The sequence below is a fragment of the Peromyscus maniculatus genome, chromosome 9 (genome assembly GCF_049852395.1).
Source record: "Peromyscus maniculatus bairdii isolate BWxNUB_F1_BW_parent chromosome 9, HU_Pman_BW_mat_3.1, whole genome shotgun sequence".
Classification (NCBI taxonomy): Eukaryota; Metazoa; Chordata; class Mammalia; order Rodentia; family Cricetidae; genus Peromyscus; species Peromyscus maniculatus.
The window spans coordinates 49,001,362-49,069,217 of NC_134860.1; the positions used below are offsets into that span (position 1 = coordinate 49,001,362).

The 67,856-nt window shown below is 49.0% G+C and overlaps 5 protein-coding genes and 1 pseudogene across 16 annotated transcripts; 4 read left to right on the top strand and 2 right to left on the bottom strand.

Moving 5' to 3' along the window:
• Window positions 1-1,745: 1,745 nt before the first annotated feature.
• Window positions 1,746-2,383, top strand: LOC102910649 (PITH domain-containing protein 1 pseudogene; annotated as a pseudogene).
• Window positions 2,384-12,548: 10,165 nt separating this feature from the next.
• Mettl17 (methyltransferase like 17) lies at window positions 12,549-18,736 on the top strand. Of its 2 annotated transcripts, none has more exons than XM_042284828.2 (14): window positions 12,549-12,695; window positions 12,828-12,981; window positions 13,066-13,200; window positions 14,586-14,667; window positions 14,873-14,954; window positions 15,153-15,226; window positions 15,693-15,787; window positions 16,091-16,161; window positions 16,443-16,550; window positions 16,746-16,817; window positions 17,419-17,469; window positions 17,900-17,992; window positions 18,236-18,420; window positions 18,498-18,736. In XM_042284828.2, the coding sequence occupies exons 1-14, from the start codon at window positions 12,618-12,620 to the stop codon at window positions 18,601-18,603; spliced, it is 1,386 nt and encodes a 461-aa protein (XP_042140762.2). In that variant the 5' UTR covers window positions 12,549-12,617; the 3' UTR covers window positions 18,604-18,736. The 2 variants fall into 2 exon arrangements, with proteins under 2 accessions (XP_042140762.2, XP_006996844.2); XM_006996782.4 differs by having other exon boundaries at window positions 16,749-16,817.
• A 1,577-nt stretch (window positions 18,737-20,313) lies between these two features.
• LOC102909683 (zinc transporter ZIP2) lies at window positions 20,314-22,323 on the top strand. Of its 2 annotated transcripts, none has more exons than XM_076544922.1 (4): window positions 20,314-20,564; window positions 20,736-20,866; window positions 21,095-21,145; window positions 21,554-22,323. In XM_076544922.1, the coding sequence occupies exons 1-4, from the start codon at window positions 20,450-20,452 to the stop codon at window positions 22,184-22,186; spliced, it is 930 nt and encodes a 309-aa protein (XP_076401037.1). In that variant the 5' UTR covers window positions 20,314-20,449; the 3' UTR covers window positions 22,187-22,323. The 2 variants fall into 2 exon arrangements, with proteins under 2 accessions (XP_076401037.1, XP_076401038.1); XM_076544923.1 differs by having other exon boundaries at window positions 21,100-21,145; window positions 21,554-21,688.
• A 6,913-nt stretch (window positions 22,324-29,236) lies between these two features.
• Window positions 29,237-38,559, bottom strand: Ndrg2 (NDRG family member 2). Of its 9 annotated transcripts, none has more exons than XM_006993428.4 (16): window positions 38,109-38,559; window positions 35,630-35,710; window positions 35,268-35,309; window positions 34,852-34,957; window positions 34,504-34,624; window positions 34,265-34,327; window positions 33,054-33,114; window positions 32,725-32,811; window positions 32,488-32,544; window positions 32,220-32,323; window positions 31,573-31,617; window positions 31,255-31,306; window positions 30,971-31,018; window positions 30,708-30,743; window positions 30,507-30,558; window positions 29,237-30,288 (listed from the first exon to the last, which is right to left on the bottom strand). In XM_006993428.4, the coding sequence occupies exons 2-16, from the start codon at window positions 35,702-35,704 to the stop codon at window positions 30,122-30,124; spliced, it is 1,116 nt and encodes a 371-aa protein (XP_006993490.1). In that variant the 5' UTR covers window positions 35,705-35,710; window positions 38,109-38,559; the 3' UTR covers window positions 29,237-30,121. The 9 variants fall into 9 exon arrangements, with proteins under 9 accessions (XP_006993490.1, XP_006993492.1, XP_006993491.1 ...); XM_006993430.4 differs by lacking the exon at window positions 38,109-38,559 and adding an exon at window positions 37,654-37,764; XM_006993429.4 differs by lacking the exon at window positions 38,109-38,559 and adding an exon at window positions 37,505-37,755.
• A 4,840-nt stretch (window positions 38,560-43,399) lies between these two features.
• Window positions 43,400-45,987, top strand: Tppp2 (tubulin polymerization promoting protein family member 2). Of its 2 annotated transcripts, none has more exons than XM_006993427.4 (4): window positions 43,400-43,534; window positions 43,794-43,972; window positions 44,400-44,553; window positions 45,714-45,987. In XM_006993427.4, exons 2-4 carry the CDS (start codon window positions 43,800-43,802, stop codon window positions 45,897-45,899), a joined length of 513 nt encoding a protein of 170 aa, XP_006993489.3. In that variant the 5' UTR covers window positions 43,400-43,534; window positions 43,794-43,799; the 3' UTR covers window positions 45,900-45,987. The 2 variants fall into 2 exon arrangements, with proteins under 2 accessions (XP_006993489.3, XP_076401039.1); XM_076544924.1 differs by having other exon boundaries at window positions 43,416-43,534; window positions 43,753-43,972.
• A 759-nt stretch (window positions 45,988-46,746) lies between these two features.
• Rnase13 (ribonuclease A family member 13 (inactive)) lies at window positions 46,747-48,594 on the bottom strand. The gene is made up of 2 exons (XM_042284848.2): window positions 48,282-48,594; window positions 46,747-48,044 (listed from the first exon to the last, which is right to left on the bottom strand). The coding sequence occupies exon 2, from the start codon at window positions 48,034-48,036 to the stop codon at window positions 47,575-47,577; it is 462 nt and encodes a 153-aa protein (XP_042140782.1). The 5' UTR covers window positions 48,037-48,044; window positions 48,282-48,594; the 3' UTR covers window positions 46,747-47,574.
• Window positions 48,595-67,856: the final 19,262 nt, after the last annotated feature.

The window sequence follows — 67,856 nt, forward strand, 5'->3', positions numbered from 1 at the left end:
TATATACATGCACTATATATGTGTGTGTGTGTGTGTGTGTGTGTGTGTGTGTGTGTGTGTATGTATGTATGTATGTATAAAATGGCCAAACATCTGTTCCACATTCTCCCTCTGAGCCTGGGAAGAGGGTCTGTGGGAACAGAAATCCCAAACCCTGCAGAATTTGTGAAATGAACCCTGGCACTGTCAAAATGATGCCACACAATCCGACCTCAGAGCCATACCTCCAGAGACTTTGCTCTTAAGCCAGAGCAAGGTTCTCTGCACACACGCCCTCACTCCTCTCCTCTCCTTCTTTTTGTCTGCTCCACTGAAACAGCTGAGCTCATGATGCAAAGATGTCCTTTAGACTTGCCTATTTTTTGGAGATGAGGATCATAGTCGGATTTTTCTTTGGATCACTCCCAAATAATGGATCACCAGCTCACTCCCAAATAATGACACAGAAACTTATTAATTTTGAGAGCTCTGCCTATAGCTTAGGCTTGTTCCTAACTAGCTCTTATATCTTAAATTAACCCATTTATTTTCATCTACTTTCTGTCATGTGGCTTGATACCTCATCTCTCCATACTGCCCAGGCTGCTTCCTCCGAGTGGGCTGGCGACCCCACCTTTCTTCTTCCCAGAGCCCTCTCTGTTCCTGAAAGTCCCACCTAACCTCTTCCTGTCTAGCTATTGGCCATTCAGCTCTTTATTAAACCAATCAGAAGGCACCTTGGCAAAAACACATCTTCGGAGTGTACAAAAAGATTATCCCACAACAGAGAATAAATATCCTTATGCAACAAGCAGATTGAGCCTGTGTCCTGTGGGCTGCAGGACAGCCTTCTGCTTTAATCTGCAGCTTTCTGAGGCCAGTGATGTTTTCATGTCATTCCCACTCAGAACACAAGGAAACAAATGACCACAAATGCTGGTGAGGATGCACACAGAAGGGAGCCCTTCTACACTGCTGGTGGGAATGTAAACCAGTCCAGCCACTGTGGACATCAATACTGAGGTTCCCAGACAGTCTCCTGTAGGACCCGGTAGCACAGGAGACCAGCTCTCCATGTGAACCCACTACACACAGGCCCTGAGAATGTACCAACTTCTCAGAGAAGACCTATGGTGACAGTTAGAGGGATGGGAACCTGCAGAGAAATCCACGTGTTGGTTAGCTTGAGTTCCTTAGTTCATTGAAGGATTCCAACATCCGGTAGATGTAGGGCCACATGTTATTTATTCTCTTGTATTTGAAGGTGTTGGTGGGCTTTCAGACCCTTCACTGCTCCTAATCACAGCACTGGTTGAAATTGTCCCAGATCCTGCATGCTAAAGAGGCATGACCATGTCTTCACGGAGTTTGAGTTAGAAGAACATCTGATCTAAGAGCAGAGGCAAAACGAGGGTCTTTGTGGAAGCCATATCTTCCTTGAGAATCGTGAAGTGAGAAACAGTCCCTTTCTTGGTGTCTCCTTCATCTCACTGTCAAGAAATGCCAGGGCCAGTGAGACGCCTCAGGTGCTTGCTACCAAGCCTGATGACCTGAGTTTGATCCCCGGGAGCCACATACTGAAAGGAGAGATCCAACTCCCATGAGTTGTCCTCTGATCTCCACACATGTGCCTGTGTGTAGCCTCTCTCTCTCTCTCTCTCTCTCTCTCTCTCTCTCTCTCTCTCTCTCTCTCTCTCTCTCACACACACACACACACACACACACACACACTGAATGAATGAATGAATGAATGAATGAATGAATGAATGTTAAAAAAATGTTTTGAGGAGTGGAGCAAGCGCCAACCGCCGGGAGTCGCAGGTGGGTGGTGTCACGAGCATCGAGGCCTGGCACACAGGCTGTACCTGCACACCGACCTGGAGCGACTGCGGTGCCTGGTGCCTCAACAAGAGCCGAGAGGGCAGCGGTGTCTTCAAGACCTGGGAGGAGCGGACCGACCGCTCCAAGTTTGTTGAAAGTGATGCAGATGAAGAGCTTCTGTCGAATATTCCACTTACAGGCAATGTCAAGCTCCAAGGCCTCATCATAATGGGAGAGGACGATGACTCACACCCTCTGAGATGAGTCTGTACAAGAACATTCCACAGATGTCCTTTGATGGTACACAAAGGGAACCTGATCAGACCTTCAGTCCAAACCGAGATATTACAGGAGAATCAGAATATGCTACAAAAATTTCCCGGTTTTCCAACGTTTATCATCTCTCTATTCATATTTCAAAGAACTTGGGAGCAGATACCACGAAGATCTTCTATCCTGCCCGAGAGGAGAGTGGACTGAGCTTCGCCGGCATGAGGTGACCGTCTGCAATTACGAAGCATCAGCTAACCCCACAGATCACCGGGTCCGTCAGGTCACCCCACAGACACACCTCATTTCTTAAGGGCCGGCCCAGGCTCCCTCAGATGCACTGTCATTGAAGATGTGCAGCCACCTGCTGGGAAGGACTGAGGAGGCTCCAGCAAGAGTTGCCTGCTACATACAGCCTCGGTCAGGCTCGGTCTTGGGGTTGCTGCAGGCACCTGGCCTGTGGAAAACGCCTCACCACCAGGAGCATGTGGGTGCCAAGGGACAGACGTTCTCTAAATCACTGCAGAAACCGGCTTAGTCTGGGTGGCATCTGGCAGTCATGAATAACGTTTGCTTTTCCAGTCGGTGTGGCCATGGGATGCCATGGGTCTTGTTGCTTGGGGCAGGTTTTTTTTGTGTGTGTGTGACTTGTCCTTTAAAACAAAAGGAAGCTTCCTCGGCTGCTGGAATCCTTCTGCAAGGATTTTGTGTTTGTGTTAGCCATCAGGAAGATCTCCAACTAGAAACACATGTCCCTGCTTGCTCCTCTTGTCTTTGTTCAGCATTTGTGTCAGGGTGTCCAGCTGGTGTCAATATGTCACATACACAAGTGTCCCATGATGGTGGCTGGAAAGGAAGGAGTCTCCTGGTAAATGACTGCTTAGGGGAGGTCTCCTCTCACTGTCTAGCCAAGCAGGTGGGAGAGCATGAAGTCCTCTCTCTGGGTGGGGGACCTGGTTGGGGCAGGACTGAGACTTCCTGGAGATTACCCTCGGGACCTCCTTGGTGTTTGCTTCTAACTTATGTTGTAAACTCAGGGCTCGAATCTGGAGACCCTGGTTCTTCTGTTCACGGCTTTTATTCACTGTGACTAATGAGCTTCCTAACAAATCCTTGCCAGACTTTTTTTTTAAAAAAATGTTTTGAAGGAAAGAAATAAATACCCTACGCAAAATGCCTCCGCTGGAATTCCTCCCCACATTTCCCGCTCTCTCTCTTCTTCGCCATCCCAGAAACTGGCTTGGTCGCCCTCTTCCTTCACTTCTTCAGTGTTCCTTCTTTATTTCTATGCCGCTGCCATGGCCCAGAATATTCTAAATCATATTTCTTTGTGTGTGTGTGTGTGTGTGTGTGTGTGTGTGTGTGTGTGTGTGTGTGTGTTCACGAGGGGATTACATGCTTGTGAGGGTAGGTGTTCTCAGAGGGCAGATGAGGGCGTCAGGTCCCCTGGAGCTGGAGTGACAGGTTATTATGGTTTACCCAATGGGGGTCCTGGGCACCGAACTGCACTCCTCTCCAGGAGCAAGTGCTCTGAGCTCTGTCTGCTGAGCCATTCTCCAGCCTCTGCTAATCATGGTTCTTGTCCCAGATCTGTTAAAGAATCTAGAGTGGATGGGTCTACCACCCAAGAAAAGGGCCACATCCTTCTAAGCAGAGGACAAGAGACTCCCCCATCCCAAAGGACAGTTGATTCTCACCTGAACTACTCAATAAATGCCAAACCTGCATTTGCAACTTGCTTTGGGGATTAGGAGGCTTTTTTTTTTTAATGTTGGGGTTTAAATTAAGGTTCTGAGGATATAATGAATTTATGACATGGATAGGGGATCCTATTTCTCATGGAGGGAATATGGAATACCAGTAAATTTGGGATGGGACACAGGAATGCCTGCAGCCTTCCTCAACTTAGAGAATAGTTAGGTCAAGTGATGTTCCCATGCCTCAGATGTCTTTCTGGGAAAAAAAAAAAAAAGTAACACTGCTATGCATTGTAAGCTTGAAAATGCTGGCCTGCTAATCAGGGTTGCTTGCTGAAATGTAAACTTGTAGCTCTGTTATCAAAAGAGCTGCAATAATGAAAATGAGCCCTGCTGTTACAGCTTGCACTGTGTGCTCCCTTGCCTTGAATGCCCCTGTTTCCTGTCTCCGTCAGGACAGATGATTTGGCTGGCTTCTTACACTTTTACATCAGATCTCCCCACATCCCTGTAAATCAAAGCAAGTATTTCACAATCCCATTGTATGGGGAGATAGCTGAGCCTGGGATGTTTCAATGACTCAATCAAAGTCAGACAATGCTGAGTCTCTCCAATTGCCCATGAAATAAAGAGCTCTGGCATTTGCATTTGTATCTTACTTCATTCTGCTCAACCTGCCGTGACTCGAGCCTGTCATCCCAACCACCGAGGAGCCTGAGGCAAGAAGAACACAAGTTCAAGACCTGCCTGGGCCGCTTAGTAAGATCCTGTCTCAAAAATAAAAAGATACAAAAAGTGCTAGAGATGGAGCCCAGTGGTTGGGTACTTCCCCAGGAAAGGGAGAGGAGAGGAGAAAGGGAAGGAAGCAAGGAGAGAAGAGGGAAAGGAGGGAAAAAGAGACAGAAGGAAACAAGAGAGGAGTGGGAAGGAGGGGGAAGAAAGAGATTGCTTAACCCCGCCTTCTAACTGCTCCCTCCACGCCTTTCCCGCCCCTGCCTCCTGCCCACCCGTTCTTCTCCTGAGGACCACAGATGAGTCCCCACAGCTGCCTCCACCCTCCAGGGAGAATTCTTCACCTTCACAGGTCTGATGTCATGCACCCAGCTCTAGGCTGAGAATCGCACAGAATCACGAGCCGGGGATCCTGTAACTGGAGCGGCATTACACCCGACCCCTCCCAAGATGTAGGCCATTGTGTCCGGCAGTGGTGAGGAGCAGGCCGTGGGGCTGAGTACTAACTTGTTATCTTCCAGGAAATCGAAACCGAGGCTGTCCGAGCTTGCAGTTAAATGAGTGCTCCCACAGCGTGTGGGAGACTGCCCTGCAGACACCTAACCACCCCAGGGTGAGTCAGACTCACATGATTGGCAGGTGAGGAAAATAAATGGAGGCATCCCTGACTCTGAGGTTCTCTACAGAACTATCTCTGCTCCCTGAGCCAGGCTTTTCTCATCGGTCATATGGGAAAAGGCCTCGTTTATAGTTTCTTTTCTTTTCTTTCCTTCTTTCCTTCTTTCTTTCTTTCTTTCTTTCTTTCTTTCTTTCTTTCTTTCTTTCTTTCTTTCTTTCTTTCTTTCTTTCTTTCTTTCTTTTTTGTTTGTTTTTTGTTTTTCGAGACAGGGTTTCTCTGTGTAGTTTTGGTGCCTGTCCTGGATCTCGCTCTGTAGACCAGGCTGGCCTCGAACTCTATAGTTTGTTTTCTGATGCTAATAACACAACACTACAGACTGGGTAAATTTATTTTGACTCACGGAAGGATCCAAAGCTGAGGGGCCATATCCGGTGGTGGCCTTCTTGCTGGCAGACTCCTGAGGTGATTCAGGGCACCACAAGGCAAGAGACAGAGGGCATGCATGTGTTGTAGTCTCTCTCCCTATACAGGCACCAGGGGCCGGGAGGTGGAGGCGCACACTTTTAACCCCAGCACACAGGCGGCAGAGGCGGACAGATCTCTGAGTTCCAGGCTAGCCTCGTCTAAAGAGTGAGTTCAAGGATAGCCAAGGCTGTTACACCAGAGAAACCCTGTCTCAAAAAATCAAAAGAAAGAAAGATAGACAGACAGATATAAATAAACAAACAGACAAACAAACAAACAAATAAATAAATAATAGAGGGAGCCACCAGGATTCAATCATGGCATCATCTAATCTTTATCCCCTTACAGGTCTTGTGCACCATGGCCCAGCACTCTCTCAGGCCGGGCTCTGTGTGTGTTATTTGGCTCTCTCTCGGCCACCCAGCTCATCCCTGCCTGGCCTCCTTCCCCCAGGGTTCAGCGCTTCTCTTGTGACTAAGAAAGCTCCCACTTTAGTCTGACAAAAGCTCATGAAGGAATCATTCTTTTCCTGGGAAATTAATGCAAAAAATTCACTTGTGATTCCTGGCCCATCGATAGCACAAGCTATATAATTCTCTTCTGGAAGGGATGGGGATGCTTCGTGGCAAAGGGCTGTCTCAGTCCCTGAGGCAGATGTCGCTTTCTGCTGGCCTCCCGTCACATGGCAGACCGGTGACAGTTCTATTGCAAAGCTCTCCAGCCATCCAGATCCCTGTTCGGTATCCACCTGGCTCTTCACGACAAGCAAGCACTTATTCTGTTTATTTTGTTTTATATCATTTTATCGAGGTTTTTCTGTGTAGCCCTGGCTGTCCTGGAACTGTAGACCCAGTTGGCCTTGAACTCAGAGATCCGCCTGCCTCTGCCTCCCAAGTGCTGGGTTTAGAGGGGTGCACCACCATGGCCCGGCCTGCAAGGATCTTTTTAACACACTCCTCTTAACCTGAAAGCCTTGGGACGATAGGACAATTGTGGTCATTCTTCACTCGTTCCATTTTCAGAGGACATTGAAATATAAAAACAAACTTCATGTTACCCTTTGGTGTGGCAAAGCTTCCCTTCCTTTTCCAAAGCTGCTTTTTTTAAGCCCTTCATTAAAAACTGTTCTGTTGGGTTTATAATTCTCAAACTATTAGTCATGTCCATGGCCCTTCCAGAAGGTATTCCTGCCCCACCAGGGGTGCTTGCCAGGTAGAAAGAACATAAGAAATAAAGGGACTTTTGTCTTGTGTCCTGTCTTTCATATTCAAGAAGCCATCTCTGCTCCAGGGTCTCAGGTAGAACGGAGGTCCTCCATGATACCAAGGATCTCTGCTCCAGGGTCTCCGGGAGAGTGGAGGTCCTCTTTAATACCAAGGATCTCCACTTCAGGGTCTTAGGGAGAACTGAGGTCTTCCATGATACCGAGGGGACAAAGGAATGGCTCATACTTAACAATCTACCACAAAGAATTCTGTAGACAAAACTGGAACCACAGGATCAAAGGAAGAGGGTCATCCCCTTGGCTCCGGTCACATCACAAACAGCCTTCCAAGAAGTTCACACCTACTCACAATGCCGAGCAACGATACTGCACACTAATGTTTAACGAGCATTTCTTCACAGTAAAGTTGAGTAGCTTCTCTGATGCTCATTTCTGTATAGTTCCTCTGTGCAGAATAACAGTAATCATTAATTACACAGATATCATCTTCCAACACCTTGCTATGGCTAAAGCCAAATTTCCTTTCCTTTTTTTTTCTTTTTTAAAGATTTATTTTATTTTATGTGGAAGGAGGCAACGTGCACATGCCCAGAGAGGTAAGAGACACTGGTCCCCTGGATGTGGAGTTACAAGCAATTGTGAACCATCTGATATGAGGGCTAATTAACTTCTGGCTACAAATACCAGTTCTTTCCTTAAGTAAAGTATCCCAGGCTCAAACCTGTAGTTACAGGAAGGGCTTTCCCCGAGCCTTGGTCGAGTCATATCACGTTCTACAGAAAAGCGGTGTCTCAGCTGGGCTTTCTGTTGCTGTGATAAAGACCACAACCAAAGCAATTTGGGGAAGAGAGGGTTTATTAAAAGACCTCAAAGATGACGGTACATCATGGAGGGAAGTCAAGGCAGGAACCTGAAGGTGGGAACTGAAGCAGGGGCCATAGACCACCTGCTTAAGGGTGGCACCTACCACTGTGAGCTGACCCTTCCACATCAATCATTAATCAGGAAATAACCACCCCCAGCCAAGGCAGTGGTGGCACTCTTTAATCCCAGCAGTCAAGAAGCAGAGGCTGGCAGATCTCTGTGAGTTTAAGGCCAGCCTGGTCTACAGAGTGAGTTCCAGGACAGCCTAAGATACACACAGGAACCCCATCTTGGAAAACCGAAATAAAATAAAATAAAAACAACCCTTTCTTCCTTGAAAGGAAGAAAGAAAGAAAGAAAGAAAGAAAGAAAGAAAGAAAGAAAGAAAGAAAGAAAGAAAGAAAGAAAGAAAGAGAAATCCTGCTCATCCCTGGCAATCTGAAGGGAGCATTTTTTCTGCTGAGGTTCACTCTTCTGAAACGACCCTAGTTTGTGTCAAGTTGGAAAAAACTCACTAGCATGGGCAGTACATGACCTCTATCTGCCATAGCAGCCGGGTAGACTAGCCAGACTCTCCACAGCAGACTCCAGTTGCTCGATAGGAGCACTCAGTCATTACAGCTCCTTTAACTCCAGCACTTGGAGTTCAGGAGGCAGGAGCATTCAGACCCCTGTGAGTTACAGGACATCCAGAGCTACATAAAGAGACCCTATCACAAAAACAAAAAAAGAAGCAGAGGAAGACACTATAACTGTGCTCAGACTCCACTGAGCCCCCCAGGTCTGAGGCTGTAAGTGTCTGCTGGTTTTGTGTGCAGTTTCTCCAGCTGATGGGCCTCTTCTACTTACAAGAGAAGGCACATGGAATAGCCTGGCTTCTCTTGAAGGAAATTATTCTCTGATTTAGCATTCCAGTCACCATGGGACGAGTCCATAGCTGGGCTGAAGATTACATGGAAATCACACAGCGTACCACCCCCCACCCCACCCCCGAGATTCGGGAAATGGTGTCTTAGTTAGGTTTTTCCGTTGCTGCGATACACCCCCATACCAAAAGCAACTTGGAAAAGAAAAAAGTTTAGTTGGCTTACATGTCCTAATCACAGTTTGGTGTTACCAGACCTCTGAAGAATGGAACCGCTTTCTCATGCCTAGACCCCCAAAGCTAGGCACAATCTTGTGATATGGGGGTACCCCAGCAGAAGTCTGAGATGAGCTTTACATAAGAAATATGAGTCAAATTTTTACAGAAAAAAAAATCAAAAGCAATTGATGTTCTGAAATAAAAACAAAAAGTACATTTATTAGAAAACATATTATTTATATGATATGGCTTCTCTTTTCAAATGATAGCCTCCCAGCACACAGATAGCATGTAAATTCTAGTGCTCCAGGGGCAAAGACAGAAGGGTCACAAGGTCAAGGCCAGCCTGGGTTACATAGGAAGACCCTATCAAATGAGGGGGAGCAGGGACGGAGACAAGGAAGGGGAGGGAGAGGGGGAAATAGTGGGGGTGGTAGAATAATAGCAACAGAAGATGGAGGGGGAGGAGGAGGGGGAGGAGGGGGGGAGGAAGAGAAGGAGGGGGAGGAGGAGGGGGAGGAAGAGGAGGAGGGGGAGGAAGAGAAGGAGGGGGAGGAGGAGGGGGAGGAAGAGGAGGAGGGGAGGAAGAGAAGAAGGGGGAGGAGGGGAGGAAGGGGAGGAGCTGATGGTGGTAGTGTGCACACACCTATAATCCCAGCACTTGAGAAACAGAGGCAGGAGGACTGCCTTGAGTTTGAGATCAGCCTGATCACACAGCAAGGACTGGAAACTGAGCCAGGATCCTCTGGAAGACTAGTGCGCACTCTGACCTGCGGAGCCACTGCTCCAGTCCATTGCTGAGCACAGAAAGTGATCCTTTATAGCATTTCAGTGCTAATTATGCGTGTTCAATATCCAAAGACTTCTGTTCGTTTTTTATATATCTTCTGGGTACTCTGGATCCATGGGGATGATGCTGTTGCAGGGTTTTGTTTTATTTAGTTAAGTTAAACAAAACTTTGAATTAAGAACATAGTGATAATGTCAGGTGTGAGAGCTCATACCTTTAACTCCAGTACTTGAGAGGCATACGGTTCTCTGTTAGAGGCTAGCCTGGTCTACATATCAAGTTCCAGACCAGCCAGGGCTACATAGTCAGACCCTGTCTCAAAACAATTGAAAACAAAGCAGAACACAGTGGCGTGTACCTAGAATCCCAGAACTCCAGAGACAGAGGCAGGATTGTGAGTTGAAAGTCAGCTTGGACAACATTGCAAGATTGCCTCAAAAAGCAACAACCAAAAGACACACACACCGGGCGCTGGTGGCGCATGCCTTTAATCCCAGCACTTGGGAGGCAGAGCCAGGCGGATCTCTGTGAGTTCGAGGCCAGCCTGGGCTACCAAGTGAGTTCCAGGAAAGGCGCAAAGCTACACAGAGAAACCCTGTCTCGAAAAACCAAAAAAAAAAAAAAAAGACAAGACACACACATTTAGGTCTAAGTCAATGTGTTAGTTACTGTTCTATTACTGTGATAAATCACCATGATCAGAGCAATTTGTAAAAGAAAGTGTTTACTTGAGGTTAATGATTCCAGAGGATTCTCACCCACGATTTTGGAATAAAGGCATGGTGTCAGGAACAGCTGGGAGCTCACAGATGGGACTGCAAGCAGAAGGCAGAGAGCATGCTGGGAATGGCACCAGTTTTCTGAAACCTCAAAGCCCACCCCCAGTGATGTACGTCCTCCAACAAGGCCACACCTCCTAATCCTTCCATAACAGTTCCACTAACTGAGATCAAAGAATTCAAACATAGCACAAGTGGTAGCACATTCCTTTGATTCCCTACACTCAGGAGGCAGAGGCAGGTGGATCTCTGTGAGTTTGAGGCCAGCCTGGTCTACAAAGAGAGTTCTAGGACAGAACTGTTACACAGAGAAACCCTGTCTCAAAAAAAAAAAAAAAAACCCAAGAATTCAAATATATGAGCCCATGGGGTTACATTTCCAATGAAAAGTAACAATGCCAAGTAGGCCATTGGGAGGGACGGGGAGGAAAGCACATCTCTATTAGCAGTTGGACAGGGAAAAGAGGAATGTCATTCAGAGATACACACCAGTTCTCTGATTTCTTCTCATTCCCCAATGTTCAGTCTTACCTGGCCCCAAAACTGTTGGAATTTTTTTTATATGTCTGTTTTTAAGATGATATGGATGAAGAATAACAACTTAAATATATAGTCATGTCCCTCTGAATTCAAAAAGTACATATAAAAACAGTAGCAATAAATGTATTGACGGTTTACTTTGACCCAGACATTTTCATATTTAGTCATTACAACAGCCCTCTAAAGGCATCAGCTGTCACTGCTTTAGAATCTCACAGTCAAACGCCAGACCCCAGGGGTCCTCCTGTCCTACATTCTGATACCCGCCTGTAACAACAACAACAACAAAACAACCCAGTCAATCTATCATGACAGACCTGTACAGGGCAATGATATTTATTGTTTCAGCACAAGCCAGTAATTTAACATCAAACTAAAGTACAAGAAATGTCAAGTGTAGGCTGGGCATAGTGACACAGCCTTTAAACCCAGCACTTGGGAGGCAGAGGCTGGCAGATCTCTAAGGTCTAAGCCAGGTTGGTCTAGATAGTGAGTTCCAGGCCAGCCAGGACTATGTAGAGATCCTCTCTGAAAAAAAAAAAGAAAGAAAGAAAGAAAGGAAGGAAGGAAGGAAGGAAGGAAGGAAGGAAGGAAGGAAGGAAGGAAGGAAGGAAGAAAAAGAAAGAAAGAAAGAAAGAAAGAAAGAAAGAAAGAAAGAAAGAAAGAAAGAAAGAAAGAAAGAAAGAGAAAGAAAGAAAGAAAGAGAAAACCTCGAAAAGGACTGCAGTAGATAGCACATTTCCACGGCTGATAAAATCCAATCTCTACGACTCAAATACAAACCAGGCACCTAAGTATCCAGCTAATACAGTTGCTCATATGTGGTCCTGTAATTATTCTATCTGGACTGATGACTATGCAGGGTACTCTCCTACCGGCAAGAGGTTAAAACCACAGCGGCGTAAAGTGCTGCTGGCTGCCAGGAATCCTGCCAGGAATCGGGAGTTTACGGCGCCGCGAGGCCTTTTTAATGCCACTCGTTAACACTTTGGAAGAATTTAGCATAAGATTCTTCATTTGCATTCCAAGGACCAACAACACCCAACACGGTGCATTGTTTAACGGTGTAAGTCGGACTTTCAGTTTCCTAGCGTTTAATTCAGCTGTCACCTAGTAAGTTCGTGATCGTGTGCACATTTAACCACGTGAAAAATTAGGTTAGTAACAGAGAGGTTTGTGGGAGGAATTCAGTGTAAGTTCTTAACAGAAAACCTGGAACGTACTCGGAAAGACAACTAACAAGTGGAAGAAAAAGTAAACCAATTAGGCTTTATATTTATTAAATTGCTAACTATAATAATTATTAGCTTTCGGTCACCTAAATCTGATTTTTGTTACGGTATTCTCCCGTTTTACACAGGGAAACGAGCCAAGGCTCAGCATTCTCCAGCACCGACGAAGACAAAGGAAGTCAACACGTTGTCTTCACCTGCACACCCAACTCTCAGCCCCGCCCCCGCCCCTGCCCCTGCCCCACTGGTCCCCGCCCCCAACACGCCCCTGCCCCGCTGGTCCCCGCCCCCAGGCCCGCGCAGGTTTAAGACCACGCCCCTTCTGGCGACTAAGCCCCTCCCATGTACGGCTTCCGTCGCAAAGAGATGTACATAGAGATCGCTTATTGGCTGCTAGCAAATACTCCCTCTTCTCATTAGTTGATACCGTCCGGGTCGAAGTTCCACGGAAGATGCTTTTAGCTACTTGGGCTGAGGGTCACAGGCACGTGCACTTCCGTTTCCGGTGTGTCCTGCAGCCATGGCTACCGCCAAGGAGGTGAAATTTCTACTGACGTGCTGCAGATCGTGCCGCAGCCTTCGAGGACCCCAGTCCCGAGTAAGTGCATCCTTCCTCTTCTGGCAAAGAGCTGGGTTTCCTCCAGAGCCATCCCTCGGAGGAGGAGCGACCTCGGCGATGCCTCCCGCAGCAAGCACCTGCACCCTTTCTGTTTCTTTCCGCGGTCTGCAGGCATTCGCTGCCCTTGTGCCCGGCGTGTCCCAGGTAGACAACAATTCCGATTTTCTGGGGAAGAAGCCCCATCGTAAGCATCCCGGCATCCTGCGTCTTCCGCACGTGCGGCTGCCGCAAGCACTGGCTAACGCCGCGCAGTTATTGCTTCTTGGTGAGAAACTGCGGGAAGGGGGGGGACCAAAGAGACAAAACGAGGCCAGCACGTAGTGATGGGTCTTTGCATCTGTGGCCACAGAGAAACCCGTCCGCGGTATAGAGAAGCAGGTGCAGGCACTCAGCAACTATCTCTGGAGCCGACACTTGCCCGTAGAGCCCGAGGAGCTGCAGAGACGCGCTGCGGATCTTGAGAAAAAGTTCCTGGAAAACCAAGGTAGGATTTAAGACGAAAAGTAAACCAGATTGAAATGTCAGTGAGAAGTTAGGGGCAAGGAATAATTTAAATCGCTCAGATCAATGCTGTTGTTTCTTATTTGATGTAGTAACAGCAGTTGTTATCCGATGCCTATCGGAAGGTAGACTGGGCCAGAGGTTGCCCTTGGAGATTGGATAAAGGTCAGAGATTTCGATCTTTGGATTTTTTTTGTTTTCTTGATTTTTTTTTTTTTTCTCTACCTCTTCAAGTCCGGAAGATTATGACTACATGTTGATTCAGGTAAAATAAAGGCCGTCTGGGTGGCTGGCTAGTAAGTACTGAAACTCACTTCAGGAGTAGAAAATGATTACATTTCAGGTTATTTTCAAGATTGTGAACTTAATATTGCAAATTTGCACCTTATTCTTCTTGTATTCTCTGCATTCCCCACAATACCTGGTTCAGAGTAGCTGTCTTAGTGTTCTGTTGCTGTGAAGAGAGGCCATGACCATGGCAACTCTTATACAAGAAAGCATTTTAACTGGAGCTGGCTTACGGTTTCAGAGATTTAGTCTCTTGTCAGCATGGTGAGGAGCTTGACAGCATGCATTCAGACATGGTGCTGGAGAAGTAGCTGAGAGTTCAACATTCGGATCTGCAGGCAGAGGAAGAAAGAGAGAGACTTTGGGCTTGGCATGGCCTTTTGAAACCTCAAAGCCTACCTCCAGTGATACACTTCCTCCAAAAGGCCACACCTCCTGATCCTTTCAAATAGTGCCATTCTCTGGTGACCAAGCATTCAAATCAATGAACCGATGGGGCCCGTACTCAGTCAAACCACTGCAGTGGGTATTTGTAGAATTTTACTATGTGGTACTGAGCTCAACACATCATGAGACTTAGATTTTCAAGCCCCTTTCTATGGGAATATTGAAAGCGTCTCACTCTTAAGTGTGAGGGAAGTGAAAATGTCCATAAAAAATGCCCTTATTCTAGCTTTTAAATTTTTATCGTATGGGCAGGAGAGATGGCTCAGAGTAAAAGTCCTTGCCACCAAATCTGATGACCTTCTACCAAATGGTTGAAGGTAAGAGCTGACCCAGACCTAATCGCACACAATACATAAATGTAAAACTTTTTAAATTTTTATCAGACTTCTGTTAACGATGAAGCAAAACTTAGATAGGTTAAGTTGACTAAAGTACTTATTAGAGGCAAGATACTGTCCGATACACTCTGGCTACGGTGGTGGTTTCCTCTCTCCCGAGGTTTTCTCTGGGTCTGGCCTCTCTGAGCTTTGAGCACCTTCTCAGGTGGGAGTGGAGGAGGATTGGGTAGGCAGTGTACTGCACTGGATCTGACCAGTTCTCGCTGGTCCTCACCTCCAGCCCTTCTCACCCTAGACTCGACTCAGACAGAGGAAAAACTCCGCGGGGCAGTACTGCAGGCACTGCGCAGGACGACCTACCATTGGCAGAGACTCAGGTAAGGACTGGCAGGAAGGGTACAGAGAAGAAATGTTGAATCTGAGGAGCGCTGAGAGAATTAGTCACCTTGTGTTGGAGAGCGCACCCTGGACACTGTTCTGTATTGGAAAGTGAAACCCAAAAGAGTCCTTTCCAGTTTTTTTCATTTCCTAAACTTTCTGGGGTCACTGTGGGGCTGAGGTTATTTTATTTTATTTTTGCAGCTATAATGAGGAACTGAGTCTGATATATATGGCAGCCAGATTGGACGGTGGCTTCGCAGCAGTTTTCAGGGCCTTCCATGAGGTGCAAGTCTCTCAGCTTCCCACCTGACCCTTTTATCATTGGTTTTATTATCTGTAAATTAGTCTTTTTGTGATAGGAGTCCTTGGAATGTTATGAGCACATTGATTTATCCTATTTGTCCTTTAAAAAAATTCTGTGAGAAAGGCTTAGAATCACTGAGATGTTTCCCATCTCAAAGTATTTCTCTTGACTCTCCAGATCCAGGCTCGAACTCCGGAGTTCCAGCCACAAACGCTGATGGACTTTGGATGCGGCACTGGTTCTGTCGCCTGGTAAATAGCTTTCTTAACCCCTTAGCCATGTCTGTTCTAATTCCAGAGAGTCAGATTTCCTATACCGCCTCAGTATCAAGAAACCGGGATACTAGAGAACAAGAAGGCTGCATGTAGAATGTTGCTGCCCTTGGATTAGGCAAGGCAGAAGACGATGTCTGTGTTAGGGTCAGAGTTCAAGAAGTAACCCATGAAAAAGGCTCAGTGCTCAGGTTCAAAGAGAAAGCAATTTAGTGTGCAGAGTAGATTTTACGTACCAGTCAAAATTTTTCTGTCTACAAGTCGGTTTTCGAATCATCTGCCTTTTATTTCAAAAGCTGTAAATGCACTAAGAAAATAACACTCTTAGTTTATCTGTTTGAATGTAGTGTCCTGATTCCCCAGGGGTGGGATGGAGAGCAGGTGGGTCTCTTGGAGGAATGTCTGTGTGTTTTAAAAGTTGGTGGTTTTCATCTTGCCATCTCAGGGCTGCTCACAGTACTTGGGGCCAGAGCCTCCGTGAATACGTGTGTGTGGACAGTTCAGCTGCCATGTTGGGTTTGGCTGAAAAGCTACTAAAAGGTGAGACCAAGCTCTAATCCAGGGATTTCCAAAAATCGGGGGAATTAGGAAAGTGTTTTATTGGGACATAGAGGAGAAAGTTATAAATTAAGATACTCTGGGCTCCTTCCATTATTATAGTGAAACACTGTTAGAGGCCTTCGTGGGACTCGGACTGGTTGGATGGGGTTAGTAGGCCACCTTGTTAATATTCCTTACACCTCTGGGTGGGTGTTACCATCTGAGGCATGTCTCTTAGTTGAGTATAAGCTTCTGGCTGTAAAGTTCGTGTTCACTCTTAGCTGCCGCATCTTTCTTCCGTAGGTGGTTCAGAATCAGGGAAGCCCTGTGTCCCAGGTGTCTTTTTCAGACAGTTTCTTCCTGTGTCACCCAAGGCAAGTAGCAAGCAGGCTCTTCTCGGATATAGTGTGGCAGATAGACAGCTGTGGTTGCAGCCTTGAAATCCATCATTGTGTGTTGGAAGACAAAGAAGCAGTAGAGGAAATTTAAAACTAGGCATCCTGGTGCACACCTATAATCTCAGGACTCAGGAGCTGAGGCAGGAGGATTACCGTTAATTCGGGTCCAAGCTGGGTTACATAATGAGATATATTGAGGTCAGGAGGATTCCGAGGCTAGATGTCAGGTCTGTTGCGTCCCGTGTCTGGGTCCTCAGGTCCAGTTTGATGTGGTCGTGTCGGCCTTCGCCCTCAGTGAACTGCCAAGCAAGGGTGATCGCATTGAGGTGGTTCAGAACTTGTGGCGTAAGACAAGCCATTTTCTGGTGAGTTGAAATCCTTTTCCCTTCAAGTTCTGTGGGTCTGTGCCTTGCCCTCTCATCATCACGTAGTATTTCTCTTTTATAGGTCTCTGTGCACTTCCCTGGGGTACCTATCTCCTTTTACACAGTGCCCTGACAGAGCTGCTGACCTTTGTTTCATGGGATTCAGAGAGCCTGCTTGTTGTCTCTGTCTGTAAGCAGGTGCTGGTGGAGAACGGAACAAAAGCTGGGCATCGTCTTCTCATGGATGCCAGGGACCTGGTCCTCCAGGTGAGGTTCCTCCGTCCTCCACCTTTCTGTCGTAAGTGACTGTTACTGCCCCTGGGAGCTGGCGACTGTCACACATTTGTAATGGTGACTCATGATAAGCAAAGTGGTTGGCCAACGAGAATTTCTAGGTCAAATCCAGCACAGCACCTGTTGCCCTGGGAGCTATGCATATTCATGTCTGTGACAGCGTTCACACTGCAGGCTGCGGTTAAGTACCTCGGAGACAGGTGTTGCTCACTCCTCGGTCCTTTCAAAAACTACTTTGCTAACGACTCCTGATGGAAGGTGTTGCTGATGCCAGAACCCTGTCTCAATGAAACCGTGTGAGCCGATATAGAATCCTAAATTGAATTGTGTGCGAATGAGGGGTTTTTTGAGTTGCTGATGGGAGAAGACAGTAGTACCAAGTGCCAAGTCCCTGCCTTTCTGCTGTAGTGAAGACAGTTCATTGGTTGGCACGTTAGAGCTGTGGCCGGCTTAACTTGACGAACTTGGCTTGTCAATATTAGAATTTATTGTGAGGAGCCCTGGGTTCTCCGCGTGCAGAGGTTAGATTTTGAAGGTGGAGCCCACAGGTTCAGCTGTATTTCCTTGATTGCAGGAAAAAGAGAAGTCCCCTTTGGACCTTCAGCCTGGCTTTGTCTTTGCCCCAGTAAGTACCACTTCCTCCTGTTCTGTCTCATGGTCGAGAAGAGCAAGAGGGTGAAGCTCGGCCATCCTCCTCGCCTTTGTCCTTCCTGCCTCTACCGGTGATTGCCGCTGCTTTCCCGGCCCCTCGCTCCTGTGCGCCCTTCTTCCTGGCCCCATTGACACTTTATTATTTTTAATATGCTTTTAAAGTCTTTATTTCTAGATACTTTTAAATGTATTTTACGTTTCGTTGTGTGTACGATATGGGTGCGTGTGTGCATGCTACAGCGTGCTCGTGGAGGTCAGAAGACAGCCTCCGGGAGTCTGTCCTCTCCTTCCCTGTGGGATTTAAGGATCCAGTGCAGGCCCTTGGGTTGTGCAGCGAGCACCTTGGCCAGGTGAGCCCTCTCCCCAGCCCTAACACCGTGGATGCGTCTTGTGTGTGTTCACAGTGTCCTCATGAGCTCCCTTGTCCTCAGCTGGCAGCCTCCAAGTCACTGGCCTGCAGCTTCTCCCAGGCTTACCATCCGATCCCCTTCAGCTGGGTATGTGTTCTCGGAGTGCTGCAGGAGGAGGAATAGCCTGGGAGAACAGGAGAGAGAGAGAGAGAGAGAGAGAGAGAGAGAGAGAGAGAGAGAGAGAGAGAGAGAGAGAGAGAGCGAGCGCTGGAGGATTTCTGGAATAACCTGGAGCTCTATGTGATTTCTAGACTGTGAGAAAGGACTTTAGGCACAGAAGGAAGCTAAAAGGTTTGTTACCTTTAGACAGCCCTTATATTCTTCTTTTAGAATAAGAAGCCAAAAGAGGAAACATTCTCTATGGTAATCCTGGCCAGGGGCTCTCCGAAGGAGGCTAATCGCTGGCCCCGTATCACCCAGCCTGTCCTCAAACGGCCTCGCCACGTGCACTGTCACCTCTGTTGTCCAGACGGGCACATGCAGCATGCCGTGGTTACAGCCCGTCGGCATGGCAGGTATAGGAGATACAACCGGTTGGGGAAATGTAACAAGAACCGACAGCCCACGTTAATGCCTCTTTCCCGTGCCGTAGGGATCTGTATCGCTGTGCCCGAGTCAGCTCCTGGGGAGACCTTTTACCTGTGATTGCTCCGTCTTCATCTCCTCTGTCCCCGGCTGAAGAGCCCACCGAGAGTTGATAAGGATGTGTGACAAGTGTCTCCCTCCATCACCCCTGCCAAGGCCGAAGCTACCTGGTGTCCAGGAAGAGAGTGCTGGTACTCCCTGTGCTTGTAGTTGTTTGAAATTTTCATAATAAATTTTTTAAGAACAGAGGTGGATTTTATGATTCTTTAAAGATACAGGGGGTAGTTGTCCTGGCCTATCTATGATGAAGGGAAAGCTGAGCTCTCTGTCAGTGAGACCTCTCTGCTTCTACCAGAGACACTTCCTTGAAAGATGGCTGGTTGGTGGGGAAGGACACCTCAGGCCCTGTGAGAACTGGCTCAGCAGGTCTCAGCTGGTGCTTATGTGGGCCTGGTAAGTGGGAACTAGCAGTTAGCTGACTCCTTTACCCCTGTCTCTCTGCCAAGGTAGCCTTCCCTGGAGTTTGCCTCCTGTTTCTCTCAAGGTCGGTCCCTTCAGAACTAAACCTGCCATCTCGACCCTTATCTAGATCTCATCAGAATGCTTCTGTTTATTTAGTTTATTTCCTTTTTCCTGTTTCCTTTCTAGAACAACCCCAGTTCACAGCAGGAAATGTTAACAAACCCCCGAAAAGGTCAGGAGGGAACCCACCAGGAGGGCAGGGGCACTCTCGCTCAGCGGAATTATGAGCAATAAAGGGGAAGTGGGTACCGTCACAGGTTTGGATAAAAATCAAGGTGCTTGGATCTCTTGGCGTTGATGGACAACTGGTGGACCATTGAGCGACCTGAGGTTCAGCACAGCAAGCTTGTGCAGTGTCCTGTGTGACAAAAAATGACAAGGTTAACAGTTGATAATTATGTGACTAGCACCAGGGACACGGCACAGCTTATCTTGGCCATAAAAAGACGACGCTCTGCCTGGGCTTTTTGTGTTTGAAGTTTGTGGGTTTCTTTAAACTTTAGAGAAAGAGGAGTGTTTAAACTTTCACACCAGGAAAAAACAAATGACGATTTCCCTGGTGGGGCTCCGTTACAGAAACAACACAGTCAGAGTGCTGACGGGTGGGGCACAGTGGCCCATGCCTCCTAAATCAGAGGCAGGGGAATCTCTGTGTTTATCAAGGCCAGCCTGGTCTATATAGTTCCAGGCTAGCCAGATCTACACAATGAGACTGTCTCAAAAAAAAGGGGGTGGGGGGAGGGACACTATATCTATTTTGTAACACTAGGAATCTTCACTCCCCTCTGGAGATTTCCAGGCCTGGAGCTATTTTTCTGGAATTAGAGGAAAGGGGAATCCCTTCACTCTCTAGTTCCCACAGAAGAGTGGCAGCCCTCTGCTCAGCCCCACCCCCTCTACCCTCAAGTGGCCCCAAATCCTCTCTGAAAGGGTTCAGTTCAAGTATCAGCACAGCAGCCTGGAAGACTTGGGATAAGGCAGAGTATGGAAGGCTTAGATGAACTGTCCTGACTGCGGCAGGACCACATCGCCCCACACATAAATTAGCTGGGACGTAACTACCCTAGATTGTCCCATTTGAGGTTAGATCAACCCCAGACATGAACTAAGACTCCTCAGAGCTCTTGGATTAGTCACAGCATTGAAGAGAAGATTTCACGGAGGGAGCTACACCTGGCAGGGAGTCTGGAGTTTCTGGTTTGGAAGCTCAGGGAGGCGGGAGGCAGGGGAGGGGCCTCCAGTTAGTGGGAGGGCTGGTGACTGGAGCTGAGCCCCAGTCAGCTGTGTGGCCCAGGCCTGTGGAAGCCCAGACCGTCCAGGACAAAGGATATCAACAGTCTCCTGAATTCACGCAAGGGGACACTCCACTTGGGTCACCTCCACTGCTGCTCACTGCGTTTGTCATTCTGAGGTCTCTGCTGATCCTACACCCCAAAGATGGAGGTACTGCTGGGAGTAAAAATTGGCTGCCTGCTTGCCCTTCTGGTTCTCACCCTGGGCTGTGGCCTCACTCCCATCTGCTTCAAATGGTTCCAGATGGATGCAGCTACAGGTATAGCCCGACTCTGTCTCTGTCCCTTACACCAAGGCTTAACCCAGCCCTTCCCTGACATCTGGCTCGGGTTCTCACAGCCCCCAAAGACATTGGGTGCTCTCTGTTGCTCTTCATTCATTCCCATTGATCTCGTTGCTAACTGAAGAATCACTTTTGCTTTCTTCTTAGGTCGTCACTACAGAGTTCTCAGCCTCCTGGGCTGCGTCTCTGCCGGGGTCTTTCTGGGAGCAGGGTTGATGCATATGACTGCTGAAGCCCTGGAGGGGATTGAATCAGAAATTGAGAAATTCGTGGTGCAGGTGGGTAGCAGAGAAATCAAGTGACGGGGCTATGTGGCCAGAAATGATCACCAGAGGCTGGGAGGGAAGCGGGAAGCAGCGGCGCACAGAGCGTATGGGTCAGCAGCTGTTGATAGAAGGGTGGACGGTGGTCAGGTTGGGCTTCCAAGGAAAGCTTGATTCTGAAAGGGCGGGACAGGAGCTGGCGCTGCCCCAGACTCAGTCTAATTTCTGTCTCTGTCTCCCCAGAACAGTACAGGAAGTAAGGGAAATTCTTCTCATGATGCCGCTTCCAGTTCCGTAAGTATCTCTTAGCGCCTGTCTGGAGAGTGAAGAGAACCAGGGACTGCTCTTGCCCTTCTGGCTTGTGAGGAGTACCAGGAACCTCTTCTCAGCCCAAATCATGGAAAGAAAGAAGGCTCCAACCTAACCCTTTGTGGATGGGCCCTCAGAGAAAGCTCCTGCTTTACTCTGTCCGTCCTGCCCTGGACCCTCTAACACACTTCACGTTAGTTTCCGCTGTGTCTAAGCCAGGTGCCGTTCAGCCCCTCAGCCCCTCGGGGTCTCTCACTCTGCATGCCTGCTCAGCCTCGTTCCCACTCTTGTTCTGTGGCCGCATTTCCCGGTTGTCTTCTCTCTCCTGACCCGTGTCCACCCAGGGTACTGTCTCCTTCCCTTCCTGGCTCACGGGCGTCTTTCTGTTCCTAGGTGGAGTATCCCTATGGAGAGCTCGTCATCTCCCTGGGCTTTTTCTTCGTCTTCCTTTTGGAGTCGCTGGCACTGCAGTACTGCCATGGGGATGCTGGAAGATCCACCGTGCAGGAAGAGGAATGGGGAGGGACCCATGCCTTTGGATTCCACAAGCATCCGCCTGTGCCTTCACCCTCACGGGGTCCCCTGCGCGCCCTCATCCTCCTGCTCTCTCTGTCCTTTCACTCCGTGTTTGAAGGTCTAGCTGTGGGACTGCAGACATCAGTGGCCGCTACTATACAGCTCTGTGTTGCCGTTCTGGCTCATAAGGGGCTCGTGGTGTTCAGTGTTGGCCTCCGGCTGCTGAAGATTGGCACCGGGACACGGTGGGCCGCATTCTGCATACTGTCTTTTGCACTCATGTCTCCTGTGGGCCTAGCCCTAGGGATGACTGTGACTGGAGGGGCCTCAGGACCAGCGCAGGGATTAGCCCAGGCTGTACTAGAGGGAGTAGCAGCTGGCACATTCCTGTATGTCACCTTCCTGGAAATTTTGCCCCGGGAGCTGGCCTGTCCTGAGGCCCCTCTGGCCAAGTATGGCTGTGTGGCGGCTGGTTTTGCCTTCATGGCTCTGATTGCACTGTGGGCCTGAGAGATTCCTCACTGCTCTGAGGGACCTATCTAGGATGGCTTCTCCTGAGGACGCCCCTAAATGACTTTGGTCCTCATTTTTTCAGTGAGACTAAGCATTTACTAGGCACGGGCTCTCCCAGATTTTATATGTGTGAGACCCTGTTCTTGCTCAAGACTTAGAAAGGATGTTTTGTCTGAGTGCCTATTTAACTGGAACATTGGCGTCAAGACCATCACTCCGGGGATGCTATGATGTGTAATAAAATGCCCATTTACCCTTTCCCGTCAACCACGCTGTAATTCACATCTCTGATAGGGGAAAAGGAGTGTGGGTAGAACTGGGACCCGTAGTCACTTCAGTGGTCACAGGCCGTTCCCCCCAGACATAGAAGGATTGCTAAAACTTCAACAGCCCTTTGTTCCCTTACCCATGGGAGCCGAGAATTAGAGCAGCATTTAGAGGAGGAAGGGCGTCTAAACCAGAAACCAGGGGCTAGGTATTTTTCCTTCTAACTACCTCACCCGCTCTCAGTACCTGCCTGCCATCCCCACCAAGTTCCTATTTTCACACCGAGTCTTGTGTGGCCTCAGGACACTCTTGCCATTCTCTGAGCTTCTCTCTTTCTGGCTGCCATAGGCTGAAGGATTAAAAGCCAGTGTTTGCAGAGGGGGACCGGCGCCAGATAAATACCTAGGGTAATTACTCTGCGCTGTAAGCACCTAGTGACTTTCCTTCTCCTGCCTGACCAGCTGCTACTAAGGACAGTGCCCAGAGCAGCCAAAGCCTGGAATTGAGGAGGACAGGGTAACTGCTCCCTGCCCTCGCCTGGCACCTCACACTTGGTGAAGAGACGAGGAAGGAAAGATGTGCCCTGAAGCTCACTGGCCCTCCCCAGTTTGCCCCTTCTTGTGATTTTCAGTGCGATAGCCCAAATAGCCTTAACATGAACAAACTCTCCTGAATCCTTCTTGTCTAGTCTTTGTCTCCTTTCTGCCCTATTCCCCTCCTGAAAAAGTAAGACATCTAAATCCACAACCAGGGATCCATGAGAAAGCAAGAGGTGGGCAAAACCAGGAGAGGGGCAGGGGAGAGCTCCTCCCTGAACCACTGTCCTGGTGTCCTCCCAGCAGTAGGTGCAGGTAGTGAGGTGCCCAGGAGAACCTGGTGTGTGCCCCAGTGCACTGGCCTCGGCAGGGAACACCTGCAGCGTGACAGGTGCTGTGCTAAGGTTTGTACACAGATCACCTCACTGGCACAAGTCCAGCAGCGACATTATCCCTCTAGTAACCCGGGAAAACCGGCATTCAGAAAAGCTAAATAGTTGGATCTCTTAGCCAGTGGGGCCTCAAAACTCACTTTCCTATAACTGATGAAAAGCTCCATATAGTCTTTCCTTCCTTGTGGTTTTCCCCCCAAACAGCCATGTTCACCCTGTAAGTTAGAATCCCAGATCAGCTCAGAGAGTGTGCGGCATAATTGAGGAAGCTGAATGGAAGGGTGTTCAGTAAGGTGTGTGTGGGCAGGGTTCAGACAAAGCAAGGAATGTGCAAAGGACTGTACAATACCCTGGAGCTCAGTAATCAGCATGCTGTTAGTAGAAACTGGAAAGGACCGGTCCAGACAGCTGTGTCTTTGATCTACAGGGACCCAAGCCGGAAGGTGCTAAAATAAATTATTTTCTTGTTCTGATTTGTTATTGTCTTATTGAGTAAAACCAAACAGAATCCTGAGGCTGGAAATGGCTGGTACTGCTCTGGTCAAGCCACAGGAACACAGAGCTGTCCTGCCCGTCATCATGGCCTGCTATGTTTACATTGAAATGATCTTGCCAGAACTTTGGCAGGGTAAATTGAAAGAGCTGAGGTTGTATGGAAGCTAGAGAATTATCCCTATCACAGGAACGTGTCTACATGTGAAAGGAACCTGAAGGAGAAGCGTCCTGGCCCACTGTGGCTCTCCCAGTGTTTCTGGACCACTGGTGCCATCAGACATCTCAAGCTGCTGGTGAGTCATGAGCTCTCTGTCCTCATCCCTCCCAGGAACTCCGGATTCCCCTGTGGCCTCTTCTCCAAAGCCACCAACATTTTCTTTCCTCCCCATATCTATTTCCTTCTTTTCCCCCCCAAACTCTTACCAACCAGGGCCAGACATGTGTTTAGTTGGAAGAATCTTGTGTCAAGAGCAGACATAAAGCTAGAGGGTGGCTCCATCTGGAGAACACCAGGGAGAGTGTCTGGACCAACAGAAGGACAGACTGCTTTCAGAAAGCACAAATGAAAACAGCACGGAATTGGAACTGGCATAAGAACCTCGGCAGAAAGAAGGTGGGCAGCTGTGGGCGGCTGGTGCAGCCTTAGGAAGGCCAGAACAGAGGATGACTAGAAACATGAGACCTCAAGAGGAGGAAAGAGGATCCAGGCTAGTGGGATAATCAGGAATGTGTGTGTGACAATTTTCACACCTTCCTGTGATGATGTAAAACAGAGGAAGTTTTCTCTGGGGCCACATAGGAGTGGCTATGGCCCAGAAAAGATTGAGGTTGCCCCACATTCCATGTTCCACCATGGTGACAGCTTTGTGGTTTGTAGTTGCTTTTGTTTGGATCAGTTGGTTGGTTTTTGTTTTTGTTTTGATGGTTTGGTTTTTGTTTGTTTTGAGTCAGAGATTTTTCTATGCAGCTTTGCTAGCTTGGAACTCACCATATAGACCAGGCTGGCCTCAAACTCCAAGAGATCCACCTGCCTCTGCCTCCCAGGTACTGGGATTAAAGGGGTGCAAGACCATACCCAGCATTCATCATTTTTTTAATATAGTAGCAGGACAAAGTCATAAGTCAAAACTTCAAAGGCCTCAGATGCTATTTGATGACATTCTTAGTTTTCAGGGTTAACAAAAGTTAGTGATCTATTAATTCATCCCAAAAGATTTTACCTGATAGTCAGAAAGGTATCAAGTCAGACCCAAAGGCGAATAATGAATAGCTATCTAGGGGGCTAAAGAGAGCCGAAGACACACTGTAATTAAGCACCAGACCTGCAACATTCCAACTTCTCCACAGTCACGTAAGTTCCCATCAGTTCATCAGCCTCGTAGAAGGTTCAATGTGTGAACTTCTTTCCAGGAACTTCAGTTCACACTTGTCACTTGTCCATCTCTCACAGTCACTCCCTGGTATATTTTGTATATACCTAGGGAGAAAACTCAAGAATTAGGCTTCCAACCCACCTCCTGCAGAGAGCCAGCTTTCTGTTTCTGCTACCAATGCGCTGTCTCTTGAAGTAACCTTTCTGGGAGCTTTCCTGCCTCTCCTTTGCTGTGAGGCTGAAGGATAGTTTTCCTTTGGTTTGGATGCTGCAGTCACAAGAAGGTAATTTGTGAAGAATGCAAAAGAAACCAGAGTTGAGAGAGTCTACTGGAGCCGGGCAGGTTGTCAGCCAGGAATCCACATGTTTGAAAGCTTGATGTGCGTGAGGGCTTGGGTTTGATCCCCAGTACCCCAGAAAGAGAGGGGTGAGCTAAAGCCCAGACTCACTCTGCTGGGATAGCTCATGCCTCCTGGTCCTTCCCTGAAGAAGCTGTGGAGTATCTTGTCTCCCTCACAGCAGAGGATAGTCCCTTGTTCTTAGATACAATGAACAGCTGCCAGGACTTAGGGGGTGGGATGTGTGTGGACACCGTCTAGTTCGCTAGCTGACCTCAGGGCAGCCCATTCCTGCTAGCAAAGGAAAGGCAAAATGGATTATGCCTCAGGGGCAGTCTGTGGGGATGCTTACAAAGTCCTGGCTGTAGAATAAATTTTTGTTTTGTGTTCTTAGTGACTCTCCTTTGTCGTATGTCAAACACAGAGTGTGCCCTACATTTCCTAGGGACTCATCATTAGAGTCTACCAGCGGAGAGATCTGGTTAAAAATAAGCTACATTGTTCTGGGCACCTGATTTCCTCACCAAACCCGTCTTTTCCAGCTATTCCTACATCTCTTTTTAAAAAGTGATGCCTCGTACTCCAGTATTTCCCTGGCTATGTTTTTCTTCCCCCTGCCTACTGTAATGTCGCTGTTTTGCTGGTATAATCATAATTGCTTAAAGATGGGGATATGTTCTGAGAAACATACAGTAGATGATTTTTTTCTTGTTTATTTGTCATTGTGAAACTTTAGAGAATGCACTATACAAACCAAGAAAGCTCTGGAATCTGTAAGAGGATCTTACGGAACCAACATCACATATTAGATATATTGGGCTGACCAAAATGTCATTATGACACTCACAACTGTTCCTTGAAAAATGTCTTTATGAGGTGTGTGTGTGTGTGTGTGTGTGTGTGTGTGTGTGTGTGTGTGTGTTAGTTTTGGTGGGTTTTTGTTGTTGTTGGTTTAGTTGGTTTTTCAAGACAGGATTTTTCTGTGTAGCCCTGGCTGTTCTGGAACTCACTCTGTAGACCAGGCTGGCCTCGAACTCAGATCTACCTCCGAGTGCTGGGATTAAAGGCATGCGCCACCGCCACCTCGCCAGGTTTTCTATATAAAACTGTGAGTCTCCTTTTCACTTTGTTCTTCTGATTCCTCGTTCTCACTGAGTAGTCTCTCACCTTACCTAAAGTCTGGAGAGCACTTACATTCCTTGGGAATAAAACAAGATTCAGACAGGAATCCCAAATCTAAAGAGAGAGTAAGCTGGTACTTTATAACTCTGCTTCTGTCAAATTGTACTGCGCTCCCCTGAGCCTCTGAGTCCTTAGCATGCCTGGATTTCAGAACAGCCTTATATTCAACTATGAAGAACAATGGGGCTGTAATACATGGAAAGGGAGGGGCCAGGTAAAGTTACAGAGGACCTTGCTGACCACAGGGGGGCACTGTGTCTCCATGGGTGAACTGGAACATGGCAGGACAAAATAGGGTCAATCTAGGACAGCAAAGCCTCCCACCTCCCCCGGTTCCTGCAGACCATTTTTCTCCTACCTTAGATTTCTGGAGGAGCAGAAACATCTGTAGTTGTATGCGAATACAGGTACACTTAAGTGAAATGTGTTCCCAGTTGTGAAAGTTACTCTGCTGACAGTATGACCTTTGTCGGCAGATACCAAGCAAAGATCTGTCTTCCCTTCCATAATACACAAGAGCAGCTATACCCGTAAAGGCTGGTCGAGGCCTTAGTTCTTCGCCTTTTCCTCGTGTTTTGCTAAGAGCCCAGTGATTATAGCCATGCTCTGTTTTTCTTCAGTGTGGCATTTCAGCGATCTTGGTTGTCTGGCCCAACCTCCATCTAGCAGCCAACTCTGACCCCCTTCCTGACACTAGCCGACAACATCTAAACAGGATTAAGGGTTGGGCCATGGTTCAGTAGTAGAGTACTTGCCTATCATGTACAAGGTCCTGGGTTCAATCCCCAGCCCAAGAAAGAAAAGGAACAAAACATCAGCATCAAGGACATAAGCCTGTCTCAGTACCATGTCTAAATGTGAGCATTTGATGCCAAGTGGCTCAGTCTGCCAGTCAATGTCATTGAGAAAATGGTGCAAGTGAGGTCTCCCTAAAGCAAACTTTAATAACCCCATAATTTTCTATCCACATTGTTCCTTCAGACACTTCTATAAGGTACTTTCTCATTTTTACTTGTTTGCGTGCGTGTGCGCGCGCGCGCGCGCGTGTGTGTGTGTGTGTGTGTGTGTGTGTGTGTGTGTGTGTGTGGTGTGCTCCTAAGTGTTTAAGTATATGTATGCACACCCACACGTGAAGGCCAGAGGTGGACTTGGAGTGTGTTCATCCATCACTCTACACCTAATTTTTGGAGACTGGGTGTTGTCCAGCACAACCCTCTAAATCAAACAGCCGCCATCGCCACGCCTGTTTGCAAAAGATCCTCATAGCTGGGCGTGTTGACACACAGGAAGGAAGCGGGGTCACCGGACCCCCACCTGAGAATCCAGCCACTCCTCCCAACCATTTCTGCACCGATTCCATGAGCCCTTGGGGTCTCAGAGAGGAGCTACAGTATAGGGCCTGGGAGACGAAGAGGGAGCCCCATCTGAAGAGCAATGGGGAGTCATCGCCGATGCTGGGTGCGGACCTTCCAGTGTGCCTGCCTGCCGTAGGTCACCCACAGTCTCTAAGCTTAGTTGGTTTCCCAGGGTGAACTTTGGTTTGTCATTGGGACCTCATAAGGAGGGGCTAGACTTTTGCTTAGTTCCAAACCCTCAGGAAGAAAATTCTCCCAACACTAGGTCCCAACTGAAATGGGACCCACTGATTGGTTAGACAGGCCAGGGAGTGAGCACCCAAGTGTCCTCCTGTCTCTGCCTCCCAGCACTGGGATTACAGGTGCACAATCAAACCCAGCCTTTCCCCTGTGTGCCAGGGATCCGAACACAGGTCTTCATGGCTGCCCAAGGACTTTACCTTCTGAGCCGTCTCCCCAGCCCCTCCTCCTTTCAGCTCAAGAGCGAAAGAATCAACCTACAACAGCTACAAGACATCTGAATCTCCACTGGTCATTACTCATATTTGTTTAACAGGCTCTTGGAGAACTATGCATAGTTTAGCTACCAGATCCCCTGGATTCCACCAGTGAATAAAATCCTCAAAGGAAGTTCACTTTTACTGTGTCTTTCTTGAGTCTTCCAAATGCCTAGTGCCCTTGGAGGCTAGAAGAGGGCGTTCGATCCCCTGAAACTAGAATTACGGATGGTTGTGAGCTGCCATGTGGGTGCTGGGAATAGAACCCAGGTCCTCTGGAAGAGCAGCCGGTGCTCTTAACCACTGAGTCATCTCTTCAGTCCCCTCAGTCAGCTTTCTTAAAGAGCATGATATTGATGACATCTCTGAAGTCCTAATCTTTCTCTTTAACGACCCACAAACAATAAGGACGTCTTCAACAGTCCCCCTCTCCCAAACATAAAAATATTAATAGAAAGACCAGTATCGTTTTCTTGGATCCCAGGATCACATTGCGTGAAGTGTTTATGCTCCACAAGCCATCTCCCTGGTTATAGCACTTTAAGGGGTAGCAAGGCGAGGACAGGAAGGGGGCAGGCCGCAGGCACATTCAGACCAGGATTAATAACGGTGCTCAGTTTCCTCTACAGTTTTATTGTCACAGCAGAAGTCGTGGGAGACAGGAGGTCACGCTCTACACCTAACAGTGTGGTCGGAGCCCGAGGCAGCCCTTCCCACCCTTATGCCGAGCCCCAAGCAGTCTGACCTAAGCTCTCTCTCTCTCCCCTAGTCCCACTCTGACAGCTACCAGAGTTAGTGCAGTCACAGGGCCCAGGCCCCGCTCTACGGCCCCAGCTCCTACCCTTCCACCACGGCTCTTACTCACTGTCCGCCAATGCCCTTCGAGCTTTCCTTTCACATGCTGGACACTTCGGTCACATTTTAAGGACCACTGACCCACCAGCAGCCCCCCCCCTTCCCCCCCCCGAGAGACGTTCATGTAGGCCCATTGCCTTCAGAGGCCCGAAGAGTCAAGGCAAAGCCACTGTCAGCTTTGGGGGATGGAGCGCCCCATCTCCCACCCTTACACACACACACACACACACACACACACACACACACACACACACACACACCAACTCTCCTACCCTTGCAGATATGGGATGAGGGGAGGGAGCGGTGGAGACCCTGTGGCAGCTACAACCGCGAATTATTTCCTCACCTCCAGACACCTAGGTCAGGGAGAGAAGACACAAGACTTCTCAACACCGAAATGGGAGAGGGGATAATTTAGGGGGCCTGGATCTCTAAGAGATATTAGGACATCTCTCCTAAGAGATAAAGGAAATCACAGGTTAAAGGTCAAGATGAGGGTAGCAATAAAGATCAAGGTCATCTCCCTGCATGATCTGCCCATTCTCCTTGCTTACTCTGGCCCAATGCCCCGATACACCTCTCAGGTTAGTGCTGCAGGAGGTGAGGGCTGGGTCCCCACACCAGGGAGGGCGGTGAGGGTCATTCAACAGGAGACTTCCATGGTGTGCCCCGGCGGTCCAGAAGGGAGAGTCCCAGACTCGCTGCTCTGGGACAGGGTGCGTGAGCGGGACCGACCGCCATCAATGGACGCTGCGCTGGTCAGAGATGCTGTCCGAGACCGAGAGAGGCGAGTCATGCAGGATGAGGCCACTGTGGAAACAGAATGATAGGCCGGCCCTCAGTGATGCATGGGGAAGGGAGCTGGTAACTTCAAGTTTAGGCGAAGATAAAAGTGATAACTGGGGCTAGAGAGTCAGCGAGCTTGACTGGTAAGAAAATGTGAGTCCAAGAGTCAACCTAAAATGGGTCTACCCTCATCGCGACCATCCTTTTCCCTTCTTCACAGTAGCGTCTGTCCCAATACTCACTGTAGCCCATGCCTTGCAGGAAGTACTTGAAAGCCTCCGTCAGCTTGCCTGGCTGTGGGCATAAGACCAGGGGAGAGGGGAGTCAGGGAGATATCGTTAGACACCATGAAAGCTCAAGGCCACAGCAGTGGCAAAGGGCACAGATCAGGGACACGAATAATTCACCCCATTTCCCCATCCCATAGTTGGCAGGGTACTCACCTGAGTCAGCTGCGGCTGACCTCCGGAATCAGCCATCTGCTCAGGAAAGAGCCACCCAGAAAAGAAGGACACACAGACATATCAGATGACCCATGCAGAGGCAAAGGGGCTCTTTGCCACCAGCGTCCTCAGCTGGTCACTTTGTTCTTTTCTTTGGTGAGCCATCCTGAACCCTCAAGGCTTAGAGGCCGGTTCATTTAGAGTATGTATGGCCCTGGATAGGGGGCCAGGAGGCAAGCAAGGCTTAGAGCAGGACTACTAACCTTGAGGAACGAGGTCTGTGTGGGGTCCAGTTTTGAATTACATTCCACCTGGAATAAGTAGGAGGCTGGGTGAATGAGCTCGCCCTCCCCACAGCCCTTGCCCTCCAAGGGACCCCGTTCTTTTCCCTTTCTCTGTCAGCCTGCCCCCCCCCCGCCCCGACCCGATTACTTCTTAATAGAAATAAAAACTCCTAAAGTTGCTCCTCCTGTCCCAGAGTTTGCCCCTTGGCAAGATCGGCTCCTGACCCCAACGTTCCCTCACTGCCCCGAAAGTCACTACTGACCACGGCATCTTCATGAGGGGCTTGGTCTCCTACCACCAGCATCACAGGGCACCTAGAGGCACGGGATCGGGGAGGAGACAGTGAGTCCGGCCCCTCCTCCCCCACCACTTCCCAGAGGAGCAGCTGGAGAGATGTTCGGCTCCAAGGAGGAACCAGCCACCTTTCTCCAGCCGACTCGGCAAGAGGGTCCAAAGGGGAAGGCCCAAAGGGAGGCAACTCACTACACAGAAGGGGGTCAGAGACAGCTAAGTTCTCTACAAAGGTTAAGGGGTGCTGCTACCCAGGGACAGGGCAAAGCTGTATCTACCAACGTCTTACTTGAGGGTCGTCTCACCACCTCGCTCGAAGTTCAGGTCTCGGCGGCTGGAGAGGGTTCAAAGAGATGCTGTTTTTGGCGGGCCATGCTGTCTATCTAGATAAGCTACCCGCTCCATAGAAAGCCATCTCCCTGTTTTTATAGTCAACTGTTGCTGGTGAAAAGTGGATACCGGGGCAGGGGTTGCAGCTTGGTGGTGGAGTACCTGCGTAACATCTATCCACAAGGCACCGGGTTTGATCCCCCTCAGCTAAAATGGGGGAGAGGAGACCACAGAAGCTGGCAGGCACATGCCAAAAGCACATCACCAATAATCACTTGTGCCCTAGATCTTTGGTCAGAGGCAGCTCAGGGTGAGGAAGGGCACAAGAATGAGAGGTCTGGGGCCGGAGAGATGGCTCAGTGGTTAAGAGCACTGGCTGCCTTTCCAGAGGACCCAGGTTCAATTCCCAGCACCCACATGGCAGCTCACATCTGTCTGTAATTTAGTTCCAGGGAATCTGACACCCCCACACCAATGCACATAGAATAATATGTAAAAAAAAAAAAAAAAAAAAAAAAAAGTGCAAGATCCCCTTACTCCTGCCCTGCACACTGCACACGACCCTCTCTCCACTCCCATCTCTCCGTGTGCACACAGCCCACTCACTTGTTGTAACTGTTCCAATACAGCTCAATGTTCTCCAGGTTAGGTGCATGCGTGATGATATTTCTGTACTTTTGTATCAACTCAGAATTTCCAGAAAGTTCTTCCTGAAGCACAGAAGAGACGAAGCAGGGTTGGAAAAGGAAGCCAACAATGGCCGAAACTACCCTCACACCCCAGAGCCTAGCCCAGCGAAGGAAGCCACCCGCAAGGCATGCAGGTCCCTGCTGGTCACCCACCTCTACTTCTCCCGCCTTCCACAACCACTGACCTGGCTGAAAAGATGTCCAAGAATCATCTCCGGAATGGAAGAGGTGAGGCCTGTCAACTGCAGGGCAGGAGAACAAGTTCAGCATATTGTGGGGGAAGAGACCTGGGCAAAGCAACACAGCTTTATTTCTGTACCCCACTCTGCCCTCCCTCGAGGTCCGAATCTGTCCGGTTACAGTGGCAGTGTCATCCCAGGACAGTCCCCACCCTAGATGTCAGAACAAAGTCCCCTCCAAACCTTGTGGGCTGCCCAATCCATCCAGCCCTTGGCATTGGGATCAATGTTGATGAGAACAAGACCTTCAACTGTGTCCGGGTGGGTCAGCTAAGGGATAACAGGAAGGAGATCAGAAGCAGACACTCCTTTGTCTCTGCTTCACTGAGCCCCACCTACCCCCACCCTCCACCCCACCCCCCACCCCCGGACTCCTAAATGACATATACTCTCTACCCTGTTCCCTATTTCCTTCCAAAACACTGGAATTCCAGGAATGTGGACCATGCCTACAATATTCTCTCCAATATGGGGTACCTCCACTCCCCAGTCTGGCAATTTTTGCTTCTTACAGCATATCGTGACAGAATGTAGGCTCCAGCTCCAACACCAACTCCAATTATTGTCGAGAAACTGTAGAAGGGAAATGTAGGCGTCACAGGCTCTGGCAGCCAAAATCTGTCCCAGCCCAATCTCTTCAAACTCCTCACCATCCTTCCTGAGGTCATAGCCACAAAAGAGGACAGCAAAAGCCTTTCCCTTTGGGGAAGTAAAAAAGAAAGGCCCCACGAATGCCTGGTACTTAGTGTAGATCCCTGAAGCCTAGGCTCAGCTTCCTCTTGGAGAACTAGTGTCTTGAAAAGAAACACATCTCTTCCTACACACACACACACAGCTTATTCATTCTCAACTCTCGGAAATGAGTTCAAACTTGTTCTCAGCCCTGATTCCACAGAGGAACGGGAGCTATGGATTTTAAAGCAAAATATGAAACAGGTGTGATGTTAGTGAACTGGAAGAATGGAGGAGACAGGCAAGGAAGTAAACCAGAGTCACTGAGAACCAGGGTGCCCAGGAAAAGCTAAGCCAAGAAAAGATCCCAGGAATCAGGCTGGCAAGATGGCTTAGAAGTCAAGAGCACTTGGATGCTCCTGCAGAGGACCCAGACTGGACTTCCAGCTCCTACGTGGTAGCTCACAAGAATCTCTATCTTAAGTTCCAGGGGCTCCAATACTCTCTTCTGGCCCCTGTGGGCTCCATGCATACATGTGGCAATGCACACATATAGGTAAGCAAACACTCATACACATAAAATAAAAATAAATAAATCTGAGAGAGAAAGAGAACACCCAGAAATCAGTATCTTCTTCTGCAGGCCAGAGGGCCCTTGTGAGTCTGATCTTCCGTCTCTCTCTGTCTTACACACCGGGCTGCCGGTGGACAAATGTGACTAAGGAAGGACAGGAACGGGGACCAAGACAGGTCTATCTCGTTCCTCGGGGATGAGACACCTGGAACCTCTTCTTGCCTAACTTCCAGATCAGAGAGAGAAGCTGCCCCCCACCCTTCATCCTCTTTCTCTCGCTTAGTAGTGAGACTGCTCTGATAGTTCCAGTCAACATTCCAAGACCACTGCCCTTCCTCCTAACGACCAAGGTGAAAAGCACAGAAGAGGAAGGATATACTGAGACCAAAGTTAGCCCAGGAACCATGGTGACCACATTCTAAGGGCTTCCTTAGGCTGAAAAGAAAACTGGCTTGAAGGACTCCCGGGGCCTCTCACTTTAAGTACTGAAGGATGCAAGGAATCATGTCTGCAAGCTGGTCCAGAGACGGGTACTGGTACCTAGAAAAGAGAGAAATGTTGAGGTTACCAAGCTGCCCTCATATACCTCTTCCTTGGAGTAAGCTCCATATCCTCTGCCAGCGTCTTCTCTGCCTCCTCCAGAGTGCACTATACACTCCCTTTCACCCCCCCCACACACCCCTGCTTATGAAAAGGGGTAAGGAACTAGTTCTTACCCCAAAGGGAACACAGGAGCCCCCTCTTCCATTCCAGGGGCATCCACATGAACCCGCACAAAGTTCTGGATGATCTCTTGCATATCCCCGAATTGAAACAGTGGCTGGAAGCAAGATTTATCTAAAGAGAATCCACATCCCCCCAACAACAAAATCAGAAGTGAAAAAGTATCCTCATGCCAGAGCCCATCCCCTTGCGTTGATGCCAGCTAAAGCGGAGGAGAAATTCTCTCTGGTGTGTCACCGGGCTCCCTGGCTGGCCATACTGACGACCGCCCCCCAGACACACTGGGTTTCCCCACTCCCCTGCCTCTTCCCAGAAAGAAAGAGAAGAAACGAAGGTCTTACAGTTGAGTCCTACATCATGGTAGGTGAATATCGCTGGGCGTTTGGGTTTAGGGGTGCCATACACGGTAAAGGTGACAGAGCCGTAAGGTGTCTCCACAGAGTGAGTCTGTAAGAGAAAAGGTCACCATCAGGGAGAACATATACTGAAAATTTCCAAAAAGGGGGAGGCAGAAAGAAGAAGTGAAGAATTGGCTAAACACAGAATCGATGGGTTCTTAGGAAACCACGACAGTGGAACTGGGTTGGAGGGTAGAAAGTAATGGAAGACTGCAGATTAAGGAACTCAAAGGAGAGAAAAGGGGAAGAGAAAGGTGGGGAGTGGGGGCGGAGGAGTGGAAAGAGCCAGACTGGGGCCCTCTCAATACTGGGGGAGAGAAGAGCTCACCCTCCCGCCCTGGCCCTCGCCCCACAGTTACCTGTCCCTGGTCCAGGAGGATTCGGGCAGCTAACTCAGCCTCCTGGAGAGACACACACAGACACACACCACGGAGAATCACAAGTGGAGAGAGACACAACGAGGTGGGCAAAGAGAGACCAACAGAAACCAGACACAGAAGATGGACAGGAACGAGACAGGAGAGGATGGAGGTTAGTGACAAGCCAGGTCTGGGCTCCCGTTTACAATGTCTAGGACAAGAGACGACGATGGCAGGAGATGGATAAAGGAGGGACGGATGTGCGTTAGCCTGAGCGCCGTGGGCCTGGGGAAGCCGGAGGCTTACGGGGGATTTTCCAGAGTGTGGGACAGAGGCAGGGAAGTCAAAAGGTCACCATTAACCTTGGCAGTTTCAGGCGTTTGTCCTGGCAACAGTGGCTTCTCCTCGGTGATCTGCACCTCCTGCAGCTCTGCCATGGTGCCCTGGCAGGATTAAGAAAACCATAAACCAGCCAGACAGTGGTGGTGCACGCCTTTAATTCTACCACGTTTAGGAGGCAGGCAGAGCTCTGTGAGTTCAAGGCTAGCCTGATCTATAGAATGGGTTTCAGGACAGCCAGGGCTAGAGAAAGAAACCCTGTCTCAAAAAATAAAAAAAGAAGAAGAAGAAAGAAAGAAAGAAAGAAAGAAAGAAAGAAAGAAAGAAAGAAAGAAAGAAAGAAAGAAAGAAAGAAAGAAAACAATAAGACTGGAAGGCTGATCAACCTCACTCCTCCTCTCTATTCTCCCAGACCAGGTCAACACGGGGTGCAGAGACAGAGAGCTTTTCTGGCTCCCCTCCCCCACTCCCAGGATAACCAGGAGGGCTGCAAAAGACGACAGAATCAGGAGAGCACAGCTCTTCAGACTTCCAGGCCCCACGGCTGCCCCTCCACCTCTAACACTCACACCCTGGGACGATCCTCCCTCTTGAATATCCCACAACACCCTGTCCTATCCTGGAGGGGAACACTAGGGTGGGGAAGAAATGGGGCTCCAGTTTCTTAAGCTATATTTAGGGGACACCCCACACTCCCTGTCATAGCTCACTGACTGGGTACACTGTAAATGTACCAAGGGATCGGGCAGTGAGCGCTCACAATTGACTATGACCTTCAACTATAGCTCCAATGTCAGCATCTCAAGAGGCTAAAAATGACCAAGGCAATGACCAACTGGAAGTACTCAACAGAGGGACACAGATATCCAATCCAACCAAAGTCTCCCTTCCTCTAGCGACTCAAAAGTCTCCCTTCCAAAGTACAGGATAAGGGGCGTACATCAACCCTGGAAGGTCTACAGGGCACCGGAGCACCTGTACAGACTTGCAAAGAAAGAAGCCGGCAGTTTGGGGGTGTGGGTGGGGTCAATTTACTGAGCTCCTATTGGCTGGGCGCGGTGAGACTAGAGGTCAGGGTTCTTAGTCATGACTCTGGGGTCCGAGAAAACATAGGAATAAGGTGAATGACATGGGAGATAGATTGGCTCTTTTAGGGACATACCGACACAGCCAAGACCCAGACTCCCAGGGTCACTAACCCTAATCTCGACTGAGTCCAGAGAACACGTCCTCTCTAAGCTTCAATCAATACAAGCTGGAGAGGCATGCGGGGCAACACGAGCAGGTCCGCGCCGGTGACATGGCGACAGCATGACTGTGTCAGAACCTCTGGGTCCTACCCTGCTGCCACGACCATGTGACCTTGTCCGGTCGGTTACGACTCAGTTTTTGACAGCTCTCAGTTGATAAGTAGGTAGTAGAGAATGACGTTTTCCTCCACCATTTAAAAACAAACAAGCTTCATGCCTTCATCTCTCTCTTTCCTCCACCCAGTCTAATTGGAGGTCTAGTGGAGAAAACGGAGGGGGAATCGGGCGGTCCCGTAACCTCCGGGCTTCCCCGATTGCACATGCCAGCCGGGAAAGGATGGGTAGGACTTGTGACTGGCCGCTCCCAGAACCCGAAACCTGTCCCCATGAGTCCCCGGCGGCCGGTCCTCCTCCGGACCAACACCCTCGCACGGCCGACACGTAGCGCCCAGGACCCGGGACACCATCTCCAGCGCGTCCCAAACACGTCCTGCACTTTGCAGCGCCTCCGCCTTGGTGCGCAGCAGCGGAGCGCCTCTCTCGGCCAGCCCCTTCCCCGGACCCGCAGCCCGGGGACCAAGGACCACAATGCCCACCCTCGGGGCCGGCGCCTTCCCAGCCCGGCGGCGCGCTTGCCCCTCCCCCTACCTGCTGCAGCCGCCGCGGTCGCTGCCACCTTCACTTGCCTTTGACTTAGGTCCGCCCTAAGCTTTGGTTCCCCACAGACCCGCCCCGGGCCCGCCCCTGGGCCATCTCCCTGTAGATCCGCCCCGACCCCCATAAACACGCGGGGGTACCTCGCCCAGGCCGCTCGGGGAGGGGCGAGAGGGGGAGGCTCGGGAACACACTGCGGGGATGCTCGTAGGCTCTCCTCCGGTTGCTCCCCACCACCTCGAGCCGGGTGAAGTGGGTTGTGCGTGGGGACCCCATAAGCCTCCAAAGGACCTCCACGCCCACCTCAGCGGCGCCCCCTACTGTGACCTGGCTCTGCCAGGCTCACTTTTGGCTCTCTTCCTAGCCCCCCAGATTGAGTGGCGGCGACGGATCGAGCCGGGAGGCCAACCCAAGGTGCCCACGTCCCACGGTTTCAGCTCCGCCCGCCCGGAAGCAGAGAGCTAGGTCAAGGAAGGGGGAGGTGGGCGAGGGCCATCGCTCAGACCCGGTCTCCGGGCAGGTAGGGGCAGTGGTGCCAGCGAGTCTGGGGACAGGGCGTCGAGGGCGCAGGAATTCCGAGCGCATGGGGTGCTGGTACCTCCTCAGTCGAGTCCCGCCGCCTGCTCTCCGGCCGCTCTGTGAGAAGTTGGACAACAAGCAGGGGCGGGCGGGGGGGGGGGTGTGGAAATGCTGGGGGCCGCTATAAATAGAGGGTGAACGAAGGAGGGGGAAGATGATGGCCAACGGCGACTCCCGGGTCAAGGCCCCAACGCGGGAGGGGGGAAGGGAGGGGCGTAGGGGAGGGGCCGGGGACCCCCCAAGGGCTCTGACTCCCGTGTAAACAGGCGCGGAGGCGGAGCTAACCCTGCAGGGGTGGAGTAAGGGTTTGGGGAGGACTAGATGTCCTGGGCTGAGACCCAAGAGACCCTGTGGCCGAGGCGCTAACCCCTCCCAGTCCAACCCCGAAAAGGAGGGCGAGATCTGCTCAGAAAGACTGAGCGGTAGTTCCCCGTGGCAGATGTCTCTCTCCTGAGTTCCTGTCTCCAGGGCCGACTCTCGTGCCTAGGTGGGTTTACCATCCTATCCTAGACTTCCACAAGATTCACATCTGAGACAATCCTCCCTTGTGCTCTTTAAAGGAAGGCTTGCTGGAGTGGAATAGTTGACGGCTGTGGAGACTGAAAGTTGTGTTGGGCAACCAGATTGAATTTCCCCACATGGCCTCGTTCTCGCACCCCTGCTCCCAGGATCAACCCTACCCCATCCCCCTTCAGCCTAGTTCCAGACTTGCCATTTCGGGGGCTGGGCGCCAGGCCAGTTGAAAACAATGTCCAATGGAACAGGAGCTGCCAACTGCAACACCAGCACAGACTGCTCCCCCTAAGACCCCAAAACTGCCCTCCCCCCTGCCTGGGAACTACCCTCACCACCCACAGCCCCCCTCCCCAAGGAACATCAATGCCCCTTTCATCCCCACTTGGCAGGGTCTGTTGGAAAGAAGGAAAGGCCAAGAGGGAGGAGGAGGAGACCTGGGTAGGCTCAAATCCAGCTTTCAAAAAAAACAACACCCTAGACCTAAAGAGCTTCCTATATCCCCCAAACGGAGCCTCAAGTTTTCATCTGTTCTTTTCTCCTGCTCCCTTCGTAAGTATTGCCCTAGAAACTGGCACAGAAACTCGGCACTAGCTTTCTGCCTAGCCCCAGCGTGCAGGTTTCATGCTCTCCCAGACAAGAGAATGCTGGAACGGAGATCAGAGCGCCAGATGCGTAAGATAAGAAATAACTGGACAGCCCTGGTGGCAGGTAGAGATCAGGAGAACCTGGACCCAGCACTTCAGCCTGCAGGTTTCTTTCACGTGTCTAATGTAGACGTACTTGGAGAGGGGGAGGGATAGACTGGAAGGTTCCAGCATCTAAATTCGTCTCTGGGTCAGGATGACTCAGGGGGAACCTGATAAGGGGCAGACACAGGGGCTTGGGGAGGGCAGAAGGTGGGGAATTTCCACTGAGATCTGTTACTCCCTAGACCTAGGGGTCTCTAGGCAGTTCCTGATGACCCAAAGAAGGCTGGTTCTGTTCTGCCTCAGTGTTTTTTACCACCAGGGTAGGTTCAAGACAGACCTGAGTGCAAGTGTCCTGACACGGACATTATCTGGGCCAAAAGTAGTTTGGAACTACGCTTTCAGCTGAGTGACAATTTCAACCACATGCAGTATGCAAACCACTGGATAGATGAAATTTTAAAAACTGGTATGCTTTGGTCAGTGTTGTGATCCAGTGATTAAGGAAGCATATAAATATAGAAAAGGCTGGAGAGGTGGCTCAGTGGTTAAGAGCACTGACTGCTCTTCTAGAGGACCCAGGTTCAATTCCTAGCACCCACATGGTAACTCACAACTATCTGTAGTTCTAATTCCAGGAGATCTGACACCCTCACACAGACATTCAGGCAAAATATCAATGCATATAAAATAAAAATAAATAAATCATTTAAAAAAAAAAGGAAGAAAAGGCTAGAGAAAATAGTCTGTAAGATCAGTGTACAGAGAACAAGTCTTATGGCAGGCCATCACTACTCTCCACTGGGAGAGAAGAGCTTTTCATTTCCCCAGGATGATTTTAGTAAGCCCTGATGTAGAAAGAACAAATTAGAAATTAAGAAATACTTAAAAGTAATTTTTTACCGTAACCTGACAATCATATGTGCCTTTGCAAGGCGTATTATTTAGTGTTCACACTTAATCGTGTGTGTACCAAAAGATTTCAGGGCCTCTAGCATTACATCTGAAATCCCCAACCCCAGGAGGCCAGAGCCCACAGGGCTAGAGCCATATGTTTCTATAATTCAGAAGAAAGGGGTTTTGTTGTTAGGGTGAACCACCCAGATGAGAAATGGGATACTTGAGTGGGAGAAAAGGGCCGTTTTCTCCAGGCAGAGAGCAGAAGAGAAAGTATAGGCAGAAATGCAAGAGCTACCCTGCGGAGCCTGAGTGGTAGTATGTGTGATCCCAATGCTGTATTGTTGTTCTTAACTATACAGCCGTGGGAACTGAAATTTCCCAGAAATATTCATGACTTGCCCATGGCCACCAGCTGGTGACACATCTAGGATGTGAATCCCACCAGATTCGTTCCCCTCCAGGGACTGTTCTCCCTCCACCAGGTAGCCTCTTGAGTGTATAACTGTTATGCCATTGGGGCCCCAGCTGAGAGCAATGTTAGTGAGAGGTGGATGACACTTGGTGAGATAGACTAGGGCCAAGTTGCATCCTTGAATGCTAGGCAAAAAGATTTGGCAGTAAGAACCATAGATTAGGCTTTTCGGAGAAGATGTTTTATGTTTATTTAGGTGTCTGAGAGAGTGTATACATGTGAGTGCAATGCCCATGAAAGAGATATCGGGTCCCTCTGGAGCTGGAATCACTGGCAGTTGTTAGCTGCCTGAGATGGATACTGGAAATTTAACCCAGGTCCTCTGCAAGGGCATTATGTGTTCCTAACCACTGACACATCTCTTCAGTCCTGACTGTTCTTGAGTCATAGCATAGCTGTTCTGTGAGACGGTGTCGTGATATATTGTGTACCCTAATAAACTTGCTTGGGGGTTGGAGGACAGTGCCAGCCACTAGGTTAGACATAGAGGTCAGGCAGTGGTGGCACACACCCTTAATCCTCGCTCGGGAGGCAGAGATCTGTCTGGATCTCTGTAAGTTCAAGGCCACACTGGGAACAGAGCCAGGCATGTTGTGGCATACACCTTTAATCCCAGCATTTGAGATCTCATATCTTTGCTTGGGAAGGACACAAGCCTTTAATCCCAGGAAGTAATATGGCAGGACACAGAAAGGTATACAAGGCATGAGGAAACGGGAACTCACGCTCTTGAAGCTGAGGATTTTGTAGAGGTAAGAACATGGCTGGCTTGTTCTGTTTCTCTGATCTTTCAGCTTTCACCCCCACCCATATCTGGCTCTGGGTTTTTTATTATAAGACCTTTTAAGATTCGTGTTACAAGACAGGGTATCAGGTATTCCTCAAACTAGCCATGTGTCTAAGACTGGCCTTGAACTCATCTTCCTGCCTGTGCCTCCAGAGTTCTGTGATTACAGGCATGTGTCACTGTACTCAGGTGTCATAATCTGCTCTTGAGCAGGAATAGTGTATAGAAAATCCTGTGTGGGGAACATTACTCTAACGGGAAAAGAGTAATAGAGCCAGTTTGTGGAGTAGAAATGAGCAAAGTATTGGATTTGGAAAAGTGGTCATTTGGAAGCCTCAGGTAAGAGGCCCAGATAATCCTCAAGATGTGAAGTAAAAGGACTTGGATCAGGCTGGAGAGATGGCTCAGCAGTCAAGAGCCCTGGAAGCTCTTCCAGAGGTCCTGAGTTCAATTTCCAGCACCCACATGGCAGCTCTTGACTGTCTGTAAACTTAGTTCCAGGGTATCTGATGCCTTTCTGATATCCTCTTCTGGACCCCCTGGGCATGACCCATACTTGAATCATAGACATACATGCAGGCATGTCAGGGGCAAGGACAGAATCTCTAGTTAGTGGAAAAATACAGACCCCCGATAAGACAGGGAACTAGATCATCTTACAGTCAGGTTGCCTAGCAACAGAACATTGAGTCAGAGCCCTTGACCCTCTCACCCTGTAAACATCCTATACAAACATCCTGTTAGCTTGCCCCACCTTATGCAGATGGCAGCTTCTTGCTTCCCCCCACCCTGCAGGAACTATATAAACCCTTCTGGACGGAAATAAAGTTGCACCTTGATCAGAATCTAGACTTGGTGTGTTTTCCTTTGTATCTCCTGTCCCTACATTCCCTCCTTAGGGTGGTTGAGAACCCGTTGAAGCCCTGCAGGCAGTACACCTGTACACATAAAATGAATTTGAAAAAGACTTGAATAAGGATGCAAGAATGGGAATGGAAAGGATTATTTATTTATTTATTTATTTATTTATTTATTTATTTATTTATTTAATAGACCAGACTGGCCTCAAACTCAGATCAACCTGCCTCTACTTCCCAAATGCTGAGACTAAAGGCATGTGCTGCCAACCCAACCCAACCCACCCTCACCCCCGACGACAATAATGAAGTTATAAGATTACAAACTGTTTAAAGGAATTAGGACCTGATTATCTAAGACAAGAAAGGGACCAATCTGCAATGGGATCCCTGAAGCTCATCTCTTACAGGGCTTTTGCCCAGAAAAGAACCATTAAGGGACACTTGGGAGCGCTCAGAAACTTATCTGGGAGATTTTGAGAGTTCCAGACTTGCTCTCTGGTACATTTCACACTACTTTTATATAGGCCTATTATACTCCAGGTCCTCTGCTTTTTCCCTGCTGTGGTTGTTGTTCCACAGCCAGAGGGATTCTGCATGCTGGTCTTTACACCTGGGAGATCAGGCAGGAGGACAATGTTCAACTCAATCCCAGATGCTCCGGTGGCTGGATCTCCCCATAGTGTACATGCTCAACTCCTCCCTCCCAACATGACAGCATTAAGAAGTGGGACTTGGGGTGCTCATGATAAGGTTTCAGGAACTAGATTAGTGCCTTTATAGGCCAAGGGGATTCTACCACGTGAGGGCATAGTGAGGCCAGAACCCATAAGATTAGTAAGCTGGGCGGAAGTGATCAGGGGAGTTTGATCATTTGGAAATGCCAACAGGCTGGCAGCTGGCTCAGTTCAAAGGTCCTGTCTTGCCAGCCATGACCCCACAGCGATCACACAGCTTGAAGCTCTTGCTCATTTCAGTGCTGTGGCTGGACAACCCTGCAGAGGCCAGGACATTGATGTGCCAACCTCTGCTTCTGAGGCCAGAAGGGAAGACAGCAGAGGCAGAAGTGATGTCACGCTACACTGTGACATCACAGTGTTTCTTTTCTGCTGTCTTCACTCATTTTTTTTTCCTCCCTGCTCCCACACCTTCCCCCCAGCCCTCTGGCTCCCACATAGCTGCACACACTTGTATCCAAAAAATCACAGACACCACCTGGGCCCCCAGGTATGCGAAAGGGGGAGGCAGGCAGGGAGGGAGGATTGCTGATGCACGGGAGTTTAAGCTTGCCGGTGGGCTCCGCAGTGGTGGCTGGGGAGGGGAGGCTCCTGCCGGAGCTGCATCAGTGCGATGGAAAGCTGAGGGAGACAGTGGAGAGCAGGGGGGAAGAGGACGATTGTTCCCGGGGCTGCTGCAGTGTGCCATGCTCACCCCTCACCCCCCAGTCCCCTCCTCTACTCTCTGTCCTCCCCACCCCCACGTGCAGCTGGCCATGGCCTCAGAAGCAGAGAAAACGTTCCACCGGTTTGCCGTCTTTGGGGACACATCCAGCAGTGGCACCGAAATTACCAACAAGAACTTCTCCAAACTCTGTAAAGACTGCGGCATCATGGATGGCAAGGCGGTGACCTCCACAGACGTGGACATTGTGTTCAGCAAAGTGAAGTAAGAGGCCGAAGCTGGGGGGTGAGGTGAAAAGGTAGTTGGTCACGGCCCAGTTCTTTTTGCTGTTGTTTTGGGTTTGTTGGTGTTGGTGGTTTTTCGAGACAGGGTCTCTCTGTGTAGCTTTGGAGCCTGTCCTGGAACTTGCTCTGTAGACCAGGCTGGCCTTGAACTCACAGAGATCCGCCTGCCTCTGTCTCCAGAGTGCTGGGATTAAAGCCATGTGCCACTGCCGACCAGCCAGATGGCTCAGTTCTTATGATGGAAGATTCATAAGGAGCATCTGGAAGGTGCCAGCCACTGTCCGGATCCCTATCCTCAAGATTCATTGGCAGGATAAAAGAGGCCATGCCTGACTAAGAAAAAGGTAGATGTTGGGAGGCAATGACTTCACACTCCATGGTTACTGGATTTCTGTCTGACTGGCCAGGGCCAAGAATGCCAGAACCATCAACTTTCAACAGTTTCAAGAGGCGATGAAGGAGCTGGGCCAAAAGCGCTTCAAGGGGAAGAGCCTAGATGAGGCTTTGGAGAATGTTTATAAACTCATGGAAGGCAAGGACCCTGCTACCACCGGTGTTACTGTGAGTAACGTTCTTCACTTTTGTCTGCTCTTTCGGCCTCCCACCCTCCCTCCCTTCCTTCTTGTCTGTCTGTCTTTCTGTCTAGCAGGACCTTACTCTATTAGCTTAGACTAGCCTGGAACTGGCTGTGTAACCCCAGGCTAGTTGTGGACTGAAGATCTTCGTACTTCAGCCTTCCAAGCGCTAGGATTTCAGGTGTGCGCTGCCACACCTGCCTTCAGGATAGCATTCTTCACCTCCAGCCCAGAGCCCCACTTCCCTAGCCTCTACTGCTCCAGTCCCCACTCCGATTCAGGGCCCCAAGTCCTGTCAGCAGTCTAACTCAGGGGACAGACTGAAAAGCCTGTACTGGAAGACTCTAGCACCCTTGCAGTCATTCTGGAGGCGGGAGGACTGGGGCATGGAGAGACTTGCTCCAGGTGCAGCTGGCGGCATTCTTAACCACAGCATAGCTATCTCACTAGTGGGGTTCAGACTCGCTTTCAAGTCTCATGTCTGGTCTAGACGCCTCAGTCTTCCGTAGCTTTGGAGGCACATTAGCACTGGAGGAACTTGGGGCCTGCTCCCCCGACTCCTCCTCCTCCTCCGTACATTAAAGGTTTAATCTCGGACGTCCTGCCTCTCACCCCTCTTCTTCCTAAATTGTTTCCTCTGTACAAATAGTGCTGTGGACTCTGCACGTTGGAGGCAGGGCTTGGGACTGAAGCCCTCTGGCACTGGCTTGATCAGAAGAACTCCTCTGGATACAGAGAAATCCGCTGTCCTTTCCCACAGCAGAACCCTCCTGTTTCAGGAGTAGATGGTTCTGTCAGAGTTCCTGCCCACAGCTGTGTCTGGACCTCAGGAAGCAGCGCCATGTCAGAGGCAGCGCAAGCAATCCCAGCATGTGCCTTAGGGCTCTAAGGACCCCCCAAGCACGTGCCTTAGGGCTCTAAGACCCCCCAGCAGTGCCTTAGGGCTCTAAGATCCCCAGCACATGCCTTAGGGCTCTAAGACCCCCCAGCACGGGCCTTAGGGCTCTAAGACCCCCCCAGCACGTGCCTTAGGGCTCTAAGACCCCAAGCACGTGCCTTAGGGCTCTAAGACTGTAAGTGGGGAAGGGCTGTGATAGCGCAGGAAAAGGAGGAAGGCTCAACCCCCACCCCACCCCCGGCTTGCAGAAAGCAACCACAGTGGGTGGCGTCGACCGGTTGACAGACACCAGTAAGTACACCGGAACCCACAAGGAGCGCTTTGATGAGAGCGGCAAAGGGAAGGGCATCGAAGGTCGGGAAGAGACGGCAGACAACTCGGGCTATGTGAGCGGCTACAAGGGGGCCGGCACCTATGACCAAAAAAACAAGTAGAGAGGAGCCGTCGTCACCTGCTAGTTCCCTGGCCCTGTGTTTTTGACACCAGGACATCTAGGAGATAATAAACCTCGTGTGTGCAGCATCTAGTGAGTTCTGTCTCATGAATGGGAGGACCAGATTGGTCCATAGACAGAGAAGGGGAGAAGAGAAAGCCCAAGGAGCCAGGGTTTTCAGCCATGGACCCTTTCCCTACTGAGCCTCATGCATACTAACCATAACGTAGTCGTCTCCTTGGCAACTGCTCCTGAGAAACAGGACTGGGTAATGCATTTGGAGGTAAGAGTTAAATCAGATGCAGAAGGAAAAACATTTACTTACTGTGTTTACACATCAGTGGCCTCCATTCCTTCTTCCTCCCCAAAGGGAGTCATAGTTCTTGATCTGACATACCATGACCCAAATAATCTCTTAGCAGAGCCTTCAATGTGTCTCCCAACTTGCTCTCTGTTAGAATCCAAGTTTTGTTGGGCGATAGATAAAAACCAGCAAGGGGAGCCTAACACTGTTACAAATCACAAATGTATTTTCTGGCTGGGGAAAAGAGAATCTTTCTGTTTGGTTGGTTGGTTGGCTTGGTTTTTGAGACAGGGTCTCACTGTGAAGCCCTGGCTGTCTTGGAAGCCTGGAACGCTGAATCAGGCTGGCCTTGAACTCACAGAGACACCTGCTAGGGTTGAAGGTCTCCACCTCCACTGTCGTGCCCACAGAACAAAAGACACTTCCAGCTGCCAAGAGCAGTTCTGAAGGATGGTCAGAAGTGGGTGGTCACCAGGACACCAAAAGCAGGCAAGGGAATTAAACCACAATTGAATGCGTTTTTAAACTTTTTATTTGGAGATGGTTACAGATTCACAAGAAGTCAATACAGAAAGGAGTTCCCGAACCTTTTGCCCAGCTTCCCCTCAGGGTTCTTCCACTTTACAGGACTGGAAATTGGGCTGGCCTCATCATCTGCCACCTGAGTGGCACAGACCCTGGAGTCTGGGAAATGTTGGGTAGAGATGAGGGAGGAAAGGGGGACTAAGGGACCTTGGGAAGAACAGAAAAGAGAACTCGAGATGCTGATGGGCCAAGGTGAGAGAAGGACGGAAGGCAGAGGTTGGGGAAAGGTAGGCAGCAAGGCTATGAGTGGTCTGAGCCTAGGGGAAAACAGCCCCAGGCTCCATGGTGAGGGAAGTGGGGGAAGGGTAGGGTATACAGAAGGAGAGATCACAGAGAAGTGCAGACTGGAGACAGAGTCAGGGGATATGAGACCAAAAGGGTCTCAGGGTCGTAGGGAGGTTCCTTTTGCTGGAGAGTGGCAGGAATTATAAAGGAACTGTGGGAGATGGACACTAAAAACAGGGATAGGGAGAAACACTGGAACTGGGTGCCTGTTGCTATGGTGTGAGTTGGGACCTGGGCCTCCATCCAGACGTCGGGATCTGGCCCAGTGGATAGACAGGCTCTGCCAGCTGGACACCCGTCCGCTTCTTGGGTGGGTTTTACTGTCACTGGGGGAGGGAGGCTCGGGGTGGGGGTGGTGAGAAGGTGAAAAGACCCTGAAGCGGGGCGAGGCTCTGCCTCAGAAGTCAGGAAGACATGCAGCCAGATTCCGAGTTTGGGAACAGGCTTTGGGGTGGCGTGTGGAGACCTGTAACGAGGTGGGACTGGTTTGCGAGCTAAGTCCCTAGTAGATGCCAATGATACCTATTGGCTCAGCGTCGTGCTTGCTGGAGCAGAGCAAGTACAGCCTCTGGTTGGTCAGGGTGCTGTTGTAGCTGCAGCTGGTTGGTGGCTGCTTAGAGTCCAGGGTGCAGACTGTAATGGGGAAGGAGTCCTGAGTGAGGGTGCAATATTCATTGTAGTTCTCGCAGAAGCTCTCGCTGTATTCGCAGAACTTTTGGATGTCTTTCCAGGGGGCGTGCACCACATAGTGGATCTTGGGGCAGAACCAGTCCTGTAACCTGCCCCTCACATAGGCCATGAGGCCATTGCAGTACCCGTGGAAACCCTTCGGGTATTTAACCATGGGGTAGTCAATGTGTAAGGTGCGGAAGTTCTTGATGGCCATCTGCATGTTGATGCCTATCACCAGAGTTGGCCGTAAGACGAGCTGGAGGAAAAGGAGCCAGACCACATCCCGTGCCATGCCTTCTGCTGGCAAAGTTACGGTAATTAGGGACACATTCAGCCTAAAGAGACTGTCCACCCTTCCCAGAGCTGCCAGTATTCTCCAACTTTCCCTATAGGCCCCCCCTCATCCTCTAAGAACTGCTCAGGGACACTTACAAATCCTGACACTCCAGAGAGACACCTGCTCAAGGCCACCCCTCAGACCAGTCATCTACAGCTCACCCTTTTCTCCCGTGGTTCACCGCTGAGTCTCCGTCTTACCCAGTCCTTGGGCTGGAGCACAGAATCAGAAGTCCAGCTGGTCCTCGGGTGAGAGATGCTGCTGGATGATGCTCCCTGTTTCCAGGCACCCCTATGGTAAATACAGAGGGAACGGAGAACAGAGTGCAGTGGCGTCTCAGACAGCTCTGCAGGAAGAAACTGAAGTCAGGGAGGAGAGTCGGAGGCAGAGCTGTGCCTTGCCTAAGGCCACTTACAGCCTAGAGGTGGGATGAGGCTGAAAAGGTTGCTGGATAAAGACCAGTCTGGAAGGAGGGAGCGTGCCCTGGGTTTAAGAAGCCCTGTGCTACGTGGGTTAGCTGGGTAGGAGGAAAGATACATTACTGTCTGGTCTGCTTTCTGGTGTCCTCAGAACTCTTAGTTCCAACCTCCTGGCCAGAAACCCCTAAGTCCCTGGATCTTCTTTGATGTCTGCTCTGGCCCACTGGTCTTGCTTTCAGCAAAGTGGGAAGGAAAGAACCATCTTGTTGCTGAAGAACAAAGTGTTTACCTTTGATCAAGGGTTCACCAATGTCTCATCCCACTTACAAGCCCCGGGGGCCGTGTGCATGGGCACTTCCCACCGAAATGACAGACTGAGAACAAAGGACCCTCACAAGGACTTCCCACAGTCCTCATCAATTCCCAGCTGATTGTGCCGACACCCTGCACCTATGACTCAGGGCCTATCAGGTCAGAGCCCTGCTAGAAATCTCTGCATGCTGCCTCTGAAGCCTCAAAGTTGGCAGCTTGGCTCTGAGAGCACTACCTGGGACCTGAGAGAATGTGAACCACCTGGCCAGATCAGATTCTTCGTATTGGCTGGTCTGTGGTAGCTTGTCCTGCTGAGAAAAAGGGCTAACAAGTTCCTCAGCTTTTTATCAAATGTCTGCATCTTCATCAAAGTCAATACGCTAGCTCCCAAGAACCTGCTAGGTCTAGCCCCTTTTGTCCCACAGGCCCTTCAGCCTCTTCTCCCTACAGGTCTTCTCCACATTTGCACATTTGGGGGGTTTTATTTGGTGACATGGGTCTCACTATGTAGCCCAGGTTAGCTTCAAATTGATTATCCCCCTGCCTCAGCCTCTTGCGTGCTGGAAACACAGATGTGTATCACCCCATCCAGCTCCTTGGGCTTGCTCTTAGGAGAACCTCTTCACCTTCAGCAGCAGCAGAAAAGGGAGTCAGTAGGCAGAGCACCTGGTGCTCTGGGGCTCACTGTGGAGCTCAGGGGAAGGAGGAGGTGTAGTCAAAAGTTTCTCCGGTCCCGCCTGCCCCCCCCTCCCCACTTCCCACCCCTGGCCTGCAGCCACTTATAAAATAATCATTCAGAGGCTTAATATTAATTACCAATTGCACAGTCTATGGCAGGCCTCTTGCTAGCTAGTGCTTACATCTTAAATTAACCCATTTCTATTCATCTATGTTTTGCCACGTGTTCCATGGCTTACCAGCCTGTTGGCATGTTGCTTCTCCTTTGGTGGTGGCTGGCATCTCTCCGGACTCTGCCTTTCTCTTTCCTGTCTCTCTCTTTGGATTTTCCTGCCCGCCTCTAGGCAAGGCAGCTTTATTTATTAACCAGTGGGAACAATATATATTACAGCGTACAGAAAGACATCCCCCAGCAGAGGAGTTGGTCTCAGAGAGAGACATATTGGTGTTCTCTCTGTGGTCCTCTGGATTTGCTCTTCCTGGCTGCACAAACTAGGGTCCATAATTAAATCTGTTCTCCTCAGTCTTTGTTCTTCTGTGTCATTGTCTTTATTTTCCTGTTGCTATGATAAGCTTTGACAAGAGCCACTTAAGAGAGCAGGGTTTATTCTGGCTCACGTATCAAGGAGAGCCACCAGCGTGGGGAGGTCAAGGCAGCGGTCACATAGAACCCAGTCAGGAAGCAGATATGAATGAACACATGTTGCTGCTCAATTCCCTTTCTCCATTCACACAATTCAGCATCCCAACCAGGAAACAGTGATGATGCCCACCTCAATTAATGCAATCAGGACTGTGCCTTACAGGCATGCACAGAATCCCATCTCCCGGGTGATTCCAGAGCCTATCAAGTTGACATTAGCTCTAACCATCATAGTTGTGTGTATGCTTCCTCAGTTTTCTGTGACAAGCTTCTCTATCTCCCTAACCATCAACCACAAGGCATGATGGTAAAATCATCAAGGCTCAAGTCCTGGCTCCATAGTTTCTATGGCATGTGTCATCGCTTGAGTTTACCAAGCTTCTGCTTCATCTGCTCACAAGGATAGAATGTTATACCTCATGGTGGTATTAGAACTCATGACAGTGTAAATCATGAGCTTTTGCCCAGTGCCTGGCTCATGTGATTACTCAGTATTCACATGAATCCATCAGCCACATTATCCCCAAATCTATCCCTCTCTTGCAGACTTCTTTCCCAGCTCAGCCCCTCCTGTTACCTGGACACAAGGCACTCAACTCTACTAAGTCTCAGTATCTTTCATTCAACTTCTGAAAAAGAAATTAGTTCCCATGGAGCTGGAGAGATGGCTCAACAGTTAAGAGCACTGGCTGCTCTCCTAGAGGACCCAAGTCAGTTCTTAGCACTCACGAGATGGCTCACAACCACCTGTAACTCCAGTTCCAGGGGATCTGACACTCTTCTGGCCTTATCACCAGGGATGCAGGTGATATAGATACATTCATGCAGGCCAAAATACTTGTACACATTAAAAATAATCTTCAAATTCCCTGTTTCATTTAATCCTTTGCAATGGTTTCACATTTCTTACAATATGTAATCCAGTCAGCATCTCTTAGGACACAAGATTGTCATGGTCTCGCTCTTGTCCGTGTCTGTATCTGCATTTACATCCCCGCCAGCTTCCCACCTTGTACTGTATCCCACACCCATGGCCCCATGCTGTCTCCTCCACTCCTCTTGCCCTCTTGCCCCATTCATTCCATAACTAGTTCCTTTGGGGACAGTCCTGGGGTCTCATTCCAGAATTCTCGGCTTAGAAGACCTCCCCTGAGGATTGTGCACAATTCAGACAAGTGAGGATAAAGCCCGCAGAGGCAAGGGGCCGTCCTTCAGATTGCAGGACGGTGCCCTAAGCCTGTCTGATGGAAGCTGTGCTTTCAGGACGTCAACCACAAAGTCTACGGTCCCAGTTTCCACCATGCCATCTCACCCTTGCTCCCTCCAGGCTGCAGCTGGAGCTTTTTATTGCTCTTTTCACATCTTACATCATCACTCTCTAGTACCTCCACCCACTGCTACTCACCTGTGCACACAAGATTCCAAAATCTAAAAGCTCATTATAGAGGAAGGGGTTCACTTCCTGGCTCTTGTCTCCTCTTCTGTAAGATGAAATAACACCTGCCTTAGTTCAGAAGGCTGTGAATAATGTGTTGTAATAAATATAAAATGCCTTTTAATTATTTTATTAGACAGTATGTAGACAGGTAACTGGAAACATGTTTCCTAGGTTCTACATTAATTCACTTTTGTTGTTTTCAGGGCCTTATTTATTCCCTAAGCAGACCTAATGACAAATCTACATCCCTGTGCCACCAACCCAGAGTCCCCACTAAATTAAGCCGCTGGGACTCGTCTCCACAAAGTTTCCAGTGATTACTATGACAGAATTTTTTAAAAGGTTTTAATTTATTCTTTGAAGATTTTATACATGTATTTAGACCATACTTTGCCCCATCCCCCCCCAGCACCTCCCAGACCACCCTTGCCTTGACCCCATCTCAACACTATGTCCTTTAAAAAAGTAATCAACTGAATCCAATTAGTGCCACTCATGCATGGGAGTAGGGATGTCTAGGAGCATGGGCACCCCTACCAGGAGCTAGCTACACCCTTGAAGAAAACTGCCCCCCGCAGCAACCATCAACTGCCAACAGCTCCTCAGTAAGGGTGGGCCTTTGCAAGCCTCTTCTCCTTCATGCCGGAAGTTTGGCTGACTTGATTTTGTGGAGTCAGCCACAGCTGCTGTGAGTTCCTGAGAGCAACAGCTTTGTCCTGTGCAGAAGACAGCATTTTACAGCAGCTCTCCCTGACCGCTGGCTCTTATATCCTTGACGTTCCCAGAGCCTTGCAGGGAAGAGGTCGTGACGTGGATGTAAGATTTAGGGCTGAGCATTTCACCCTTACTTTTCCCCTACAGTTGTGTTTCCGGAGTTAACATCATTCACTGCAGAGGGAAGATTCTCTGATGAGATCTGAGAGCTGCACTGATGATCCAATGTGAATGGTTTATCTAATTATTCTTTATCAATAAAAACAACAATGGGTATAAAGAAACAGACACGCATCCTTATATTCATAGTAATGGCAGTTTGTATGTCCATTTAGTAAAATTAGTAGTAGGTTCTCCCCTGGGGTCTATGATCTCCCCAGCCATTGGTTCTTGGTCAGGTTAACAGTAGAGGCAATGAGTTCCATCCTGTGCTGCAGGCCTTAAATACAATCAGAAAGCTGTTGTTAAACCCACAATAATATTCATGCCATTGTTGCACCAATGGACATATTTCACCAGACTGCTTATTATTGTTGCTTATAGGGTCCACAGCTGCGCAAGACTGTCGATGATTTTATGTTTCTACTGGCTAGCTTTTATAGTTCTGGAAAGCGCTACAAAGCCTGCTTAAATTAACCCACTTCTACTCATCTATGTGCTGCCCGAGACTTGTTTACCTCATCTACGGACCGCCCATCCTGCTTTCCTGCTTCTTCCATATTTCCACACAACTCAGCCCTTTTTCTTCCCAGCATCCTCTCTGCCCCTAAAATCCTGCCTAGCTATTGGCCCTTCAGCTCTTTATTACACCAATCCAAGTGACACATTTTCACATTGTTCAAAAAAGTTATTTCACAACAACAATTTATTTTTTAAGATTTACTTTTATTATTTTTTAAATTATATGTAGGTATGTGCATGTGTCTGGATGTAGGTGTGTGCACATGTGTACAGGTCTCCATGGAGGCCAGAGGCATAGAATCCCCTGGAGCTGGAGTTACAGACAATTGTAAGGCCCCTGTTGTGGGTACTAGGAACTGAACTCAGGTCCTCTGGAAGAGTAGCAAGTGCTCTTCACCGTTAACCCATCTCACCAGCCCCCTAAAATCATATTTCTTGAAGACAGTTAAGTATTATAGGAACACAGAGCTGAGAAAGACCTCGTCTCTGCCTGCTGGAGATGTAGCTCAGTTGGTAGAGTGTTCAAGTCTGAGGCTTGATCCTGGGCACTAGTTGCAAGGGGACACCCCTGAAATCCCAGGGAGGTAGAAGCAAGAAGATCAGGAGTTCAAGGGCCATCCTCCGCTACATAGCAAGTTGCAAGCCAGCCTGGGTTACATTAAATTATGTCTCAAAAAAAAATTATCTCTGAATGGGAGGATCTGAAAGCGTTTTCTGAGGAGCAAGGTGGTTATCCTAGGACCCTAGAACTAATCTCACTGGGCAGTTAGAAGTTAAATCGCATGGAAAAAGATTATGAAAATCATGTCTGCCCACGGCTAAGATACTAAGTGGGAGAAAAGTCAGAGACCAAGTTAGAAACCTGCCAGACAGTGGTCGGCCTGAGTATGGGCTAAGGAACTTACTCTGGCTATAACTAAGGAGTAGGGCCCTGGAAAGGGCTTAGGGCACAGATCAACCTGATAACCTCACCCTAAGACCAAGTCCCTCTGTCCTACGACCTAGCTTGTCTAAAGGTCTGGGAGCCAAGGATTCTAACCTTCGGTCAGGGCTGCCTCCTCCAAACCCACAGCTGTTCCAGGAAAGGTCATGGGAATCCAAAGACCTGAAAAGAGTCCCAGAGCTGACCCTGACTTTGCGGTATGTTTCACTTTCTCCAGATATAAAAAATGAGCCGTATTACCCTTATTTACCCAAGATCTACATCAGGCTGACAGAACTTGGATCTGCTCCTGTCTGGAGGGAAACACTCTCCCATGGGCTTTCCACTGGTGTCTAGAGGCTGTGTGGAGCTCCGGAAGAAAGGCTTGGCCCTGAAGGGTGGGCACTCATCCAGGCCCAGCCTCTCCCTCCCCACCCCCTCGCTCCCTCCCGCTGAAGGCTAGAGGAAGCAGCAGCTGTTGTCCTATGGGGAACACGGGCAGTGATCCACCTGGCACTGCTGGAATTTTCTTAACACCCACACTAACTTTAACAACACACACACAGAGAGAGAGAGAGACAGAGAGAGAGAGAGAGAGAGAGAGAGAGAGAGAGAGAGAGAGAGAGAGAGAGAGAGAGAGAGAGAGCCCAAGGGAAGAAGTTGGGCCGACAGCGGTGACTAGTAACCACGAAGGTCAGGGTGAGGCTTTCTTCCTCCCACCGTCCTATCCTCTGCCTTCTTTCCTTCCTGCCCTTACCCTCCTTCTCTCGTCTTTTCCTCCTTTTGCCATGAAAACAATGAACATAAAGTGGTAAAACCATCCCACCAAGTGCAAAACGAAGCTGATCTTGCAAGCTGGCTGGTTAGTGTAGGCTCACAAAATCAAAGCCAAATACCGGACAAGGGTTTCCGACCTGAACTGTATAGACCGTGGGTTTCTACTTTCCTACTTCAGTGTTTGTGTGCAGACTTGAAGCTCCGCGCCTTGTCCCTTTGAGCTGCGACCGTGGAGCCTTGTTTATCTCATTTACACCCAGTAGGAAGGCAGCCTTCTGGAAAGCCCAGAAGAGCAGAGTCAGGAGCAAGCAGGAGAACCGTGACGGGAAAACAGCGCCGTTCAGATCATGGTTTGGAAGCATCACACTTCAGGGGAATGAAAATCGCAAAGGACTCCAAGCGAAGAATTTTAATGAGCTTACAGCCTCCCGCCCCTCCTCCCACCAGAGCCTGCCCTTCCAGGGGCAGGGCTGGACCGAGCTAATGCGAACTTGGTCCATGGCCTACTTTAACACATGGCTTCTGGGACCAAGGAGATGGTTCAGTGGGCAAAAGCATTTGTCACCAAGCCTGACATCCTGAGCTCAGTCCCTGGTACCCATGTGGTGGGATGAGAGAGTGACAGTGACGGCTGCAACTTGTCTTCCGACCTCATCACCCCATGGCTCTGTCTTTATCCTTCTTCTTCTTCTTCTTCTCCTCCCCACCCCAATAAATATGAAAAACAAGATGCGGATTCTGTTTATGTATTCACATGTGTGTGTGTATGCGTGTGTGTGTGCGTGCGTGTGTGTGTGTGTGTGTGTGTGTGTGTGTGTGTGTGTGTTCGCACACGCGCACATGTCTGCCTGTGCCGGTGTATTTACAGCAGCATGACATAATGCTCTATCCAGAGGTTCTGACACCTCAACAAAGAAGCGAACGGCCCTCTCTCCCCAGGGCCGAACCTCCCCAGAGAAAACACAGCGGAGGCCTGTGTGAACTTGTCCTTCGGTGCTGTCTTGCCATCTAGTGGCCTTGTCCTTTCCCGACACCGCTCGTTCTGACAGAGATCCATCCTTACCCACCACAGCTGTGTGGTCTACCAAAAGTGACCCTCCCTCCCTGCTCTCGAAACATCCTCGCCTTCCTTGCCCAAAATCCCAGTGTCTGCTGGGAGATAGATGGAGCGTGAGTATGGCTGATATGCGTTGTATGCATGCCTAACATGCCCAAAGAATTTACCAAAGCATATTTTTTAAAAAATAATCCTAATTTCTAGACCAAAACACAAACTTCATAATCAACATGGTTCGTGTGATTTTTGTCTACAGTTGTGATCCACATGTGTTAAGTGTCCTTTAAAACAGGCCCTTTACTCCTCAGAATGAAGCCATAGCCTCTCTTGGGCTCCCTAAGGTTTCCCATGTCTGGCTCACTGCATGCCCTATGCACTCAGCCCAGTCACACTGCTCACCCTGCTGTTCCTCCAGCACCCCAGCCGTCTGTGTGCTTTCAGGGCTGTGCAGTGTTGTTCTCTCAGCTCGGAACACCCCGTCAAGCCCCAATGTGCCCTCAAGTCACCTACCTCAGTGACCTACTCAAAAGTCTCCGGCTACCCCATCCTGGTCTGCCTTTCTGCTCAGCTGTTACCCCTTTGAGTGAAGTTATATGTGTTTTCAGTCTTTCCCCAATGTGATGTAAGCTCTGCAAAGATTGGGATTTATGTCTTATTCATGGAGACATATTGGGTATACCACTGGCACAAAGCAATTGCTCTTTATAATGTGTTAACTGTGGGGGCAGGGGTGGGGGAGGACCTGAACTGAAGACTTTGAGATCCTGTGTTTACGTGTGAATTCTGGAAAAAGAAAAAGAAAAAAACAACTATCATTCACCTCTTTTCTGGGTGTTCCTATCGTGATAGGGATGCTTCTTAGTGCTGAGCATCATATTTCAAGCTCTCCAGAGCTCCCAAAGTAGCACAAACACAAGCTGTAACCACTACAGAAGCAGGAAGTACAAAATGAGGGAAGGGTTGAGGCCACATGTTGATAGCATGTCAAATGTAAACACTTGGGTAATGTTTAAGCTATGCAACTTTCTATAAAATAGGGAAGGCCAGAGAAAGAATGGGAGGGGCTAGGAGCCATCTCTCAGTAAAGGAAGGTGGCCTCGATCAGTCCCTGGACCTGGAGAGGCTTGGAGAAATGAATATTGGAATAACTGAGCCATTGGGGAAGGGCCTTCAGACATGGTGACTGATGATTCATTCCTGTCTATTACTCTAGACAGGTTTTCCTTTGGGCCACAAGCTCACAAAAACATGACACAAAGACTTATTAATTATGAAAGCTCAGCCTATAGCTTTCATACAGAACCCACAAATAGCTCTTACAACTTATATTAACCCATTAATATTAATCTGCATTTTTACCTCTTTTCCATCTTGCACCTCCTGTTTCCTCTCCATCCCTTCTGGCATCTCTCTCGCACCTGGATTTATCTCCTCTTCTTTTCTCTCTGCTCAGAACCCACCTAAACTCTTCCTCCCTAGCTATTGGCCATTCAGCTCTTTATCAAACCAATCGGAAGGCACCTTGGCAAAGACACAGCCTCACAGTGTACAAAAAGATTATTCCACAACATCTTGCTTCCTCTGAGTCCTCCTGGAGACAAACAGGGTACCTGGATGACAAGAAGTTGTGCGAACTAACCTTCTGGATGACTCTGTCTGTACCACAACTCAGAGAAGAAGCAATCCTTAACACCACCAGGATTGGCTCGTCACATAATGAGCTGGAGGTACACGTAAAAGAAGATTAATGCCAACTGTCTCTGAAATTCAGTTGAGTTGACACCTGTGTCAGATGTTTTAATAGGAGTCATTAAAACCAGGTGGCCAGAGGCCAAATACAGTATAGTTTTGAATGTGAGGATTCAGGATTCCTTATTGCTGAGTATGTTTAGGCAGGCCCATTAGCTCCATAGGCATCCACTTATTTGGTACATATAAACAGAGAGGCTTGAAGCTGGTTCATTTCCTGATATACAGGTTGCTCCCCAGCCTGCACCCGGTAAGAGGCAGTGTAGCTCATGCCTGTCTTTAAGGAATTAGGCAACAGGCAAAGGCCTCAGCGGGACAGCCAGTCCAGCTAAGCTAGGTGTATCCCCAGCCCCTTGACCCAGTCACGACACAAGGACTGAAAGAGAGGAGGCTGCAATGAGACAAGTGAGAAGGAAAACAGAGAAGGATAGGTTCGGACCAGATGAGCCACAGTCAGGTCAGTAATAAAGTGGACACAAGGGGGACATCTTTAGGGCACGAGGACACTCATGTGAGAGGGAGAGTATGGAAGAGAGAACAGTGATGTAGAGGATAGGAAAAAACTGAGAAAAATGGAGATGGGGAGGTGAAACACAGAGTTAGGACACAGGGAGTCCAAGGGCGTCTCATCCCGCCCAGCTTGGGTCTAAAACCCTGACAAGGGACAGTGAGAGAATGAAGGAAGGACAGACACACATACAGAAAGATGGGGTCATGTGGGTCATGTTGGTCATGCACACTCTGATGGAGTCACACCAACTACTGCAGCAACCTGGAACCCCAGCACGTGTCTTATGTACAGCACAGGGGGAGGGTGTCTTAAGTTACTTTTTTATTGCTACAATAAAACACCATGACCAAGGCAACTTATAAAAAAAAAGCATTTAATTGGGCTTACTGTTTCAGAGGATTAAAGTCCATGATGTCGGAGAGGAAGCGTGGCAGCAGGATAGCTAAGAGCTCACATCTTGATCCAGAAGTAGGAGGCAGACAGAGTGTATGTGAGCTAACAGGGAATAGTGTGGGCTTTTTGAAACCTGAATGCCTAGTGATATATCTCCTACAACAAGGTCACTGTCTTATTCTTTTATTGCTGTGAAGAGACACCATAACCAAGATAACTCTTATATAAGAAAGCATTTCATCGAGGGAATTGCTTGGCTACGGTTTTAGAGGGTTAGCCCATGACCATCATGGGGAGAAGCAGACAGGCATGACCCTGGAACAGTAGCTGAAGGTATTTAAAAACAAACAAACAAACAAAAAAAAAGCAGGGTCTCTCTATATAGCTCTGATTGTCCTGGAACTCACTATTTGGAACAGGCTGACCTGAACTCACAGAGATCTACCGGTCTCTGCCTCCAAAAGTGCTGGGATTAAGAGTGTATGCCACCATGTCTGGTCCAGTAGCTAAGGATTTTATACCCTGATCTGTAGGCAGTAGAAAGTCATTGGGCATGGTATGGACTTTTGAAACCTCAAAGCCCACCCCCAGTAACACACTTACTCCAACAAGGCTACACCTCCTAATCCTTTCCAAACAGTTCCATTTACTAGGGACTAAGCATTCAAACATATGAGCACATTCCACTTCTTGGCCCCATAGCCTTATAACTATATCACAATGCAAAATGCATTCAGTCCAACTTCAAAAGTCACCATAGTCTTTAACAGTCTCAAAACTGTTTAAAAGTCCAAAGTCTTTTAAGATAATTTCTTTACTGTAAACTCTTGTAAAATAAAAAAGCAGGTCACATTCTTCTAACATACAATGGCACAGAATATATATTACCATTCCAAAGGGGAGAAAAGAGAAAGAGGGCATAGTGAAGAAATACCGGACCAAAGTGGGACTGAAACCCACAGGTCAAACTCCAAAGTCTATCTTAGATGAATTGCTCAATCTTGTTCAGTCTCCCACTCCTCTCAACTTGGTTGACTGCAGCGCACTTGAGCTGGTACCACATCCTGAATGCAGCTTTCCTTGGCAGGTACCCCATGGCTCTGTCATCTCCAACATCTTGGGGTCTCAAGTGTAGTCCAGGATTCACCTTCACAGCTTCATGAAATGGCCTCCCTGGGTCTCCAATCGGAGATTCACCTGCCTGGCCTCACAGCTTTCTTCAGCCATAGAAGAGGAGTCCACAGTCCCTTTTACCTTTCTTGACTCTAGATCCAGAACCACATGGCCAAGCTGCCAATTTCCTCTGCCTGTTGGGGTTGAAACTTGCACAAGCGTTCAGTTGTTGATGCTTTCTAGGCTGAGGAAATCCCACTGGTTTATTCCTTTCACAGGCTGCTTATCTGGGTGGTGCCTTGTCCTAAGGGCGTCACTCCCTCCATTCCAGTTTGAGTCAGGACTTTCTTTAAACTTCTCAACTCTTTCAGCACAAGCTTTGGCCCCAACATTACATTTCCTGGAACCTGCCTCTTTTCCCCTCAAACTGCACATTTCGTATTTCTTTTTGCCCCGTGTGTTCTTTTTCATTGTAGATTTGTGTAAGAGCGATCACTAATAACCATGTCACATAGCCGATACTAGGTTCTCCTCGGCCAAGGGCATCAATCCAAACTCTTCAATTTAGCCTCCAACAAATGTTTTGGTCAAGAGCAAAAATCAGCTACATTCTTTACCAAAATATCACAAGAATGGGGTTGTAGGCCACTTACTAATACTCTTGCCCTCTGAAACGTCTAGAGCCAAGCCTCTATAGTCCAATCATCCTCCATACTACTGTCTTTTATGCTCCTACTCAGATGACCCATTATCTTAGGGTTTCTATTGCTGTGCAGAGACACCATGACCATGACAACTCCTTTTTTTCCCCTAAGATTTATTTATTTATTACATATACAGTGTTCTGCTTGCATGTATGACTGTATGCCAGAAGAGGGCACCAGATCTCATGACAGATGGTTGTGAGCCACCATGTGGTTGGTGGGAATTGAACTCAGGACCGCTGGAAGAGCAGGCAGTGCTCTTAACTCCTGAGCCATGTCTCCAGCCCCCGTGACAACTCTTATAAAGAAAAACATTTAAGTGGGGCTAGCTTATAGTTCAGAAGTTTAGTCCATTATCAGCATGGTGGGAAACATGGTGGCATGCAGGCAGGCATGGAGCTGGAGGAGCTGAGAGTTCCATATCTAGGTCTGCAGGCAACAGGAAGTGAACTATATACCATCCTGGGTGTAGCTTGAGCATAGAAGACCTCAAAGCCCACTCCCACAGTGACACACGTCCTCCAACAAAGCCACACCTGCTAACAGTGCCAATCCTATGGGGGCCATTTTTTTTAAACTGCCACACCCATTAAGCCCCACTGTGTTAGTTAGGGTTTCTATTGCTGCCACGAAACACCATGACCAAAAAGCAAGTTGGGAAGGAAGGGGTTTATTTGGCTTATGTTTCCATATTGCTGTTTATCACTGAAGGAAGTCAAGATAGGAAATCAAACAGGGCAGGATCCTAGAGGCAGGAGCTAATGCAGAGGCCATGGAGGGGTGCTGCTTACCAGCTTGCTTCACATGGCTTCCTCAGCCTGCTTTCTTATAGGACCCAGGACCACCAGCCCAGGGATGGTACCACCCACCATGGGCTGGGCCCTCCCTCATTGATTGCTAATTAAGAAAATGCCTTACAGCTGCATCTCATGGAGGCATTTCCTCAACTGAGGCGCCTTCCTCTCTGATGACTCCAGCTTGTGTCAAGTTGACACAAAACCAGCCAACACACCCACTTAAAGTATTTAACCGCTTTCTAGTCCAAAGTCCCAAAGTCTTCCATCTTTCTCCAAACAACCATGGTCGGGCCTGTCACATCAATACCCAAGTCGCTGATACCAATTTCTGTCTTTGAAGAGACAGCATGACCAAGATAACTCTTATAAAAGAAAGAGTTTTCTCGGAAGATTGCTTGGTTACAGTTCTAGAGGATTAGTCCATGATCATTATGGTGGGAAGCAGACAGGCATGACGCTCCAGCAGTAGCTGAGAGCTTTACATTCTGCTCTGCAGGCAGCAGGCAGTGAGAAAGACACCAGGCCTGAAATGGGCTTTTGAAACCTTCAAGCTCACCCGCAGTGACACACCTACTCCAAGCATGTCACACCTTCTACTCCTTCCCAAACAGTTCCACTAACAAGGGACCCAGCATTCAAATACATGAGCCTATGGGTCCCATCGTCAATTCAAACCACCACAGTCACCCTTGCTAATCCTTCCCAAACAATTCCACCAAATTTTTACAAGTTGGGATCTTATCCGGGTGGGGTCTTACCCTGAGGATAGCCCTCCTAGGCTGGCTAGTTTCTATGCTTACTTGACACAAGTTAGAGTTATTTGAGAGGAGAGAACCTCACTTTAGAAAATGCCCTAAAGCAGGGAGGAAGATACCATGATAGATGAAGACATCATGGGAATAGGAAGAGGCAGGGTGCAGGGGAGTCTCTCAGGAATCCACAAGGTTGACCCCACCTTGGTCTGCAGGCAGTGGTCCAGAGGGTGCCTGGACTGGTCTACTCTAGTGACCAGCCTAGCAAATAACCTACCTGTCATCACAGAGCCCTTGACCAGTGACAGATGGAGGCAGATACAGAGATCCACGGCCAGGCACCAGGCTGAGCTCCGGGAATCCAATTGATGAGAGAGAGGAGAGATACTGCAGGCGATGGACGTCGAGATCATGATGGGAGGATGTGCAGAGATGACCGGTCACACTAGAGGAAGCCCATGAACTGTGGACTGATGGCTGTGGAGGCCCCATGGGACTGGACTAGGCCCTCCGGATATGAAAGACAGTTGTTTGGCTTGAACTGTTTGGGGGGCACCCAGGCAAGGGGATCGGGATCTGTCCCTGGTCTAGGGGCGGGCTTCTGGAATTCAGTGCCTGTGGTGTGACACCTTGCATAGCCTTGGTGCAGTGGGAAGGGGCTTGGACCTGCCTAGGTTCAGTGTGCTGGGCTCTGTTGACTCCCCATGGGAGACCTCGATTTGGGGGATGTGGGGATGCAGGGTGGCTTAGGAAAGAGGGCTGGGGGTGAGAGGAGGGAGGAGGGGAGATCTGTGGATAGTATGTGGAGTGAGTAGAAAATTTCTTAATAAAGAAAAATGAAAAAAAAAAAGAAAAGAAAATGCCCTAAAACAAGCTTGTAGGGCATTTTCTTGATTAATGACTGGAGGAGGAGGGCCCAGTCCATTGTGGGTGGGTCCACCCCTGGGCTGGTGGTCCTGGGTTCTATAAGAAAGCAAGCTGAGCAAGCCAGTAAATGGTAATATCATAATGCAGAATGCATTTAGTCCAATTTCAGAAGTCCCATGGTCTGTCACAGTTTCAACACAGTTTAAAAGTCCACAGTTTCGGGCTGGAGAGATGGTTCAGAGGTTAAGAGCACTGACCTCTTTTCCAGAGGTCCTGAGTTCAATTGCCAGCAACCACATGGTGGCTCACAACCATCTATAATGAGATCTGGTGCCTTCTTCTGACATGCAGGCAGAACAGTGTATACATAATAAATAAGTGTGTTTTTGTTTGTTTTTTTAAAAAGTCCACAATTTCTTCTGAGACTCAAGGAAATCTCTTAGTTGTAGCCCCTGCAAAATCAAAAAATCACATCACATACTTCCAACAGACAATGTCACAGAATATACATTACCACTCTAAAAGGAAGGACTAGGGGCACAGTGAGGAAATACTGAACCAAAGCAAGACTGAACCCCAGCAGAGCAAATTCCAGGTCCTATCTCCTACCAAAACATCTACCAAACAGCTTAGATGGCTCCATCCTTCCTGCTTTGTTTCCTACAACACGCTTCCCGCTCTTCGGCTGGTTCCAATCGCTGTCTGCAGTTCTCCTTGGCCGATGTCTCAGGGATCTGATCTGGCATCTCCAATATCAGAGTCGCCGACAAAATCCAGGCTTTCCTCTCACAGATTCACTCAGCGCCCTCTACTTGAGGACTCTTCTGACAAATGCCTGGCCTCAGCAGCTCTCCTTAAAAACAGAGGAGTATTCCCACCATCCCCTACTCATCTGTTCTTCATGACTAAGGCTATAGCCGGATGAATGATTCTGCCACGTCTGGCTTCCTGCTCAGATTGGAGTCTGAATCATAAGCTTTGATGTGTCATTGCTTCTTAGGAGCAGGAGATTCCTCAGACCTTTCCCTTTTACAAGCTGGAAGCCTAGCTTGAAGGGTGTCTTGCCCTGAGGGTACCCTCCCTTCATTCCATCTTGCTCCAAGCCTCTCTCTAATCTTTGTCCCTTTCAGCACAAGCCTTGGCTCCAACATGGAACTTCCTGGTGCTCTCTCTCTCCTCAGATGGTACATTAGGTATTTACACTTCCCTACTTGATCATTTTCATTGTAGATCTGCGTAAGACTGATTGCTAATAACAACACAACAGTGACCCTAAGAGGCTGTCTTGAAGTCTCCTCCACCAAAAAAAATTCATTTATTACTTTTTTAATTTAGCCTCAGGTAAATTCTTAGGACAAGGGCAGAAGGTGGCTACATTCTTTGCCAAAATATCACAAGAATGGTCTCCATCCCAGTTCCTACATTGTTCCCCTCTGGAAAACTCTTAAATTAGGCCTCCACAGACCATGCTTTCAGCACCACCGTCTCCCAAGCTCCTACTAGGTTGGTCCATTGAGCTCCTACTAGGCTAGGAGTTCTATTGAGTTCTGCTTATACATTCAACCGTTTTCCTCTCCACATGAATGTAGTGGCTGGGTTGTGAATGTCCACCTACCACCCCACTGCCATACCTGCATGGAGTGGGTCACCAACCAGCCTACCACTGCCCAGAATGCCAGCATGTTTCTCTGCACACATGGGGTACCCTTGGGGGTCCCCCCATATAATAATTCATAACACTCTGTCCCAAGCGGACCCAGCCTCAATCCTGACTCTTCCCTCTAAGAGAGATGCTACCAACCCAGAATAAGATTCTGCCTCCTGCTCCAGACACAATAGGTGGCTCAAATCTCAAGCCTAGTCATGTGACCTCATCTCAGAATTTAATGCTTAGAACATGCAGCCCAGCTCTCAAGTACGCAACTCAGCCATGGAGCACACCAACAAGTATTAAAACAAAAACAAAAACCCTGCAAAAACATACACATCTTCTTGCATCTGTCCTTTCCTAGTGTGGCCACCACCTGCCAGCCTGAAAGAATGGACAGAAGAACTACCACCAAAGTCGAAAGCATATGTCCCTGACCATATGTGAACTCTCCTCAGGGACGTTCACACACTCCAGGTAGCTCTAGATGCATCTTACACAATAGCCTGCAACCCTCCCCGGGAAGCCACTCTGGGGAGTCCCTGCTGGTTCCTGTGCACTTGGCCCCAGTTTTCTTAGTTTCCCGGACTTCTTACTCTTTGGCCAAGTCCTGGACTCTGCTGGGCTCCTTCTCCACCAGGGCCTTCTCCTCCCCTCATTTCTTGGGTCCTTTCTACCTCAAGCTCTTCAGAGAGGAGCCGGGGCTGACGCTTTGGTGGGCCAAGCTCCAAGGAGTGTGTCTTCAGATTTTTGTTCATGTTCAGATAATTACCCAGGACTTTCCAGCTCTACGCTCTAGAGGGAGAAATAATGCCTGTAGTCCCGGCGACAGGGAGATGACATGCCCATACTTCAACCCCTCAGACCCAGGCGAACTGCCAGTGTGGACAGCCAGGGGCTTGCCTCCCAGAAAGGGATGAGCAAGCTCAAGGGGATGGATGGGCTTCCTGGTTTACGCCTTGGACTGTCTCTCCCCTGCTCTGTCTTATGGAAATATGAAAAAGGAAGAAATAAACGGAGGGGTGTGTACAATTTATAGGCAGACCTATATTTCCCATCCTACAGCAGACCTTTTCCAGCTCTGACCCGGTGAGGTGACTTCTGTGGGGACAGAAGACTGGAAGGAAAGAAGACAAATTCCACACCGGATTTATCCAGCGCTTGGAGCCATCCACACAAATCGTCTTAATCCCTGCTAAAGATGGACTTGACGGGATCACTTGCCTCCGCCTTCATGGATGAAGAAACGGATTTCAAAACAGCATAATTTAAAAGGAGCTTGTCTAATTGGCTAGTTAGTGGCAGAACCTTGACATTCAAATAGGTGTCCTTAATTGCCGTGCTACCGTACCAGTTGGACGAGATAGGAAAACATTGCAGAGTAGGTAAAAGTTCACGTATGAAGAAATGGATCCTGGGAGTGCTGTCGAGCTGGGTTCCCTGTGCCGGGCCGGCGGCCGCTGTACCAACCGAGCCAAGAAACTGTTCATGAGGTGTGCTGGCATCTTCACCCTTTCTCCCTCTCCTCGCTGCCCACCCCCCTCCAGCCCACTGCGCTGCCAGCCTAGACTCCAGGCTGGCTGTTGCTGGATCCACTTGGCCTGGAGGCTAGGGTAAGGGGCGTGTCCCAGCTTCATGACATCTCTCCAGATCACATTTCCCTTGACCTTAAGAAACTTCCGTGGCCCTCAGCCTGCTTGTCAGAAAACAGACTGGCAAAGCTGACGGAGCTTCCTTCCTTGCCGTGGCCCTTGCTTGCCTCTGTCCTCCCTGGCTGTCCACACTGGCAGTCCGCCTGGGCCTGAGGGGTTGAGGTATGGGCATGTCATCTCCCTGTCGCCGGGACTGCAGGCGTTATTTCTCCCTCTAGAGAGGAGAGCTGGAGAGTCCTGGGCGATTATCTGAACATTGTCATGCCTTCGCTCTTTTATCTCTTCCTTTATCTCGGTCCCAAAGTGCACCGTGTCTCATGCCCACTTTAAGCCAGACTAGCCGCATTGTGAGCCTTTCCCTCCCTCGCTGAGTAAATGACTCTCCTCCCCCCTGCTAGTGTGCTCCTAACTGGAGTCAGATGAGCTTTGGAGCTTTGGAACCAGGCAGAATTTCATAATCCTGGCTCCTGGCTCAGTTGTTACGTGACCTTGAACGCTGCTCCTGAACCTTGCTGCAGGTCTATTCCTTAAAGCAAAAACAGGAATGATCCTCCCTATCAAACAAACAAACAAAATCAGCATTGTAGGATGCTTTAGAAATAAAACTTAAGGTCAGGCAGTGATGGCACATGCTTTTAACCCCAGCACTCCAGAGGAAGAGGCAGACAGATCTCTGTGAGTTTGAGGCCAGCCTGGGGATGTAGCTCAGTGGCATCGTGCTACCTGCTGTGTGTGTGTGAAAACCTGCGTTCAATCCCCGGTTACTGTCTGAAGAAGAAGGAAAAAAGGAGTGAAAGTATTAAGGAGGGGAGCTACAGCAGGGAAAGTGGAGATGTAAACAGGATGTGAGGCCCGTAAGTGGATGAGCAGGCCCTGGTGAGGCTGGAAAAGAGAGACACAGCAAACACACACTGTAACCAAAGAGCAGGCAACTGAGTAAAACCACCACTTCCTGAGGATAGAACACTGCCATCCTGTTGTGACTTGTAGAACACTCAAAAAATATATAAACTCTTACTCAAAATCATAATTAATAATTCAGAACTCCTCTGGTCACCGTTCTCGACATGTGTACATTTACTTATTTATATGTGTGTGTGTGTGTGTGTGTGTGTGTGTGTGTGTGTTACTGGGAATTGAACCTAGAGACTCATACATGCTCAACAAGCATTCTACCACTGAGTTACATACATTCCTCAGCCCATTATATACTTATTCTAAATAAATGATTTTTAACCGAGATGCATAGAAAGGCAAACACTTAGAGGCACCTGAATTTATTTATATTTTTTCACATTTTTTTTTTTGTATTTTGTATTTGTGAAGTGTCTTAAAAGCTTCTTGGGGGGCTGGAGAGATGGCTCAGAGGTTAAGAGCACTGTCTGCTCTTCCAGAGGTCCTGAGTTCAATCCCTAGCAACCACATGGTGGCTCACAACCACCTGTAATGAGATCTGGTTGCCCTCTTCTGGCCTGCAGACATACATGCTGTATACATAATAAATAAATAAATAAATAAATAAATAAATAAATAAATAAATAAATAAATAAATAAATAAATAAATAAAAATGCTTCTTGGGCATGGGGTGGTCGGGGCCTACCATGCGCACATGGTGGAGGTCAGAAGACAAGTTACAGTTGGTTCTCCCCTTCCACGGTGTGTGTCCCAAAGACTGAACCCAGGCTGTCAGGCTGAGCCATTCCAGTCGCACTGCTGGTGAGTTCTGGTGGCTGTTAGTGGTTTGGAGATAAACATCTTCCCCACAAAATTTTGAAGTAGCTAAAATTACACCTTTAGTGCTTCTTCCCAAATGAAACCTATTTCTAGTTGTTTTACTTTCTGAAAAGACCAGCTCCCAGGATGGAGAGATTGCTCAGAGGTTAAGAGCATTGGCTGTTCTTCCAGAGGTCCTGAGTTCAATTCCCAGCAACCACATGATGGCTCACA

Excerpts from the sequence above, each read along its gene's own strand:
- Mettl17 (XM_042284828.2), top strand. The coding sequence starts at position 12,618 with ATGGCTACCGCCAAGGAGGTGAAATTTCTACTGACGTGCTGCAGATCG. Across the intron at positions 14,668-14,872 it reads TACCATTGGCAGAGACTCAG|CTATAATGAGGAACTGAGTC; the intron begins GTAAGGACTGGC and ends TTATTTTTGCAG. Across the intron at positions 18,421-18,497 it reads ACAGCCCGTCGGCATGGCAG|GGATCTGTATCGCTGTGCCC; the intron begins GTATAGGAGATA and ends CCCGTGCCGTAG.
- LOC102909683 (XM_076544922.1), top strand. The coding sequence starts at position 20,450 with ATGGAGGTACTGCTGGGAGTAAAAATTGGCTGCCTGCTTGCCCTTCTG. Across the intron at positions 20,565-20,735 it reads CCAGATGGATGCAGCTACAG|GTCGTCACTACAGAGTTCTC; the intron begins GTATAGCCCGAC and ends CTTTCTTCTTAG. Across the intron at positions 21,146-21,553 it reads ATGATGCCGCTTCCAGTTCC|GTGGAGTATCCCTATGGAGA; the intron begins GTAAGTATCTCT and ends TTCTGTTCCTAG.
- Ndrg2 (XM_006993428.4), bottom strand. The coding sequence starts at position 35,704 with ATGGCAGAGCTGCAGGAGGTGCAGATCACCGAGGAGAAGCCACTGTTG. Across the intron at positions 33,115-34,264 it reads TGCATCCTTCAGTACTTAAA|TTTCTCGACAATAATTGGAG; the intron begins GTGAGAGGCCCC and ends TCCCTTCTACAG. Across the intron at positions 30,559-30,707 it reads GTCAGCCGCAGCTGACTCAG|CCAGGCAAGCTGACGGAGGC; the intron begins GTGAGTACCCTG and ends TTATGCCCACAG.
- Tppp2 (XM_006993427.4), top strand. The coding sequence starts at position 43,800 with ATGGCCTCAGAAGCAGAGAAAACGTTCCACCGGTTTGCCGTCTTTGGG. Across the intron at positions 43,973-44,399 it reads ATTGTGTTCAGCAAAGTGAA|GGCCAAGAATGCCAGAACCA; the intron begins GTAAGAGGCCGA and ends CTGACTGGCCAG. Across the intron at positions 44,554-45,713 it reads CTGCTACCACCGGTGTTACT|AAAGCAACCACAGTGGGTGG; the intron begins GTGAGTAACGTT and ends CCCGGCTTGCAG.
- Rnase13 (XM_042284848.2), bottom strand. The coding sequence starts at position 48,036 with ATGGCACGGGATGTGGTCTGGCTCCTTTTCCTCCAGCTCGTCTTACGG.